Genomic DNA, 72,089 nt, shown 5'->3' on the forward strand with positions numbered 1-72,089 from the left:
GCACACCCCCGGGCAGGCTAGCATACCCAAGGTCAATGCGGCGGTTGGGGCACACAGCAACTATACTAAGGAGAACCCGATATAAGGAAAAGAATCAGACTTTAAACAGTTTCAGGAAATCTGGTTTTTCCCTGTAAGCCCCAGAGTAGCTCTGGATGGCCAAGACATCAGATTTCTGAGGGGATCAATAAGATTGAAGGAAGCCATGAACTACTTGGAAGAGTTCCACTGGATGACACTGCAATGGAGAAGTCTGGCCTCTTTGTCACCATCATCATCTTAGAGTAAATTCTAAGGTGATCTCTTTGTTCAGATTTGCTCAGACCTTTCTCCACCCACATTCTAGCCATTATCCATCTTATTTCACCATCACCACCTGGTGGAAGAAATAGTGAAATGACAACTGCATGTCCATGGTCTAAAACTTTCCTTCCCTCTCCATTCCGCAGCACAGAATTATATGAAGAATGTTGTCTTCTTCATCCCTTGCAGAGATGGTTGTGTTAAATGTATTAAGAACATGGTCGATAGATCAGGTCAGGTTATGAGTCCTGGGCAAAACATAATGGGTATTTTGAACCCAAATCAAAGAGAAATGTTTGACAATTTATTTATTTTATTTTATTTATTTCATTTCTATACCGCCCAATAGCCGAAGCTGTCTGGGCGGTTCACAAAAATTAAATCCAAGCAACACACATAAAATATACAGAACATTAAAACCACAATATAACAATACAACCACAATAAAACCTAGCAGCAGTGCAGGAGTTTAAAATACAGATTTAAAACAGCAAAGATAAAAATTTAGAAAGCTAAAATGCTAAAATGCCTGGGAAAATAAAAAGGGATTAGACCTGATAGACAGATGGGATTAGACCTGATAGACAGAGTGCCTGAGGAACTATGGACGGAGGTCCGTAACATTGTTCAGGAGGCAGCAACTCAATCCATCCCAAAGAAAAAGAAATGCAAGAAAGCAAAGTGGCTGTCTGATGAGGCTTTACAAGTAGCTGAGGAAAGAAGGGAAACGAAAAGCAAGGGAGAAAGGGGAAGATATATCCAACTGAATGCAGAGTTCCAGAGAATAGCAAGGAGAGACAAGAAGGCCTTCTTAAATGAACAATGCAAAGAAATCGAGGAAAACAATAGAATGGGAAAGACTAGAGATCTTTTCAAGAAAATTGGAGATCTCAAGGGAACGTTTTGTGCAAAGATGGGCATGATAAAGGACAAAGAAGGCAGGGACCTAACAGAAGCAGATGAGATTAAGAAGAGGTGGTAAGAACACACAGAAGAACGATACAGGAAAGATCTTAATGTCCCTGATAGCCATGACAGTGTGGCCACTGAACTTGAGCCGGACATCCTAGAGAGTGAAATCAAGTGGGCCTTAGGAAGCATTACTAACAACAGAGCTAGCGGAGATGACAGTATTCCAGCTGAGCTATTTAAAATCCTAAAATATGATGCTGTTAAAGTGCTGCACTCAATATGCCAACAAATTTGGAACACTCAACAGTGGCCACAAGACTGGAAAAGGTCAGTTTACATTCCAATTCCAAAGAAGGGCAATGCCAAAGAGTGTTCAAACTACCATACAATTGCGCTCATTTCACATGCCAGCAAGGTGATGCTCAAAATCCTACAAGCTAGGCTTCAGCAGTATGTGTACCGAGAACTACCGGAAGTACAAGCTGGGTTTCGAAGAGGCAGAGGAACTAGAGATCAAATTGCCAACATTCGCTGCATCATGGAGAAAGCAAGATAATTCCAGAAAAACGTCTATTTCTGCTTCATTGACTATGCTAAAGCCTTTGATGGTGTGGATCACAACAAACTGTGGCAAATTCTGAAAGAAATGGGGGTACCAGACCACCTTACCTGTCTCCTGAAAAACCTGTACGAGGGTCAAGAAGCAACAGTAAGAACCAGACATGGAACAACCAATTGGTTGGCAAGGCTGCATATTGTCGCCCTGCTTATTTAACTTATATGCAGAGTACATCATGAGAAACGCCGGGTTGGATGAATCACAGGTCGGAATTAAGATTGCTGGGAGAATTATCAACAACCTCAGATACGCAGACGATACCACCCTAATGGCAGAAAGCGAAGAGGATCTAAACAGCCTCTTGTGGAGGGTGAAAGAGGAGAGTGCAAAAGCTGGTTTGAAACTCAACATTAAAAAAACGAAGATCATGGCATCTGGCCTCATCACTTCCTGGCATATAGAAGGGGAAGAAATGGAAGCAGTGACAGATTTTAGTTTCTTGGGCTCCAAGATCACCGCAGACAGTGACTGTAGCCATGAAATTAAAAGACGCTTGCTCCTTGGGAGGAAAGCTATGGCAAACCTAGACAGCATAGTAAGAAGCAGAGACATCACCTTGCCAACAAAGGTCCATATAATCAAAGCTATGGTTTTCCCAGTAGTAATATATGGCTGTGAGAGGTGGACTTTAAGGAAGGCTGAGCGCCGAAGAATTGATGCTTTCGAACTGTGGTGCTGGAGAAGACTTTTACGAGTTCCCTGGACTGCAAGGAGGTCAAATCAGTCAATCCTAAAGGAAACCAACCCTGACTGCTCATTGGAAGGACAGATACTGAAACTGAAGCTCAAATATTTTGGCCACCTAATGCGAAGAGAAAACTGGAAAAGACCCTGATGCTGGGAAAGACTGAAGGCAAAAGGAGAAGGGGACGGCAGAGGATGAGATGGCTAGATAGCATCACCGATGCCATGAATATGAACTTGAGCACACTCCGGAAGAGAGCGGAGGACAAGAAAGCCTGGCGTGCTATGTTCCATGGGGTCACGAAGAGTAAGACATGATTTAACAACTGAACAACAACAACAGCATTTCTACACCAGCCTAAAACCCTGCATTTAAAATGGGCTTTCTGCTTCCATTTTAAATGCAGGATCACAATAGGCTTTCCTTTCCCTCTCCTTTCCCCCATTATCTGAGTCTTTGATGTGTTTCATGATACAGCCACTAGATGGTGCTGTGGTCTAGCTCCTCTTATGGTACGTTTTCCTCTTTTCACAAGGGAAGTCAAGTTGAACTCAAGCACTGTAATTTGATAGCTCATTATCTCCAATCTTTTTTAAAAAAATGGAATAATGGTCATTTAGTGCAGGATATGCCCTGGAGGTTGACGACACCAACTAAAGGACCCACAAACCTCCGTGAGTAACCAATCTCAATAGCAGGATAAAAGCTCTGTGTGAAGAAGCCCTGAACCTCCAATTATGCTTATAGACTGGAACAGAAGAGAATCGAACTAAAAATGAAAAGTTTTTTTACCGTCAGGGCACAATCCAGCCAAAATGGTTTGAGATCCCATTTATTTAAATGGAGAGAGAGGCTTAAGCAGAATGTAACTCTCCCAGTGAAATCAATGTGACTTCAAATTGCCTAACTTTGGATGGAGCATGCCCTCTATCCTGTTCCATATGACTATCAACTGTGAGCCCAAGAAACAATTAAGTAATAATAACTGACACGTTGAACATTATGAAGAAAAATTAATAGGAATCCTTAGACAACTGAATTTTAACCCCAAATCAGAGTACTAAAACATGCACATTAGAAGGACTTAGTACTTTGTTTTACTTTTTGTTCCACTCCAGGAGGAAGTGGAACCTATCTATTTCAAATATAAAATAATCTATCTATGAAAATTTGTATTGATACAATATGCTATTAGGCTCCATAAAAAATATTCCCAGAACTAATTTTTAATTAATATGGTTCATGAAAAAGGTATTAAAAATTCATGCATTATATAAAAAAGAAATAAACATCTTCAATGCCTTGTCATTTTATTTCTTCTCTTTGTGAAACATCTCCTTTTATGTTACCACAATGACAAAATCAAGGTTTCTGAAATTTCTGAAATTTATATTTTTTGCTGATCTGTCAAGTTTTGACATTTTTATTTTTTTTAAAAAAAGTTCTACTTCAAAAGTTTATCACCCAGCTTTATCTCTCAACTCTTGTTATGCAGAGCAGTGGCGTGAGTAGTGTTGCATCCTGAACTAATGAGCTGCCATTAGAAGAGACGGTAGAGCGCATGTATTTATTGGATGTTACTACCAGATGACATTGTAGAAGAGAGAGGTCCTAATTTGTGCAGTGCAGGAGCAGTTACTTCTCAGAGGCCTCTAGGAGTCCCTGCTCGGCACCTATTTATTTATTTATTGTCATTTTTACTCCGCCTTTCTGTGACAAGCATAGTCAAGGCAGCTTACACAGCAACACATATATATAAATAAATAATACAACAAGTTCTATATCATAACAAGTTATAGACAACTATAAAACCACAAACATAATAGCAGCAGCAGCATACAAACATCTCAATGTAGAGTAGGGGTAGGGAACCTTAGACCCAGGGGCCAAATCTAGCCCTCCAGGGTCACCAGATAGCCATGCCCCTTCCCCAGGCCCCACCTCCTTTATCACATCCACTAGTTATTTGGTGGATCCCCATCGTGCAGTTCTTCCCCATTCTAAAAGGATGACGTGCCTCTCCTAAAGCTTAGTTACCAGGAGTAAGAGCTTTAAACTAAAATATGCTGGTATTTTTGTACTTTTGACCACACCCCTTTTGGGTTTGGTTCCGCCCACCACTGGAATGTGGCCCCTGAGAGCTTCTCTGAAATTCAATCTGGCTCTCAGGCTGAGAGTCCCCCCCTGGTGTCGAGCTAAACTATGATAGACGTATACTGCAGGATGATATTAATGTTCATACTCATTGTCTTTACTTCTGAATATTCGTGCTTACAAGTGCCGTCTTGCTTGTTTTACTTACTGTAGAACAAGGTAAGCCATGGCAGAAGTAATGAATCGTTAATGCCCAATGTGAGTTTCTGTAACTTCATCATATACTATACATGCTACTTCCTTGGGATAGTTTTTTTTAAAAGATATTATTGGAGAAAGAGAACATAAGAGAAGCCCTACTGCAGGGTTGTTGAACCTCAGGCTCGCGGGCCAAATCTGGCCCACATAGGATCCCAATCCATCAGTGCAGGATTCCACAGAGGGCCCACACCCTTCCCCTAGACCCACGCCTTCTCCCCTGATTGTTTGGTGGTTTTCTGGCTTTGCATGGTTTTTTTTTTCGCATTCTAAAGGCTGTAATGCCTCTTCTAAGGCTTAGTTACCAGCAGTAAGAACTTTAAGCTAAAATATGCTGTTCGTTTTGGTCTTTTGGCCCACCACTTGAATGCCACCCCCGAGAGTTTGTCTGAAATTGAGTTTGGCCCTTGGGCTGAAAGAGGCTTGACACCCCTGCACTACTGGATGAGACTAAGGACCCATCTAGTCCACCCCACCATTGGTTCCCAGCAACTTCTCTTTAGAGGCATACTGCCTTCTATATAGTCCTCATGACTAACAGGTGTTGACAGGCCTATCCCCCTCCATAAATTTATCTAATCCTATTTTAAATCCATCTAAGCTAGTGGCCAGCTACCACCACATTTTGTGGCAGTGAATTCCATTGCATGAACTACTTTTGTTTACCTGTCCTGAATCTACTGCCAGGCAGTTTCTTTGGATGAATACCATGAGAGAGGGGGAAGAATCTCTATCCACTTTCTCAACACTGTACATAATTTAATAAACATCTCTATCATGTCCCCACCCACCCATAGTCATATTTCTTTTTTCTAAAATGCTCCAATGATGTAGTGTTTCCTTGTAGGGAAGATGCCCCACCCCCTGATCAACTTGGCTGCCCTCTCCTGCACCTTTTCCAGTTCTACAGTATCCCTTTTGGGATGGGATGACCAGAACTGTACATGGTATTCCAAATGCAGCCACACCATAGATTTTTATACTACAGAGGTACTACAATACTGGATTTAAAAAAAAAAATCCTGCTCCTTTCCAAATAATCCCTAGCATTGGATTTGCCTTTATCAAAGCTGTCACACATGGAGCTGATGCTTCATTGAACTACCTACTGCAATGCCAAGATCTCTTCCCTGGTTAGTCACCGTTAGTTCACATCTGTGAATATGTGGGCCTCATTTGCCATTTCTTTTACCCATCCGCCCAGTTTGGAGAGATCCTTTTGGAGCTCTTCATAATCCTCTTAAGTTTTCACCATTCTAACAATTGTTCTGTCATCTGCAAACATGGCTACTTACTTTATCATTGATCGCTAACCGCCGGTCCAACCAGTAAAATCACATTCTGTCAAGTAACCAATACTGGAATCTGAAAATCCAGTGAATTCCAGTTGCTGCCAGACTCCCTCCCCAGACCCAGATTCTGTCCTGGGTTTGTCCCTGACTCACCACGTTCCCCCAAGTTCCAGATCTAACTTGCTAGGTTCTGCTACGGCTCTGTCATCTATAAGTCAATATCCTTGGCCTGGCCTCAGGGGTAGTATTTTTGAAATCAAAACGTGGAAATCCTAAAATGAAGGATTAAAGCATGAGCTGTAGAAGTCTTTAATTGACCACAGGGTTCTTCTGTTGCTTGACTGGGCTGAAGAACAAAAGCCTGGGGTGCTGGTAGAGATGGCTGTGGCAAAGCCCAAGATAAATCTGTGCTACTCTTATTGTGCTCCTGATGTGATGATTTCACTACTCCATAGGTTTGCAAAATAAGTACAAAAAACTAATGCTAACTTGTAAAAGGGTGCCAACCCTGAAGATCAGGAGGCTTAATTTACTTTGACATTACTATTTTCTCTCAGTGGGTTGGATCCAGATTTAGGTGCATGCAACTTGTCTACTGGAAGCAGACTTCCTCACCCCCTCCTCCACACAGGAGCCCTTCTAGCCCCTCCCCCCATGCCACACAGAGGGCTAGGGCACCTTCTGCTAAATGGCCACAGTGTGTGTGTAGGAGAGGGGGGAATCCCCCCAAATCGGGCAGAAGCAGCTTCTGAGAGTAGAACCCAGCTAATGGAAGGTGTCTCTGCCCAGTTTTTGTGGATCCTTCCTTCCCCCTCAATAACAGCCTACCCCATTCAGCAGGGTCCTGATCTCCTGTGTGGCATTGGGGTGGTGGGGGGCTAGAGGGGCTGACCAATGGGAGGACAGGGCACAGAAGTCTGCTTCTGCCAGTCCAGTCGCATGTGCCAAAATCTGGATCCAACCCACTCTTTGAAACGCTGTCTAGATAGAAGTTGTGCAGTATCAGCCAAAGAGCTAATGACATTTTAAGATGTTGGTCTCTTAGTTTGTTTTAAATTTAATCAAAAACACCACTGGGTATTCCTTAATGTTAGAGGAAATAAAATGATTAATTCAAAGCTCAGGTGCAAGACAGGATCAGGAAAGGAACATTACTGGATATAGTGAGCATTTGATGATGAATTTGTGGTTGGAAGCATCATTTTATGATGCATTCTCTATTTTGTTATCAGGGGAAGTATGATGTGTGACACGCAAGTGATCACAGTGTTTTGGAGCAATGTTCTGTGATGGGCTTTTCATAAAAATTAGCTGACAATGTCATGGGTATACAAGTAAATTTATAGCTTTCATACTGGACTGCCTTTCCCATAGCAATTTCCAATCACTTGGGCTTTTTATTAAGTTTATTGTTCTTTTATTGTTCAGCAGAGTGTAAGCAGCAGTGAGATTACAAATAAATGTAAGTTTCACTGGGTATGAAGTCAAGCTTGTAGAATTAGGGAAGAAACAAGTGAAGGAAAGCACAAATTAATTTGAATCATTTGTGATATGAAAGCCCACGTCCTGGCGTTTCTTGTCAAATGCATATACTGTCTGCGGCAGCTGAACCTGACATACTGTTCATGTTCATGTCGAAAGAGAAAAATCCTGAAAACAAAGCATCATTTGTACCAAAAAACAACAACAGCACCCTGGATTGACGGAGCTTTTGACTTCCTTGCAGAGATCTGTCATTTATGTTTCCCCGGATCACTTCCAAAATTCATCATTCTGCTTTCTCATACCGGCGTTTGCTTTGCTCGCAGCATACCAGAAACCAACAAGTGAAGGGCATTGAACTTTCTTAGTGCAGTATCATTCTAATAATATCTGCAGCTTGAGACCATCAGCATTTATTTCCCTCCACTTATTTCCCCCTCAAAGAATGAATGCTTTATCATTTTGGTTAATATCCCAAGCAGCAGAGCAGAAAATCAGACTCATAGCTTTTAATGACATATTTTCAACTGCAAGTTACTAAAAAAAACCCCTGTGTCTTCAATACTTACACGGTCTTTGGGAAACATAATTAAAATTTGTGTTCCTTTCTTGTTATTACTGCATTGGAGTCCACTAAAAATGGATGCTGTTTGTCTGGACAAACAGACAATAGCTGGTATCCACTAGCAAATCGATTTGCTACATGGTTTGTGCTATTACTTAAGTTATAAATAAAATGATTTTTCCCAGATGGCTCCCTCATGGCCCTGCAATCTTCCCAGCACCACAAACGGCTTTTCATCCCTGCTGTAACTCCCTACTGACTCCGTTGATCCACTAGCACCTCCTGCTTTGTTCCTTCCTTGCAGATTTGCTGAAAGCTTTCCCCAAATGGTGACCATAGACTGCCAAGCTAACAGCGACAGAAAGAAGTCCGGACACAGATAATTCAGGAATCAAAGATTCCTAATAGGATTCAGTTCTGAAAAGCTCTGCAAAAGCTGATAGAAATTTTCTTGCTAGGCAGTGTTGTGACTGAATCCATTTGGTGGGTTTTGTCTATCCTGCACCATCTGCCACAAAATTTGAGCACACAGGATACCAACGCTGAAGATCAGTGGGTGAGGAAAGTAGTGTGGTAGGAATGTCAGGGCAAGCAAAACATGTCTGTCTGTCTGTCTGTCTGTCTGTCTATCTATCATCTATCTGTCAATCTATCACATTTATATCCCACTTTTTCACAAGAATGTGCTCAAGGTGGCTAACAGCCATTATATACCAATATATACCAATATATAAACAAATAGTAATAGTAATAATAATATTATTAATAATAATAAATAAGAACTTTAAAAATCATAGTATAAAATTAAAGAACAAGACAATAAAACAGCAGCCAATTAAACCAATAGTCAAGAAGGATGCACGTATCAACTTGCCAGGCCAATGGCCTATCTGAATTAATTATATATTTAATTTGCCCAATAACTAGCATTCTCTGGGCAGATTACAAACAGTTAAAGGAATAAAATACAGTACAAAACAGTTTACAAGAAGAAAATACCATACCAAGAGTTAAACAAACAAGATTTTTACCTGTAGTAAAAAGTTATCAGAGAGGAAGCTAAATGGGCCACCCTTGGAAGGGATTTCCAGAACCTAGGAGAAGCCACTGAGAAGGCTGTCTTTGGAGTCTTTGCCAAATGGGCCTTCCATATTTGCAGGACAGAGAGAAGGGCCCCTCATGAAGATCTTAAAGTCCAAGCAGGTGCTGTATGGGAGAAGATGGTCTTTCAGGTAACCTGGGCTGGATCTACACTTACCGCCTTTTTTCGCTTCCAATGAAGTTTCACCTCCCGCCTTTCACACTACGCAGTACCCGCCTCGAATTGGAACCAGAATTTCCCACTTCCATGCTCCGCTTTCAATACCCTGATATCCCGGTATTTCCCCTTAATGTGCTCTGATTTTCTGCCTTTGCTACCATATCTGGTCATAGTCCCCTCCCCCACCTGTCCATATATGGTGGTGTTTGTATTTCCCTCCTGTCCAATCGACGGCCCGATGTCATCTTCCGGCTACTGATCGCACAGCTTCCTCAGCACTCAATGTTTCCTCAGCAACAAGCAAAGGGCTGGATGTGCGCATGCTTGTCTGATCTCGGAAGCTAAGGAGGGTCAGCCCCGGTCTGTAGTTGGATGGGCGACCGCCTGAGAATCAGGCTTCCTTGCACTGAGCAGGGGGTTGTTCTATCCCTTCAAATGAGACTAAGTTTACCCCCCCATCCCCCGCTCCGGATGTTTTTTTTTTTTTTAAATTAAGGCATTATCCTCAAAGAATTGGGGCTTCTCTGCAATGTTTTTTTTTCTAATTCAGGCATGATCTTCGAAGCTTCGAACTTGTGAAGCTTCACAACTTCGGATTCCCCAGAGGGCCACACTCCCTTCCTCTGGCCCACCCCATTTTCCCCAACCACCACTTATTGACTCATTTCTTGGGATTTGAGTGGAAATGCCTTCCATAAGGCTTAGTTCCTGGCAGTAAGAGCTTTAACCTAAAATATTCAGGGATTTTTGGTATTTTGGCCTTGCCCCTTTGTGTTTGGCCCTGCCCTACTTTGCCGTTGGTCCCACCCACCACTGGAATCTGGCCCCTGAGAGTGTTTCTGAAATTGAATTCGACCCTCAGGCTGAAATAAATTTTACAACCCGGGCGGGCCTAGTATGTATTTGTAAGTCCCTAGTTCAAATTTTGGCTCAACCAAGAACTTGTTAGGTAACCTTGGGAAAGCTATTCTCCCTCATGCACAGTCCCACCATCTGTGGTATGTAATCAATACTACTGATATACTCTAATGTGTAATGCTGATGTAAGGCAATATTCCCCAACCTGGTGCTTTCCAGATATTTTGGGCTACAACTCCTTGACCAGTGGTCATGGTGGCTGAGGCTGATGGGCGTTATAGCCCAAAACATATGAAGGACACTAGGTTGGGGAGGCTGATGCAAGGATTGCTGAAGTGTTTTGAACACTTGAAATACAAAATATAAATGCAAGGTGTTATTAGAATGATGATTTCATTCGTATACAGGCATAAAAACAGTGCATGCCCCCACTTCTGTTGGTAGAAATGTCGGATTTCCCCCCCACACACACACAAGAAAGCAACCCTGATCCATAATCGGATTATAAAGTGGGATCATCTCTGTGAGGTGATTTCTTTAATTGGTTTGCAACAGTTACTCATGTGGCTGGCACCTCAAACAACTGAGATGGCATATTTTCTCAGCTCTACCCTCTTCTTAGGGATGTGGGCTAAGGAATGTATGGGATGTGAGCCTGGGACTTATGAAAGGGTCAGTAAGTTCTGCCTCTTCCTGATTCTCAGGCAATCAAAAGCCATTCAGGGGTCACCTAAAAGCTTACCATGTGGCATTGTACCGAATATGGAGATAGTTGCCTGGTCACTCAAAGGTGAATGTCCCAGGAGATATCTTCAATTCATATGTAGAGGCTGACAAAGAGGAACCTACTTATTGACAAAAGGAACCCCTTATACATTATTGTGAAACAAAACACGAAAGTGATGGAATCTTTCAAATGGGAATATAATTAGGGCGCAATCCTATGCATATTTATGCAGAAAAAAACCTCCTACAATTCCCAGCATGCTGGCTGGGGCATGCTGGAAGTTGTAGGACTTCTTTTTGCCTAAACATGCACAGGATGGTAATTTTATTTATGCTGATTCTATCCCACCTGTCAAATCTTAAATAACTTATTATTCATATGTTGTTGTCATTTTGTTTTATTTCACAGTTCTCCTATGTATCCTTCTTACCCACTGAATCCATTCATCTTGTTATAATGAATTTAATCTGAAATATTATCAGTCATATCAACATTTGTTTGCCACTTTCTGCACAGTGAATTAAAGTGGCACTATAGCCTGTTCAAAAACCTGCTGAAACCAGGGGCAACCATTCCTTTGCTTCATTGCAATTTGGATTAGTCCATGGAGCAATAAAAGTTAGTTCATAGCTAATTTGGGCTGCATTCCTATGCACAATTACATAGGAGTAAGCACCAATGGACGCAGTGGAATTTACTTCTGAGTAAGCATGCAGAGGATTGGACTATATGTCTGACTGGGTGCATACACATAATGTGGCTTCTATAGGATTGCCACATTTCTTTTCCTAATGGAAAATCTGTATTTTTAACATGGATGGTAAGCAGAAGTTTAACAGGTGACCTGCTGCTTGTATCTTGATATTAGATAAAACCACCTATTGAAACTTTTGCTTGTCCCAAAGTTAAAAGACAGAATTTCCGTCAGGAAAAAGTGGGTGTTCTTTTTACTGCACCAATATTTTCTTTTATAATAGTTGCCTATAGAGAGCAAGAAAAGGGCACCCATTCTAACTCCAACTTTCCTGTAATATAAGGTATTTTTTGTTTATAATCACACTTATATTTCCAGCCTTTGTAGGTTGTTTACAAATAAAATCAACATCTTTTAAACATTTCTATAAAAACACATTGTGTAGGATTTGCACCATGCAATCCTAACATGTCTTACATGGAGTACAGGGTTCTATCAAAGCATGATGTCTTGAAGAAGCTTCTAGTCAATTGGCTTCTCCAAGACATCATGCTTTGATAGAACCCTTTACTTCATGTAAGTCATGTTAGGGTTACATAGTGGAAATCCTATGCAATGTGAGAATACTGTTTGAATGAGTTTTCCAACTCAAGCATGAAATTATTTGTCATTGCCATAAATGTTATTATTACACATGGAGTTATATAGAGCAAGGTAAGAGGCAAGAATTTGCTTTGAGAGCCTAGGCCACAGTAATTACTTTACTGGCAAGTAGTCCAACCCTATGGTATCTTTATAACCAAGCCTGGGTTAAGTGTTTTAGAGATTGCTGTCAAATGTTCTGAAACTAGAATTTACTTCTTGGCAAAATATCATAACCCGGTTGCTCGTTAACATGACTTTTGACAGTAGATTCCATACTACTTAATGGTTTAAACACATTTCCAAGTTGTTTTATGCCTCCTATGTTTCTTGGTTGGACTGAGGCCTGGGAGGGCAATTTTCTTTAGCTAAATCTACAATTGCAAGCCACTTTTTTCCATGGCCAACTTTGGGTCCTTTGTCTAATCAGGTGTAAGCTCCATTGAGTTCAATGGGACATACTCCTAAGTAAGTGTGTATAGGATTACAGACTAAATATGGTTTGGACACATGTTATGGTATGTTTATTGCTATCCCATTCATAATCCATTATTTTGGATTATTCCTTGCTTGTGAGACTGGAAGAAATTGTGGAAAGTTTCAGCATATTTGGAATACTTATTGAATGGCAGAGCAGAGTGGAGTGTATCAGTTGGCTTGTCACTAAGAGGCAACAGACATTTGAGTATTGGGTATGCTTTCTTGGCAACAGAAAAAGAAAAAAACTCATAGTGTTAGAAGAGAAAGCATTATTGAATGAAAGGATTATATACTAAAGCAGCAGATTTAAACAGCTGTTGTTCTTAGAGGGCATTTGAATTCTATGATGAGATATGATTAACACTTCCCAGGGAGGACAAGAAACTAAAGAAACACACAGAACATTTTAAAGCAAATACATCTCCATAGGGCAGTGTCCCAGGGTATGGGACAATGTATGGAATGTGATTGTTCTTGAAACCCTTAGATGAAATGTCCTCATGGCCAATGGTCTTGGAGCCTTATGACTCCAAGTTGTTCTCCTATGCTCTGGACAATGATCTTGGGGAGCGGGGGCTCTTTAGATGGTAAAATGCATGACTTCATTTACTTTTAAATGATAGGCCAGCCTGCTGCATTTTGAGGCTGCCCTGTTCATTCTGCTGAGTGAGCCCCTGGTCCTCTGCCCCAATGTGCTGCCCTGATGGCACCACTGCCCTGATGATGGCAGGCCTTTAATACACTTATGGAAAAACAGCTTCTCCGCTGCTGTTGTAACATCTGAAGGGCACCTCACACACCCAAGCCTCTTACAGATATTTATTCAGATAGAATTAAAATGCATAACAACGGGAGGGAGAGTGGCGTTGTAGCAACAGGGTCTGCTTCTGACCTGCATCTGTTCATCTGAATGTCAGAAACAAACCTACAGATGTACGTCTGTAAGGACTGTATTGCATGCCATGTTGTATCTCGCAAGACTACCTTACAGTATGTGGTAATAATTTCGGCCAATTCTTTCAGTGAATGTAGAGGTTTGTGGTCATGGTCACGGTGATATGGGGCAGACACAGAAGGCTCAAAGTGTATTTTGGGAGCAGGAGCTTTGTCCCCATGTTAGATTTGTCAAACTAAAACAGCAGCATGTTTCACATTACACTCCCATCCTAAATATATTTTCTTTGGAATAAGTTCTATTGATTTTAAACTGAGCTTTCAAATAAGCATGCTTGCGACTGCTGCCTTATTTCAATTTCCAGTTGAAGATTGTTATCATTCCTATGTGAGAAGTGCCTTTCCTTCAAGTAACCAAGGTCTAGTACAAGGTCTAGTAATGGGGGGCAGGTAGGAGGGAAACTACTTTGCTGGTGGGGGAGATAACTTGTTGCCTCTCTTCCTGACACCACTTATTCATGGTGTCTTGTTCCTCTCCATGACTAGCAGAAGTAGAATACATTATTATGCAAAGTAAGCAAACAACTGTAACATTATACTATTTGCATACTCCAGAGTTTCTTGGCACAGAATACATGCAACCCTAGTTAAAAGCCTAGTCAGTTGTTCAAAAAGGGGGTTAAAATCAAAACCTGAGAGGAAAGAGTGCACCAGCCCCACACCCCTCTGTCATCACATTCATCGCGCTCTACTCATGGAGGGCAGCTCCTCTCTCTGTGGGGCTCTCCATGCAATTGAGAACACCAGAAAATCAGGGTTTTCACTCCCTTCCCTTGTGTGTTGATTTTAACCACTTTTTGAATGCCCGAATAGAGCATATGTGGTACCTGTAACATGGTTATGGTGTACTAAGACCTACATGATCTACATCCTGGGTTTCATTTTACATTAAAGGTTCTATGTAATAATGCTAATAGTTATATTATTTGCCCTTAGATATATTCATTTGGTTGGAATCAAAGAAGACTCAAATTTAATTTTCTGAAAAATGGATGGAAAGAAGCCATCTGATACTTAGCCACTTAGCTAACATAGTTCACAGTTACTGTTACAGGCAGTGACTTTTACAGCATCTGAAGTGTATGGAGTAGATTATAATCCTGGTCCCATTCATCCTCATAATAACCCTGTCAGGTAGGCTGCTATTAGCCACATTTTATAAGTGAGGAATTAAAGATGAGAATAATGTTACCCATTAAGTTCATGGCTGAGGTAGGAATGGAGGCCTATTTTAGATGAAAAGCAGCACATCATATAATATAAATAAATACATCCCAAGTCTAACTAGGAATGGGGGAGAAATTTGTTAGGTCCACATGTTAATGCATTTTGTGTTTTTGAACCTAAAGGCGAATGTTATCCTTCAAAATTCACACTTTTTTGAATTTTGTAATGGACTCTTCCAATCAAAAAAATGCATACAAATATGTGCATATTAGGGGAAAGTGCACACAAAAATGCATAGCAAAAATAATGTTAAAATGGGAAAATTAGGAATATTAGGAAAATTGCTTACAAAAATATTAGGAAAATTGCTTTTTTTTAATATGAAAATGTATTAGGCAAAATGATGTTCAAAAATAAATGTATTAGGAGAAATTGACAAAAAATCATCAGTGTTCAGGATGAACAGAACTTAAATCTGGAAAAATGAGAAATGGAAATTGACAGATTCGTCCATGCCTAGGTTCAACTCTAATGTAGTGTCTCAAAGTGTCTCCCATTCATCCTGCTCTAGAAATATATGATAAAGCTTAAGTTCTCAAAATGGGAGGCACACTGACTCTTCTGAACATTTACTCCTTTGGTGAGAATTTTGCTTTTGCGCTACTGAACAATGTGAAACCTCAGTCTAGCAGGCTACTTATGTTGTGGCATTAAAGGTTTGCCTTCAACCTTACGGAAAGTCAATGAGATTTGAGGGCTGATGCTTATACATTGCTTCAGTACTTTGCTGACCTCACCTTACACTACGATCTTCTTGCTGCTGAAGTCTGGACTCTCCATGGGTCTACTGATTTCAACAAGAACAGAACTGAGCCCTTTGGTTGAAATGTTGCAATGCAACTTTGCTCTATGGAGCTTAAATCTGAGCATTTCCCCCCCTGGAAAGAATGTGATGTTGCTTGTATTGATTCGGGAAGTGGGGAGATAGTGGGCCAACCTACACTTATAGGGTTTTTTTTTGCTTCCAATGAGGTCTCACCACCCGTCTTTCACACTATACAGTACCCGCCTTGAATTGGAACCGGAAATTCCTGCTTCTGTGCTACTGCTTTCAATACCCTGATATCCTGGTATTTCCCCTTAATGTGCTCTGATTTTCCACGTTCGTTACCATATCTGGTTGTAGTCCCCTCCTACACCTCTCCATATACAGGAGTGTTTGTATTTCCCTCTTGTCCAATCACAGCTCTCGACGGCCCCATGTCACCTTCCAGCTACTGTTTGCATAGGTTCCTCAGCACTCCCTGTTTACTCAGCAACAAGCAAAGGGCTGGATGTGTGCACACTTGTCTGATCTTGGAAGCTCAGCAGGGTCGGTCCTGGTCAGTGCTTGGATGGGAGACCGCCTGGGAATCAGGCTTCCTGCATTGAGCAGGGGGTTGTTCTATCCCTTCAAATGACACTAAGTTTTACCCCCCTCTATCCCCCACTTCGGCTTTTTATTTTTTTTTTAAATTAAGGCATTATCTTCAAAGCTTCAAAGAAGTGAATCTTTGAAGAAGCGAATCTTCGAAGAATCGTAGCTTCTCCATCCTGATTGCTCTGCAAACTTGCCCAGGCAAGCCCAGGCAAGCGTAAATGTGTCCCATCCATGATCACTGCAAGGAAAACACATATCCAGGCAGACAGTCCACAGACTATCTTCGATAAAAATGTCTGTGGACAATTTTAACATCATCTCAGTAGTGGGGGACAAACATAGGGCGGTCTTCAAAGATGCGAAGCTTCGAAGAAGCTAGCAGCACCCACAAAACGCGAGCACTGGGTGCCGTTGCCGCTGCCCCTCTTCCTTGTGCTGGCTGCAAAGGGCTGGCGTGGGGAAAAGAACATCGGCAGACACCCCCCAGCCTCTCGCCCTGGCCTCCAGCAGGTGGTGGGAAAAAGGATAGGTGCCTCCTTCTTCCCTCTACCCCCACCTGCTACAGCAGTGGCGGCAAGGGACAAGCTCTCACCAGGATTTGAGCCCCAACAGGATGCTTGCGCCATCCCTACACACACACACACACACACACACACACACAGATAGAGGAAGAGAGGGACAGCGGGCAGGGAATCAGCAGAAACAGGAAGGGTTTCTGCTCCTCCAATGACAGCCGCCATCTTTAAGAGCAGGAAAACAGCACAGCGCTCAAGTGTGAACCGAGCTCGCGCATTCGATCAAGAACTGCAACAGGGAAAATGGGTGAGTGTGAATAATCCCGTTTTAGTGCGAGTGCGTTTAACCCAACAGAACCTCGACTTCAGTGCAATGGCAGATGCAATGTAGATTGGCCCAGTGTTAGAGGGTGACCTTGAGAAATGTGAGAAGTGGCGAGAGTGCTGAAAAGTTGAATCGCAAATGGGACAGCTAAAAGCAGACCTCTTTCAACCCTCTATTGATATCCTGGGGCTAAGGAGTTCTGCGAGCCTCCGCTCCATAGGCAGAAGCTCTTCAGCAACCACCAAGCAGCCTGCTCTTCTCTCAACTTCCAAGACAGAATATTCACAGCTGCAGAAGCACCATATTGAAAAACCAAAATATCCTCTAGGCAAACCCTCTATCTGTATACAGATCACTATACATGGCCAGGGAAAGTAAGTCTGCAAGACTACTGCTTGCATTTATGTACTATAATTTTCAGAACAGCACAGGCCTTAAGAGCTCTTGGCATAAGGAAGTCTTTGAACCCTTAGATCTTTTTAACGCTTAGATCTGGTGCAGAGCTGAAGAGTGAGATATAGGCAGGACAAGGGAAGACGTCACCACCACCCCTCTTCCCTACATTTCAGACCATACATGATGATTCCTCAGGAACATCCATATTTCTGGTCAACACTGATTCTACGTGCTGACTCACTACTGTTACAAACAGTTAAATTGGTCTGTGCATGATACACAAATCCTCTTAAAATAAAACAATGACTGTTGCCGTTGAGTTGATAGGATAGCTATAATTATTATAAGGCATAGCATAGTAACTGCAACAAATACTCTTAAAATACACAGTTTTTCTTGAAATTTAATTTTGAATATATCCAAGTGCAGTTCTTTAAACCTTTCATAGAATCTTGTCTCCCCACCCCAGCCAGCCCAAACGTGAAATGACGATCAAAGGCTAAAATGTATAAGTCAAATCCAATCATTTACTTTTTTTTTCTTTAGCAAGCATATTTACTCTTGTTATTATTTGGTTTTTATATATATATTACAGCCTTAAGAGTGGTAGCTGAAACCTCAGGATCTATTTTGTGTTGTTTAGATGAGGGGATTTGTTGAGCGCTACTTGGAGCTGGCTGATGGCATTTACTGGAGAGCTGCCCTCCTATGGTTTTATAAAAATGGGTGGAGATATAATTTTTTTAAAATAAATGAATAAAAAATAGTACTGCTACTTGAACATGGATTTCTACAGTCTACAATTTGTAAAATGAGAGGCTCCAGGGATCAAAGCTGTGTGGGGAAACCATGCTCCAGGCTCTAATCCTAGATGTGTGAGGCCTTGTGAAGAATCTAACATTGCTACCCCTAGAGCTCTGGTGTATGGTTACTGCCAAGAGAAGCAGGAGCAGAGCCTCAGGTGGAGGTGTGAGCAACAGCAGATGTTTGGATATCTTAAATTAAAAGTGGGGCCTCCATTTCGAGCAGGGGTTGGCAACATGCAGCTCTCTGGCCTGACATGTGGCACTTGCTACCCCATGCTCCCACCAAACCTGCTGCTATGGTGCCCGTCGCAGCAGCAAAACAATAGATGTTTGCCACCAAATGTTGGTGGCAAAACATGACAGTGGCCTAAAAAGGCCAAATTTAGCACTAAAGGTGTGGTTGTTTTGCTGCTGGTGCTGAAATTCGGCAGTATGCAGCAGGGGCTCCAGGGGGTTGAAATTGGCCCCCGGAGACCCCAGTGTTGCCAGCCCCTACTTTAGAGGGGTGGCTCTGCCAACATGCAGCATCCTTCACATGGCAAGGCTCCCACCATGGAGGGGAAGGGGAGGCTACGTTCACTCTTTATGGGAGGCCATTCTATACCTGGCTCCATTCACTCAGAGTGCAGGATTGCAGCCTTGGTGTTTGCTATCATCCTGCCAAGTGGTTGACACACTTCTGCACCTGATCAGATGTTGCAGGGAAGCAGGGGAGCGATAAGACTCTCCTTACCACCTGGAAGGATAATACAGAGGACAGCCTTACCTACAAGTAATTACACGTACACACCTTATAAGCTATTCTCACTTGGTAAATTGCATTCACTCAAATTTTGCATCCTGTGTATTCAGCAGCACAGTCACAGTGGAGTGATCACAGCTTATCATTCATGTGAATTGTTCCTGAAATTGATGAACAGGTGGGCAACAGGTAAAATACCCAGATAAAATACCTAGATCCCTCTCACCTTCCCTGTTAGTATGTTCCTGAAAGATAATTTCAACTTTTATCAGGGGAAAATTCAGCCTGATAAGGAAAAAAAGCAGAGTTGTTGTGTGTTTTTAAACCACAGATGATTTCTGAATTCATTTGCTTTAATTAATTATCCCTGGAGAGTTTGTCAGTAGTGATATACACAGTGGTCCGGGTCCTTTTAGCCTCCATGATTGAAGTCCTGCCCTTTCAGTGGGAGGCAAATTGAGCTTCAGCTCAGAGACTCCAACTTCTGAAGAGGACGCAAAACAAAGGAGTTAGTTGCAGGACATGATAAAAAAGCAAAAGCAAGACATTGCAACCTGTGAGTAGGAAGGAGTGAGGAAGGCGCTGCAGGCCATAGCCACAATGGGAACAACAGTAGCTGCAACCTGTGAGAGGGGATGTGAATTACAGGGGATTTGAGCATAATAGCTGCAGGAGGGACAGAGGCTGCAGCCTGTGGGAACCATGTTGAAGAGAAAGAACTGCAGGCCAGCACAGCAGCGGCAACAGCAGGAGCAGGAACACCAGAGGCTGCAGGTTGTCAGAGGCCCTGCATAAAAGTTGTAGGCCAGACAAGCTGGGGGGGAGAAACAGAGATTGTAGCCAGCAAGAGGGATTCTGAGGGGAAAGCAGCTTCAGGCTTCACAGCAGCCGAAAAGGAATATAAAACTGCCACTTGGCAGCTCAGGAGAAATGACCCAGTATGACCATGACTAAAGGAACAGCAAGATTTGGCTGGACTGTGTGTGTGTGTTTTGTTTTCTGACTGAGGTGACTCGGTACCTGCATTTGATTGTGGCTGCTGGCTGGTAGAGCTTATTTATTTGTGCATTAGTATCACTGCTTATGGGAGGAGGGGGGGGGAGTTTATTTTTAAGTGTGCTGCCAGGAGATTCAAAGATTTGGAGCACTCTTTTACAATGTGAAAACCAAATAATTAATTACAAAAATAGATAAGGATGAAGAGGCTGATTTATATTTAGATACGTGAGTTTTAGACATTTTGAAGAGTTTCTTTTTAAAAAAACAAACACCTGGCTTTGATGTTCGTAGTGCAGTCTTGACTAACAGCCAGAACTAGGACTTGGAGTGTGTGAAAGAAAGAGAGAAAGAAAGAGCAGCCCCAAGATTTCAAGAAAACTTGGTTAGGTTAAAATATAGATGGCAAATTATTACTTCAGTGGAGTTTACTTCTAAGTAAATGTAGACATGCTTAGGATTGTACTGTTTATTTGGGACTCTGTGTTATTCAAATCTATGGAATTTACTTCTGAGTAAATACGCATGGGATTAGGCTTCATGGTCCTGCGCTCGCTTATCTGTGTGTAAATCCCATTGCGCTCAGTTGGAATTACTTCCAAACAAACATGTACAGGATCATGTTGCACTGGTGTGAAATTTTCTATCAGTTTTTTTACCAAGGGCCGATCTACACTTACGGGTTTTTTTTTGCTTCCAATGAGGTTTCACTGCCTGTCTTTCACACTATGTAGTACCCGCCTTGAATTGGAACCTGCTTCCATGCTCCCGCTTTCAATAACCTGATATCCCGGTATTTCCCCTTAATGTGCTCTGATTTTTCACCTTCACTACCATATCTGGCTGTAGTCCCCTCCCCTGCCTGTCCATATATGGCGGTGTTTGTATTTCCCTCCTGTCCAATCACAGCTCTCAACAGCCCCATGCTGTCTTCCGGCTACTGATAGCAAGATTTGAAGCGTCAAATCTTTGAATTTTTGAATCTTTGAATTTTCGAATCTTCGAAGATCATGCCTGAATTTGAAAAAAATAAATCACAGAGAAGCCAAGATTCTTCAAAGATAAAGCCTCAATTAAAAAAAAAAACAGCCGAAGCAGGGGATAGAAAGGGGTAAAACTTAGTCTCATTTGAAAGGATAGAACAACCCCCTGCTCAATGCAGGAAGCCTGATTCCCAGGCGGTTGCCCATCCAACTACTGACCACAGCCGACCCTCCTTAGCTTCTGAGATCAGACAAGCGCACGCACATCCAGCCCTTTGCTGTTGCTGAGGAAACACTGAGTGCTGAGGAAGCTATGTGATCAGTAGCTGGAAGACGACATGGGGCCATCAAGAGCTGTGAGCGTGGTGGGCGTGGAATCAGCAGAAACAGGAAGAGTTTCTGAACCTCCAATGAGAGCCTCCATCTTTAAGATCAGGAAAACAGCACAGCGCTCAAGTGTGAACCGAGCTCGCGCATTCGCTAAAGCATCGCAACAGGGAAAATGGGTGAGTGTGGATAATCACATTTTAATGTGAGAGCGTTTAACCTGATAGGATACTGAATTCATTGCAATGGTGGGTGCAATGTAGATAGGCCCCAAGAGTGAATCCCAACTTTTCTTCTATAGTCCCTGAAAAAACAATTTGGAATAAGTTCTGCCTCTTGCATATGGTTTTGCCAGCAAAACAAAGCCTTATAACTAAATACATGCAAATGTACAAAATGTATATATAATATGTATCCTAATCACAAAACTGGGGGATTCTTGTGACAAACTATTATGAAATTATTTTAGCAGACACTTTCTAGTCTCCTAATATTGGGTAGCAGCCGAATGAGACTTCAGCATAGAGGTGTCATTAAAAATATGTTTGGTTGAAGTATGCTTCTCACATGATCAGCCATTTCTTGACAATCATGAGTTCTTGAAATGCATGATTATGAGAGGTGCCTTACCAAACTGGGACTCAAACAGCATGCTTATCAAAACAAGTAGTATAAACTTGGCAAAGGCAATGGTCTGTCCCAGCCAATCATATTTTTATTTCAAATAGCAAAATAACTTTCGAACTCACTTAAGACTTAACTTTGTTATTGTGTTTAAATAAAAACAACATTTCACACAGTATTCCCCCACACTAAAGCCAAAGTCAACAAAATTTGGTACCTTTCCGTCTGAAATGATAATGAACTTATTCACATAAAGTTCACTATGTTCTTCATCTCCCCCCACCCGCTCCTTACATCACCTTCTCTGGAGCATGCAGATCTACAAAACTGCTTGCATTGGAGTAAAGTTCTACAAAAGAATCCTATACATATTTCCCTTTTCTCTACATACATAATAATTGTCTAATTGTGGGAATAACCACACAGTGAACTGCATTATAATTAGGGCTGTACTGAATATTCTCCAGTTTCAGTTTTTAAGCCAAAAATAGCAATGGGGGTAGGTAGAAATAATTTCCCCAAAACACATTGATTTTGTGAACATTCACTTTTTTAAATCTTCAGTCCCATTGTTTCTTCTGGCTGCTGCTTCTGCTGCTTCAGCAACATTTCTCCCTAATTACTGCTTCTTTTTTCTTCTTGGGTTAGTCACATGGCTGACCCCAAGCAATCAGGAATCTTATACTGACCAGGAATTGTCACGATTCTACATGGCCAGTTAGATTTGGTTGCGTGATGACATAATGAAGGAAAATGAAATCAGTTGAGAAAGAGCAAGAGGGAGCATTATAAATGAAAAGCCGGCTATTTTTGCTAAAATTGTCAAAATGGGAAGGTGGTTTGTCAACATTGCCAAAAATGTTCCCGAAAAACCGTGAGTAATTTCAGCTCAGTGCTAAATATTTATTGGCTGCATTTGTGTTTCATTCAGAGTGATTATTTTAGCTGTACAACATCCTTATGAGATGGGCTAGCCTGAGAAAAAGTTTCACAGAGGAACAGCGAATTGAACCTGGGCTTCCAATTTGATTAGACATTGCTTTCTGCATGCTGACTATTGCACCACACTGACGCCTGTAATAGGATTCAGATGTACTTAAAAATGCCAGATATTTGCTCAGGCTCTTTTTCTAGCAAGGAAGACACTGCTAGAAAAAGGTTGGGATGCAACAACTGTAGAACCTGGTGTAATCAGTCATCTTCTGCTCCCTCTCAGACGGATGTGGCTGAAGGAACCTATATCATGAAGAAGATGTCACTAATACTGGCCTGTGCCACAAACACAAGTACACATGGAGGAGCAAACAGTGGGCAGGATGAGGGCTGGATGAGGGGCTAAGTCAGGACACTGGCAGGTGGAGGATGACTGCACAAAACACACTGGTCCAGAACGTTGCAGACATACTGTTGACTGGTGCTGGTTACAGGGACCACATGGCTCTCTTGTTACAACAGCTTCACTGGCTATCGATGGGCTTCTGGGCATGGTTCAAAATTGTGGATATGACCTATAAAGCCCTATACGGCTTGAGACCAGACTACCTGAAATATCACCTTCTCCCATATGAGGCAACCCATGCCTTAGAATCTTTGGGAGAGGCCCTTTTTTGGTACCACCATCTTCAGAGGTGTTTTTGGTGGTGATACAAGAGATGGCCTTCTACGTGGTTGCTCCTAGGCTGTTGAACTCCCTGCCAAGAGAGGCTCCACTGGCTGTCTCTCTGCTGTCCTTCCACCAGCAGCCAAATACATTTTTATTCAACCAGGCCTTTGGCATATAAGCTGGTCTGTCGTATCGGATGCTGTTTTTATTCCGTTGCTTTTGTTGTGTTTTAAACTCTGTTTTTAATGTATTTGTTTATTATTGCTTAAATCAAGCTTTTTAAAAATGTTTTTGTTCCTATGATGGTTAGCTGCCTTGAGCACTATTTGCTTGGTGGAAAGGTGGGGGACAAATTTAATAAATAAATGCTATTTTGATTTGTTTACTGTCTGAGAACCATACATAGGAATTTTTGTGTTTTATACTTTCTAGTGATGTAACTAGTACCTGCTCTTAATAACTGTCTTTATGTTTAGTCTTAATTTAAAGGACGGGAAGTAGTTTTGGACTGATCACAGCCATACAGCTAACTTATTTCCAACCTCAGAGATTGAGGATTGGGGCATAAGGCCTTGAGACCTCCACCCTAACACACTTGTCATAACTGAAGTGTAGCATGTTGTATTGCCATTGATCTCAGACACCTCCATGGAATAAGTATGGTCCAACTTAGTGGAATCATTGGACTCAATGGGTACTAATTTAAACTTTGAGTGAATAGAAGGTATACTATTACATCTGACCCATTTGGAGGAACACTCAGCTTCTATCATGTGTATGTTTTATATTTTGCTCTCTTTCCAAGGAGCCCAGGGCCATTTACAGATAGTTCTCAGGTGGTCTACCACCCAGACACTGCTCAGGGCCTGATCTCAGTAGCTTTAGCATCTGAACTATATCATGTACTTTCAGACAATTCCCTGGGGCCATTAGATAGGGATTGCATGGCCTATGTGGGACTGTAAGCTCAGTTTTGCCCCTAGGCTGTCTTTCTATGACTGTCTCTCTAACATGGCAGGAAGGAGAAGGAAAGGGCCCCCCCCTCCCCTCACAGGATCCATTGTAGATCAGAAAGCAGAGCCAGTGTGTGGCACAGGGCAGGGGGAGGGGTCTTGTATAGCGCCATTCCAGATTCTGTGGAGATCCAAGCCTTGGGCCAAATATTATTTTGCTATGGGGTCCAGCAATCTCAGCTCAGTTGCATTATTGTACATGATCTATGCACAAATAATCCATGATTGGCTTGGTCGTGCATTGGAACACAATAAATATTTACCTTTCTGCAATATAAACAGATACAGACACAGTCTTAGCAATAGGTTTTCATTTACCAAAATTTGGTAATACAAGAAGATACTTCTTGTATTACCAAAATTTAGTATCATAGCATGATCCAAAATTTATAATACAAGAAGATGCGCATGCTCCTTAGTCAGTTGTCGGTCATTTTGTTAATTCATACAAGTTTTGAAAACAAAGTCCTTGTGTTAGATCTGAAGAGGTTTGAATAATTTTAAGGACTTAAAATGAAGAACGGTCACCAAATAAATTTATATCATCTGGTACTACACATAGGAAACCAATGCCTCTTTAATGTATTTATTCTTGCAGCAATATTTGGTAATAGTTTTTATTTCTCTTTTTTAACTGGTATAATGTATTCAGAGAGATGCATTTAGAGAAAATGTGGACTATAATTGGGGTTAGGCGAGGGTGAGGTGTGTGTGTGTGGTACGTGCTTCCTGTACTGGTTGCACACTGTTAATGTTCACATACCCCTGAAGAGTGTTGCTCCCAGAAACCAGAAATGAAGAGACAAGATGAAAGTCGATGGGTTGAAACTAGGGCCGTATTTATTAATTTAAGACATCAGAACTGCATATAAGGTAACCATGCAGGAACTTAATTCTTAGGCTAACAGGCAACTATGCCTCAGTTCTTTGGGTAAGCTGCTACCTGGGTAAAAGGTGGTAATTTACATTGCTACTTCCCCTGAGCCACACCACACCTCCTCAGGTGTGGAGGGTGGACTTCCTGATGCTGTCTCCCCTCAGTGAGTGACACAAATTAGCCTGAAAGGTGAAATAAATAAAAACCTTTATTCTGTCCACAGGTCCCATAGACCTGAGCTTCACTTTTGCTAATCTTGTCTCTACATGGACATTTTTTTTCCTGCCACATCCCTACCAAATGTGATAAACTAACCTATTTAAGTATATGTCCCTGAACTGTTGATCCTTCAGAACAGAGTAAGCAGAAAAATATGTCCAGCCAATCCAATCCATGGACGAACAAAAAGAATTCTACTCACCCCACATATGTGACCAGCTAATCCTGCACTGAAAATAGGGAGGGTGGGATGGGTGCTAGAAAATTCTGAAGAAGTCGAGGTGGGAGGAGCTGACTTATATGGTGTCTCATGCCTTGCCTTCCCCAGCATCAGTGAAGCTTGACTTCACATGCTAATGCTGGCAGTGTGCCCCACCTCTTCCTGCAGCCCCGGCCACAGCTCCAGCTCTGACTGAAGGCTCTCGGGATCATTCAGTATAGAATGGCTTTCCAGATGCAGGGACAGCTCATGCATCCCTCCTTTTGAATATTAATTATATGCATAAATATAGAAAGAACTCTTAACAGGCCAAGTACCTGCCCCCCCTTTTTAATTGAAGGGACTTCGTTGACAACTACTTTGGTACCATCTATTCCACACAGAATTAAAATAATTAATAATGAGCTTATTAGTGCATGGAATATATAGGATATAATTCATGATTTGGGGTGGTGGTGGAAGTGAGCTGGGTGTGAAGAAGTAAGTCTCCCTGAGGTCAATGGGGCTCACTTCCAGGTAAATACATAGGATTCTAGTTTTAAACTCCTAGTAGATTCGTACAATAATGCTCTAGTATCTTGACCCATTATAAAAGCAAAATCAGAGAGATCAAGTACTGCCATAATAATCATTTCTTTTTCAAATACTTTGCTCTTCTCCCCACCCGCCTGTCTGGAGTCAGATGGCCTCTTATAATTGCAGTATCAAATCTTTGCCTCAATTTTCAACTGCAGGTGATTTCAAATGATTAAAGATGCACAACAGGGAATAAACAAAAATGCTTACATGCAATTATTTTTAATTAGTATTTGGCTATAAAGTGTATGCCTTCATAAAAAAGTCTGTTATTCACATAAACATCTGTTACCATACACACAAGGAAACACACTGTAAGTCTGTCATCACATCACCAAAACAGAATATACTAAGGAAGGCCAGACAGGAAAGCCAACACTTGGAAATTTGAAACAAAAGATATAAGCGTAACGGCCAAAACAGACACCGTACCACGCCTTTCAATTAAGGCAGTTGACAATCAAAGGAAGAACTGTTGCCAGTGGAATTATACATGAAAAAGTTAAAATAGATGGAATTATTCTTTGGAAACAATAGAATTCCATAAGCTTAGGATGATTTCAAACTCTTTTACTAATTTTATACCAGTATGCATAATCAAAAGGCTTCCTGTTTGTGTGGCATTCATCAATTTTTGAAATCATTTTTTTAAAAAGAGGAGCTAGTTACACCACATTAAAAATAAGCAGCTATGCTACAGCATACAAATACAGTCAGAGAAATGCATTTTGGCATTATCCAGAAACTGAATTATTGGAAAGGCAGGGAAACGAGTGTGTGGGGCTCATTCCAAAGCATGAGTAAGGCATCTGCATAGAGGCTGAGTAGTAGTTTCCTAGGAAGGCTGATGGCTGAACTAGATGCTTCATAGAAAACACAGATCTGGGAAACCTGGTTGTTGCCAGCAGATACGAGGTAGGCAGTGGGGCGCAATTTGCAGAAGAGAAGTGGGATGTCCACATGATTTCTGCCTATGACCCTGTCCTGTAGTTGCCCCCCTTCCCCAGCCATGGTTCAGATAAACTCTCAGGGGCTGCATTCCACTGGTTGGCAGGATTGAAAGCACAAGGGGCAGGGCCAAAGGCAAAAAGGGGGTGGCTAAAATTACCAACAATACCCGAATCTTTTTGCTTAAAGCAGTGCCAGTAACTAAGCCTTAGAAGAGGTATTTCAGCCTTTTAGAATGGGGGAAAAAACTGCACAGCACAAAAGCTGAGAAACCACCAAATGACTGGTTTCAGGAGAAATGGGGTGGGGCCAGGGAAAGGGGCATGGCCATCTGGGGAACACTAGCAGGCTGGATTTGGGCCCCAGGTGGGCCAGATTTGGCTCCCAGACCCGAGGTTCTGCTCTGTTGATCTAGTTCATGCCTCAGACCCTCCCTGGTTTTCTTGCGTGCCTCTGCCATGTTTCTGCCATTCCTCATCAACCAGGACTGACCCAAAGAAGACTGGCAGGACATGCTGTTATCCCCAAGTGAGGCTCCAGAAAAAGCTGAAATATTAAAAGGGGCTTCAAAGTGGGAATGTGCCACCAGGCCACAGTGGAGCTGACAAAATAATTGAACACTGGGTCAAGCTATGAGTCCTGCTTGTCCCTCCTTCCTTGCCATGTCCTCATCCACCTCCCCCTGCTCCCTCTGGCAAAGATTTTTTTTTTTTAAAGCATGATGAAGCTGGGAGGTTGAAATTTATTTATTTATTTATTTATTTATTACAACATTTATATACTGCTCCATGTCAAAGATCCCGGAGCAGTGAACAGCAATATAAAAGAACAAAACCTCATAATTAAAGCAATTAAAACATTTTAAAAGAAATGGGAAGGGGGGTTGTTTCTGTTTTTTTAAATCCCAGATAGTGTGCTTTGTTAAGTTTCACCAATGAGAGCAAATGAAATTGGATGAAGATGTGGTGGGTGGGAAGCTGTTTGCTCATGATGTCCAGTTCAGTTTCATTTGCAATGCAGTGAGCTCCCTCCCGCTAATATCTGTCATCTCCTTTAGACAGTTTTTATCTGCTTTAGGTTAAAGAATCCCACTGGAGAAAGTTGGGAAACTTCCCTTGTAGCTCTTTTGTTCCCCAGGTACCACTGGATAACAGGGGAATGAAAAGTTCCCTGAAGAAGAGTAAGGTGCTTACAACACCCCTCTCTAATGTATGAATGAGATGAATGAATACCTGCTGTGTTGCAGTCTCTTAGAAATGACTATTGCAGCAGCATCTGAGAAAAAAAAGTTAATGCATCACTTTATGTTCATTAAAACATGAGGAATGTTTATGAGTCACACAACACTGGCACCAACCCCCCAGTCTTAATAGTTATTTTTAAAAACCAACAAAACAAAACACGTATTTAAACAGTACGAATCTCAGCATATACTGTTCTGCTAGAATCTTCACTTACTCAGCCCTGCTGCTTCTCACTTCAAATCCTTCCATCGTATTTGTAGCTCTACAGGAACCAGGAAGCAAGCATTTCAAATAAGCCCGAACTTGGAAGTCTGGAGCTATCAGATGTGACTATTGGAGAGGAAGTTTGTGAATTTAGTGTGTTTCTTCAGCATAGCCTGAAATTGTTCACCTCTGTGAGCTTACTTTTGTTTTGTAAGGTTCCTTAGGCTCAGTCATTGCCTTATCTGGACCAGCACAGCTAGTGCCCAAGTGAAATTCTAAAGCACCCACAGATTACAGAGTGGTAAAGATGACCCTTTGCTCGAAAGCCGACCGGAATCCTTTTCAGCTTGCCTTGCATTGATTTACTAGCCTTCTCCTGCAGATCTGCATTTCATATATCTTCCAAAGTGTCAGAAATATGAAAGCCATACATTATGTGGGGGGAATGGCCCAGTTCATTATTATCATTTTTATTTATTTAATGATACAGTTTTTAATCAGGAGAAGCAGACAGTTGAAATTGTTTACTGCAATCACACATACTATCATAAATAAACATTGTAGTAGGTTACAAGTGTAACGGAAAACATCTGACATATATAAAAGGAAAAGAAAAACCCGTCTAAAAATTCCAGATAAAAGAGACAGTGTTTGCAAATCAATTGACAAAGAGCTTTTTTTTAAAAAAAAAAAAAAGGAAAAGCTGGGGGTTGTGGAGGGAGTGGAACAGGAGACTCTTGTAAATTTTTAAAAAATGCATAGATCATACATGGAAACTTTTATATTAAAGAGTAGCAATGAAATCCTGATCAAGACTGCAAACTTATGCATAGTTACTTGGGAGTACAAACCTAGTGGTTTGAAACCTTATTTTCAAATGAACATGCATAGGAGTGGACTGCCCATCTCTGAAGAGCCACAAGCAAAGTTTCAGATAGTATAAAGAACATATTTCGCAGACACTTCTAAAAGAAGTCTAACCCCACTTCCTTTACCACTCCTTCAGTGGGGGAGCTATGGGACCTGGGCTCAACAGTGAAGTGGGATGGGTGTGATTGTGCTAGGAGCCCCAAATCTAGGATACAGTGGTTGCAGTCCACCAGGTTTCCCATGCTCTAACCCAGGAATGATAGAATGTGATGCTTGGTAGCAAGGAAGCAAGCTGTGTACAGCCCCATAATAGATAAATATAGAACCCAAGCCCAGAGACCTTATTTTCCTGGGTGAATCATATAAGTTATAGAGGGATGAAGATATAAAGGGGTGGTAGGGAGGATCAAGGTAAATATCATACAATATATAGATGTAACCCACTGGAGGCACTGGCAGGCTTTTAAAAGCCCTAACTGCTGTTGGGGGCAGGGCTAAGCGAGTGGTGGGCAGTAGAGGAAGCCCCGTGGGTTGCAGTTTCCCTACTCCTGTTATATGGAGACAATGGTATTAACAGGAGTGCTCTGTAATAACGCTCCTTTAAGCTCCAAAACAGGCCCTGTTTCAAATACAGTAGCGTCTGCGGCTTGGTTACACTGCTATTTTCCTCCATGCAACTGTGTACATGCTAATATGGAGACAGATTACTGTGCACTGGGCCACACACCTGGTGAACTGGCGACCTTCTTTGAGATAATAGCTCCAATGGTTTCAGCAACTAATTATGGAAACAGTTGCTGCACACACACACATATGGAAGAGATGAATCGATCTATACCTGGTTGTCAGGGTGGAAACTGAGCCCATAGAGCCCCAGAGCAGTTCTGATTCTGAGGAGGAACAGCAATCCGTGGGAGAGGAGCTTGCTCATCTCTCACAGGCACAGCAGCTGGCAGAGATTCCTCCTGCCAGCATTCCTGGGATAGATTGTGACCCTGGCAGTGAGAGAGTGCTGGAGGGGGGCTTGCTGGACGCTCGGCACAGACGCAGGGAGCGATGACAGATGGAGGGTGCCGAAAGGAGGCGTACTGCTCGTTTGGCGCTCAAACAACGGTCGCGTCCCGAGGACCCAAGGGAAAGAGGGAGGATCTCTCCCTAGCCCATAAGTTCAGAGTCTTCCCGTGGTTCCCCTTCAAACGGGGACCAACTGCCTTACCTGGAGCTTAGGCTACTCTGCTATCTTTCCCCAGTGCTGTTCCTTGCTTAGTCGCTAGTGATTAGTATCTGAAAGAGTCATAAAGGAATAAAGCCTCGGAAAGAATCCTCATCGTCTGTGTCCTGAGTTGGCTATTGGAGGGGACTGCAAGAGGCAGCTAGGGCGCTCCTGACACTGGTCCATTCAGTTTTGTGTTATTGAGCCACAAGTCCATTCCATCCAATTTCCACATTGGTCTGTGATTTTTATTTTGTTTTAAATGGCACAAAAAATCACATTTATTTTCAGATGCAAATTTCCCTAGCGTAACACTGTTGTATGCAACTTTCTGTAATATACATATTTTTGTACGCAACGTTTGAGCTAAGAACTCCATCACAAATCTGGAGAAATACACAATCTGAGGCATAATTGTGTTTTGATCTTTGTATTAGCCCAGTAAGTGTGAATTAAGCTAGTTCACTGAAAAATGTGGACCAAAATAATTCTCCCCCATCCTCAACACCAACACACAGAGAATTGCTTACAAGCAAGGCACAAAGGCAACACTATTCTCCTGTGTTGTTTCCCTCCAGAATCTAGAATTCAGAGATATAAGGGATTAATGTGAGCATATTAACACTAATCCCTTGTCCCTGTCTGAGGGCTTCTCTACATGGGGCTTTTATCCTTTGATTGAGATTGGTTATTCAAGGACGTTTATGGGTCCTTTACACAATGTCATCAACCTCCAGCACCTCTCCCGTGGTTTCCAACCATTTCCACGGCTTAAATGGAAATGGAAATAATGAGCTAATAAAAAGAAGCTTTTTGAATCGATTTGAATTTGTCCATGTATAGAGGAAGTGGTCCTATAACAACATCTCCATCTAGTGGCTGTATAATTAAACTTATAGAACTCACAGATATGGGGGGGGGGGAAGGGAAGCGCATGTAAAGGGCCAATCTTAATCCTGCAAAGAATCTGGAAACAGAAGCCCCAGTAAAATCACAGGATAAAAAGCTTCTGTGTGGAAAAGCCCTGAATTCTAGATTCTGGGGGCAAACAAGGGCAAATGGTGGAATAGCATTGCCCTCGTGCCTTGCTTGTAAGCTTCCAAGAGCATTCGGCTGGCTGCTCTTGCAAACAGAGAGTTGGATTAGAGGGACTCAAATTTGTTAGCCAAACTCACAAATCAAATACAAGATAGGGCTGGTGTCTAAGCCCCCGAGATGAAGCCATTCCTTTGATCCCACATTTGCTGGGGCAACACAACATCCATTTCACAGGAGACAAAGCAGTGCAACTGAGAGACAAGCAACTTGCCCAAGAAATGGAGGACAAGGGAGAGGTGGGCTTGGGTTCTTAGATCCCAAACATCAAACTATTCCTCTTATGATGCTACACAGCAACATTTTACAGAAGGCAAACCTGTTAATTTCCCACCCACAATCATTTTCCCTTCCATTGATTTACCTCCCCAAATTCATTTCCCACCCAGATCCCCTCAAATAAATCCCCTTTCAGTTAGCATACCTCCAAATTAATTCCCCACTCCCCAAAGAAGGAAGAAAATATATCCTGTATTTCTTACCCATATCATTAACAATATAGTCAGGCAACCAGGCAACCTCTTCCTCCCATTCAGTCTCCCCAATGCATTGACACAGCCTCTTGATGGGTTTTCTGAGTGATCAGTTTTAATGCTGAAGTTGCCCAATTCCCCCCTTCTCTGAGCCTCCTTACCACTTCCACTTCCCTGCTCACCATGTCCTGTTCCACTCTCCAGCCATCCACCACCTGGCAACCCACTCTTTCTTCCAAACTAAGGATCACATTCTTGGAGATGGGGAGCACTGGCACAGAGGGTGGGTGATTGGGTAAAGTAGGGTGTGAGCCCATTCTGAGTTTCATCCAGTTCAAAGGGCTGCTGGGCCACACTCAACGAGAGCAATCAACTCAGGTATAGTGGGTGGGGGATCACATTTGCAAGCCTCCCCTCTTTTGAATACTTGCCTCACCTGATCCCTGTGAATTGTCCATCCAAATGTAGCACCCCTTGTTTCCTTCTTAGGGCCTGGAGGGTATCCATGCTAGGGGAGAACCAAAGGCAGGGCACATTTTAAGAACATAAGAAGAGCTATGCTAAATCAGACCAAGGGTCCATCTAGTCCAGCATTCTGTTCACACAGTGGCCAACCAGCTGCCCACAGGAAACCCACAAGCCGGACATGAGTGCAACAGCACCTTCCCACCCATGTTCCCCAGCAACTGGTGCACAAAGGCATAGTGCCTCTGATACTGGAGGCAACATATAGCCATTTCCTAAATAATTTTTAGCTCTGTCCATGTCAATCACCTTGATGATGGACAAGAAGGTGGCGAGGAGGTGGAGAAGTCATGGTGATAAATGGAAGCAGGGTGAGGTAAGAACTCTCATTGATGACCTCCCTTTTCCACTCCCATCAAATGTAAGAGGCCTTTAGCTAGTAGGTAATAATGAGCCCCTTGATTTATGGCTACAAACACTGAAATGACATTACTCATCCACTGTATTTCATTTTATAGAATCTTCAGGGTTGTGTGTGTGTGGTAATGTTAGAAATCTTGGAACAGAAATTAGAAACGGATAATTGCAGTCTTTGGGTGGTACTTATTCTTTTGGATTATTTTTTATTCATGTGTTAGTCATTTTTTTCAACTGCTAATAAGAATCAAATGATTCTTGATAATTTCATACAGAATCGATCCTTTTCTATTCAATCACACCAAAAAAAGTTCCTTGTTTGTTTCACTCATATTTATATATGTGTCCATCCAGCTGTGCTCTGAGTTGTTTTATGTACCATGTGTTGCTCAGATGAATAGCAGTTTTTCAGTTTTATTTCCAGTTTTTGCATGCAGTTACCCAACCTATATATTATTCCAGCTGTTAAGTGCATTTTCAACCCCCTTTATTTTTTTTAATCATCCACTCTGAAGGCTTGACGTTGTTGCTGTCATTTATTATTATTTTATCTTCATCACAATCTGACATTAACTAACAAATGTTCCAAATGTCAAACTATAGCAATGATAAAATCCTAGCATGCTCATTGTACCACAACTCCTGCAGGGGCTGGATTCAGTCTTAACAACAATAATTATCTCATAAACCGTACACTATAAATTGTTTTCCACAATAATAAAGCCGGGAGACAAATCTCAAATTTGACACTGAATTTCTTGATTGGAAAAAAAGTGTGTGGAAACATGGCATTAATGAATTTGCTTTTGTTATTTAGATAGGAATAAAATCCTAAATAGGATTAAATTACTCATGAGTTATAGTAGGATACAAGATTGATGATGTCCTCATTTGTTTTTACTGTCTTACATTAAAAAACAGTGACTAATCTAATTGTTGTTGGGTTTGTTTTTTTGTTTTTTTTTACTAAACATATCATCTTGTAATTCTTCATAAAGGTAATTATTTACTTATGACAGAGCGGCAGTAACCGTTGGGTAAGGCTTCACATAAATTTGTACTTAGAACCATAGAGCTCATAGGGAAAAAGCATCTACCAAGGCCTTAATAATTGTACTGCAGATTCTGAAAGCAGTTAAACATAGCGGGTTACTCAAGAGTAAATAGGTTGAGTATTGTTGCTTAATTCATGCAGGCATTTTTCTTTACAGTGAGTCATTTAGATTTGGATCCAAATTTCAAATAACCTTTGGAGTTTATTTTAGTTTGGAGTTCATCACAGAGCCCTAGTAGAGCTGAGGATAGGACTCCATAATTCAGGTCATGTTCCATGTTTCCTCCCCAACCCTACCCCAGCAAAACAAAATGCATGACATGGTGCCATTCCATTGATTGACAACAAAAATCTGCTATGTGACGGGATTAGACAAATCCAGGGTGGAGAAGGCTATCAATGGCTACTAGTCCTGATTAGCAGCTATATGCGACCTCCAGTAGCAGAGGCAGTGAGCCTATGTACACCAGTTGCTTGGGAACATGGGCAGGAGGGTGCTGTTGCACTCGTGTCCTGCTTGTGGGTTCTTGGTCGACAACTGATTGGCCACTGTGTGAACAGAATGCTGGACTAGATGGGCCCTTGGTCTGATCCATCATAACATTTTTCTTATGTTATTTGATGTTTTGGATGGCAACTCCCATGATCCCCACCCAGCATAGCCATGGTGGCTGGGAATGATGGGGTTGCAGTCCACTGTATCTGGAAGGCACCAGGTTGTGGAAGGCTGCAGGATATAGAACCATCCATGATAATTATTTATGGGTATTCTTCTTGTACTCCAGTATTAGGAAAAATGATGAACCCCTTGCTAACAAAATGAAATACTAGATGATCAAAAGAATAATGTAAATGGTGATGAATAATTTTCCACCAATGTTGTATTGATTAGGAAATTTAGCTGTACAAATGCAGAAAAGAAAAGCATATCTGAAGGATTTTTTAACCTGGAATCACTCTTAAAAGCACTGGCATTTTTTTATTTGATGGATATAAAGAGATTATATTTAAGTTTTGGCAAAATGCTCAAATTAAAACCCACTCAATTCCACAAGTATTTTAGTGGGCATTTGTCACAAACAAGTCAGGGTTGTGGACAGTTTATTTATTATTTATTTATAAGAATGTCTGTACCCCACTTTTCTGGCCCTAAAAACAAAACCACCCAGTGTGATTGTATTTTTATTTTATTCTCAATTTAAAACGTTTTAAAAAGAGAACAGCAGATAAGAACAGCAAAACAAATGAAAAATTCAACCATGATGGGGCTGAATTAAAAAATAAGAAGTTGTTCTAAAGGCCCACTGAAATAAAAATGATATCCAAGAGAGGCAAATAAATCGTCCAGGGTGGGAGTTTCAAAGACTGGGTGCCACAATCAAGAAGGCTTCTCTTGTGTTTGGGGAGATCATCGAGCTCCTCCATTACATGTTGAAGGTTCCAGGTTCAATTCCGGGTTCAGTCCCTCGCAATGGAGGCTGGTGGCACCAATTTCGGCGGGGCTGTGAATCCATTCTGGGTTTCAGTCAGAACCAGCTAGAACTCTAAAGGAGCTATACAACATGCTGAACCCTACCTCCAAACTATCTCATTCCACTGTCATGAAGATCCCCCTGGTATAAGGCAGATTCCTAGGTTCCTACTGATTTTTTTATTGAATGATTAATTTATAATTATTTTAGGACTGCTTTTAAGGGTGGAATCCTCCCAAGATGGTGTACAAGATAGAATTAAAACCAAGTACATATTCATTAAGAATCAATAAAACAGAGATTAGCAATAAAAAAATAAAAACAGAAATTACCACTAAAACCAGGACACCTCAGGAAAGCCAGCAAAAACTGGTGAGTTTTCAGAGCTTTCCTGAAGACCTGCACAAACCCCCAATGGAAGCTGATTCCAGAGGTGCTGGGCCACCACTGTGAAGGTTCCTTACCTTCGATTCACCAGCTTAACTGGCCTTGGCTGCAGACAACTGAGAAGGTCTTCTGTTGATAACCTCAAGTGTGTGGGCAGACTGGTACAGGAAAAGGCACACACTCCACCTTGGACGGGAATGTAGCACATGCAGTAGGACCTCCCACTTAGTCCTCCACAGACAGGCAGAATTATCCTTCAGTTATCCTGGTTCCAAGCTGCTAAGTTGAGGGCCCTTGACATCAGTTCTTGAGCTGGAAGTGCTGAAAATGGCATGTAGTACTGTGTAGATCAGGCAAAGACAAGGTTGGTCCCCTAGTATTTATACTAGGCCTGGCCATCCAAAGGTTTAATTTTGCCTACCAACTGCAGGAGCTGATGTAGCCCAAGCCTCTTTCCTTCTGTGCTGAATGCCTAGGCATGCAGACTCCACAGTAGCTCACTCACCTAGGTAGCTCACTCACCTAGCTCACTAGGTAGCTCACTCACCTAGGTAGCTCACTCACCTAGGTCCCAGCTTCAATGCCTGATCCTCCTGGTTGAAACCCTGGAGTCTTTGACAGCTTTTGGTTCCCATTCCCATCCAACTGTGTTTATTGGGTATGTGCGCCAAATCTATGCAGGTTCCAAAAAACACATATATATGTTGCTATTAATTTTGATTGGTACTATTTACATACCTTCCTGGAAGGGTTAGGGCAAAATAAAAAACATTGACAAAACTAGCCCGGTTTTACTTCATCAGTCCCAGAGTAAATCAATTTGCTAATTCCATCTCTTTATGTCAGCAGTTCAAATAGCAGTCTTGCCATTACTTTTGTTAGACTACGCTATAGTAGAAACACCAAATAAAATATATTACAGAACATATTTTTCTAATTGGGTCAAATACTGTGCAAGAACTGTGCAAAGTGCCAAGAAGGTCTCTGGGCAATTTTGATGGTAATAATAATAATAATAAATCAAAGAACATTCATTCAGTTCATTGATACAGGTTCATAACCTTCCTCTGTGTTCATCCACAAAGATGATTCTTTCATTTTCTCTTTCCTCTTCTTTTACTTGTATTGACCATCTTATTAACAATTTGTATAAATGCCTCATCCAGAATATTACTGCTACACTAGACTGTTGACTCCAATTTCATAAACGTGCAAGAAGTGAGCAAATTAAGTAGTATGAACTATGACAGTCCTCTGACACTGACAGTGTAGAGTACTGGCCCACACATGCTGTACAGCATAATGATTACATTACAATCTTGTGATATTATTCAAAATGACTTCAGATAAATGAATGATAAACTAGGGGTTATGCTTCCTTTATTACAGGGCTGATAAGGTAGCTAATCAGTGTCCAAGTATATGTCATTACATAAATTATGAACCAGAGTTTGATGTGAATTCCCCAACGAGACTGAGCCCGAGTGTCATCTGCAGAGAGACTAGAGACTCCAAAATGAGTTCTGCAGACAATGGCCCTTCTTTGGTGCATTTTAACTCCACAAAGAAATCATAAAAGTAATGGCAATACACTGATTTTTAAAAATTTAATGAGACAACATCTTGCTTTGAGTTTCTCTTGTAATGAAGGTGATTGAAACAGTGCGTCCCCTACCCTACCCCACCCCACCATATTCTGCTCCTACACCCATGCACTTCTTAATGTTCTTTCATGAGTGCCAGGCTACAAATAAAAGGAATCCCACTCCCCACCCCGCCCCGGTCCACCTACTCTCATCTCCCTGCTTATGAACAAGGCTGTAATATTTAGGGCACAATCCTATGGCTGCTAGACAGCGTCTCAACGGCCATAGGATCTTTTGGTTTATGGGAACCGAGCTCGGAGCCAGTGCTCTGAGCTCAGTTCCCAGAAATCCAGTCCCCCCCTCCCCGCCTCATAGGCAGTGCGGTTTGTCCCTGGCTCTTTTCTTGGAAAAGCAGTGTGGAGCGACCGAAAAGGGGGTGTTCACGGGGGCAGGGGGAAGAGGACTGTGGATGTACCAGTACAATACTTCCTATGTGCCATCCAACCTTTCCCCCTCCTCGCTCCGAGGTGCCCCAGTTAGTCAGCTGAAATCAGCCATTGGCCGGAGTGCAGAGGAGAAGATCCCCTCTGCACTCCACCCACCCTGCATTTGTAGCTAGATGGCCACCTCCAAGTTCGGAGGCAGCCAACTATCCCCATAGGACTGTGCCCTTAATCAATTTGACTGATTGATTAGAAACTTTTGATCAGCTAAAAAGGTGTCTCAATGAACTGGGCAGCAGAATTTTAAAAGAAAAAACTATTATATTTAATACAGGCACTTATAAAAATGGCAGACGGATTATACCATTTTAACACTGGTATTCCCTCTTCTCTCTGTTACTGAACAGGATATTTCTTAGAAGGTTATGTCTGCTACTATGCACGTATGCATTATCTGAAAGTAGAGAAAGGATGTTTTTTGCTGCAGAACTATGCCTTTTGTCATATGCAAATTTATGCAAATGTAACAAATGGCTTGAATGATTAATACATTAAAATGCATATGATTTCTTTAATCAGGGTGCGCAGACCTCTGTGTGAACTGATTATTTCACTATAACCAAGTTTATGCAAACTCACTTGGTGGCAGGGTTGGGAGAGACTTGGGCTAGATGGGAGTCCTAGCTACTCTGACCAGACCTGTCTCTAACCTTTAGACTTTCTTGCAAATACAGCACAACAGTAGCCAAATATAGGAAACCTGAGGCTGCCCATTTACTAGGTAGTAACTTGTATTCAACTTAATAGAATTGATTTCTGAGTAAACACACTTAGGCTCACAATATAATTCTTGTATAAAGTTACTAACAGCAGAAAACTGTGCACACTTAGTTGGGAGTAAACTGGTGGTCCAGAGAAAATAGATTGGATCCTATTCCTGTGTGAAAGTGGCTCGTGGAGCAAAAGCAGACACACACAGAGAGAACAAGAACAACACGAGAGCCAATGTGGTATAGTGGTTAGTCATGGACTGGGACTTGGGCGATCTGGGTTCTAATCCCCATTCAGACATGTTCTGGAGGTGTCTCTGGACATCCGGTGGTATAAATTGGTTCCACTTCATCCTAACCCCCTCTACCCGATGGAATTTTGAGTTAGGGTTGCACTGTTCAGTGAAATCAGAGAGATTTGGTTCTCACAAATCCACTGGGCTCTTTCTCTTTTCTTTTTGCATGTTTGATAGGAAATTCAAATCTAACTTTAGGTGGCCTAAAGCTAAACCCAGATTATATGAGTCAAAACTGAGTTACAGAAGAGTCAGGTTGATACAGATTACCAAGTGTATTTACTAAGTTCTATCACTGTGTCACCCACAATCGCTGTCCTTGCAAAATTTAATTTAAACTTTATTCTGAAATAATATTGAAAGAGTGATTGTGAATTATGCAACAGGGACAGCAAAGGGAAGTTTTCATTGTAACTTTGCTTAGCTTTATCTCCTTTATGGGAATTAAAGTTATACTCCCATACAGCACTATGCAGAATTCTACGATCTATTTATTTTTGACTAGTGGTTGGGAGGGGCTTTGGTGCTTACCTTACTGAAAGGAAGTAGCTGAGTGTGCATGCTCTTTATTTTATCATTTTTATCCTGTTCCATCCATGCAGGTTCTCCAGCTGCTTGAGCTTTCTGAAAGGCCCACTAGAGGACTTAACCTGGGCTGTGTTTCCACCAGTGATTTACTCCAACCTGGCTGCGCGGTGAGGTTAGGGATGTTAGAGAAATCCGCCACAGATTCAAATGAGGGCGGATTCCAAAGAATCGCCTCCCCCCCCCCGGATTCCCCACCGGAATGGACGGTGGGGAATCCATACATCCCTAGGTGAGGTCTCTGTGTTTCCATGACGTCATGGCCATTCAACACCAGCTCCGCATTTTATCGCGGAAAAACCGCTTCTTCTGAGACTGGTTATAGTCCAACTTTTCCAGTTTACCATGGCTCCATTGCTGACCTGTTTCCACAACTGCACTGGGTTCGGTATCATAGTCCTGCCCATGGGGCATGTAGCCCAGCCCTTGTAGGTGTGTTGCTCACCTGCCCATGACCTCAGTGACCCAACCCTTTCCCTCTGCCTGTTTACTGGACGTTTCATCACCATTTTGGAGCACAATGCCGAGGGACCAACTTTTGAAACATCATTGAAAATAAGCTCTAGAACACTAGTGCGTATAAGCCTGCTATCGCGGCAAGCAAGTACTCCCACTACAACCTGAAAATCAGGTTTATCTCACGTCGTGTTCCATCAATATGCATACCCTCTGTGTCAGTATCTTCCTGTGACTCTATCACTCAATCGAGAAATAGCACTAACACACATTTGCACTATTGCATGATCGCACAATTATGCGATGGCGCATTTTCTGGAACAAGCCTCCTTGACCTCAACAGGAGTCAGCAGGCACCCCTGGACTAATGCGGTATAGTGCAATAACACTATTGCGTGATACTGCAAATGCATGTTACTGCTATTGTGCAATTGAGCAATAGAGTGATAGCAAGATACTGATGTGGAGGGTATGCGTATTAGAGGAAAAGGAAAAATAATGGGCGGAATCGAGCATACATCCAGGAAGTCTACTCAGAAGTAACTCCTGTTGTGGTCAATGAGGCTTGTTCCCGAGATTGCCATTAAGGGGACTGCTCAACCAAACTCTGATTGGTTGAGCAGTCCCTGCCAGTCTAATTACGTTCACTTCCAATACCCCACCCCACCCAGAAGTGTGTTTCTGTCAGCGACTTATAATGATGTGGAGAAGTCATAACCGGAGAGGTGCACTATGGGAACAATGGGAAGGGTTGCAGTGGGGAAAAGGGCTCAGAAGACAGGGAGGAGACTGGCCAGAACGGGAAACTGGAGTGGAGCAGAAGGGGGAGAGGGAGGGGGGACTCAGCAAGAGGAGGAGGCAGGAACACAGATGAGGTAATCAGACCCAACCCAGACTCCACCCAGCCATCAAGAAAGTAATTCGATTAGAGCTCAGTGGAAACAGCACAGAGCCCCAGGCTACAGCGATGATAAGCCAGGACTTTAAGCACTGTGGAAACTAGAAAAGGAGGAGATGCGATTGGGGAAACATCGCAACCAAGTTGCAAGCCAGGTGAAGCTGATAGCATGGAGACACACCCCAGGACTTCCTCCCTTAGGGCTTTCCAGTACCTGCTGAGTGAGTTGTTGCTGCTGATGAAGAAGAGCACCATTAAAAGGGGCACAAAAATGACTGCCTCGTTTGCAGGGTAAAAGGCAGAAGAACAACTGACTCTTTTGCAGGGAAATGAAGAGGTCGCAAAAGGGTGGGCGGGGTTTCGGCACGGCACTATTCCCATAAAGTAACAATTAAGATTTATAGTAGAACATCTGGAATAATCTATTTATATATGTTTACTTTGGTAGAATTAAAATCCAGTCAGAGGTTTGTTCCAGGATTACATGAGATTATGTTGTTGGCTTCTTGAGGTTTATAATAGACTATTTTAGGGGTGTTTTACACCGTGGGCCTTATCAAGAGAAAGTCCGTCATGCTTAGGTCCTGTTGAAATTAATGGGATATAAAGTCCAAACTAGAGAAGACATGCTGTCATGTTATTTTTCTCCTGGCTTTAAACAACAACAACAACAACAAAACAGCAACAGCAGCCTCAGAAAACTGTAAGTAAATTGAGGAAATATGGGGAAAGGGAGATTTTTCAACTCAAGTTTGCACCATCCTTGCTGCTTTTTTTCTGCAGAGGGAAAACTACAGGCATGCTGTGTATTACCTGAGGTGTAGCATAGCAGCTAAGGTTATACTCCTACAAAAAGGAGTAAGTCCCATTGAGCTCAATGGGGATTACTTCTGAGAAGACATGTATAAGATTGCACTGTAAAACGGGCAGGCAGAATTTAGATTGGGATGTACTGGCAGATTTCCGAGTGATTTACAATAGATCTCCATGGCTTTCTGAGTCCCAGTGATTTAAACAAGAGCAAGTAAAATTTCAAGGGAAAAAATCTCTGGCATGGCTGGCCTTATGCCAACAGCTTATTTTTCAGCCTCAGTATTCCCCATCTGTACTAATGGATTGCTTTGGAAGAGGTCTTTGTTCAACTCTGCTGGCCAGTTTTAGAGTGATGTATTGGACGAACCCCTGTTTTTTGGTAACTCACATGTAGATTTGTATGTATGCAACAGATAATTGACTCTGCCCCTTGAGCTACCATTTCGTGTCTGGCTCTGATTGGTGAACTTCAGCATTCTAATAAAAAACAATACAGATCCTGCAAGCCAGAAGACTACTCACCCCTGCTGTAAGAGAATGAGCTGCAAATCAGGATGTCCAACTGGAATTTTACTTCTGCCGTGCATTCAACTTTAGACAGTCCAGTCCTGTCAGCCTCAGCCCCCTATCTACAATATGGGGCTAATAGTACTGACCTACATTATTGGGTTGTTTGTAAAGGATACAACAAGATAATACGGAGCAGGAGCACTTTGAATCTTCAAAAGTGCTATATATTTGTAAGGATTATTATTGCTTCATTTGCCTGGAAAGGATTAGGAAAGAATTTGATTGAGATGTTTGGTTTTTTTCCCCCCTTTTCCTGGAAGTGAAAGCTATAAGGAATACAGCTCCATATTCTCAGCTCAGGTTCCTTTTTGTGGGCCTGACAGAAATAAAAAAAAAATCATTCTTTCCACCTGTCGTGGAAAGACAATAAACATGAACCCCTACTGTGTTATTTTCACAGTCAGTCTTCACAGTAGACCTGCATTTTAAAGTTTCAACGTATTCGCCTAATCTTTAATTTGTCATTTTTAGTTTCTGACAACTGGGGATGCCAAAACAAACAAACAAAAAGGGTGAGAAAATGTAAGTGGTGGGAAGCTTGGGTAAAAAAGAGGTTAATTCAGCAGTGTATCAAAGTGTTACAGTATAATTCTGTTTATCCAAACACTTTTGGAAATCCAGTCATTCAGATAAGCGGGAATGGTAATCACACAGGATTTTGTTGATGTGGAGGAAGTTGTGGAGTAATGTTGACTTTCTAATTAGTTAATCATTATAGAGTTCAGTATTGCATGAGCCTAGGACAGGAATCAAGGGCCAATAACAGATAATTTAGGTGAGCAGAAGACTTTGGCATTATGGGCAGTGGCATTTTTGGTAGGGATGGTTCTGTCAGTTTACTTTTCCCCATATTTGAAATTTGTAAACCTCAATTTCTTTCCATCCCCAATGGGAAGGAATTGGAGAATTTTGGTAAATTGTTAAAAAAAATCAACTGAAATGAAATTCTCACCCATCTGTGCAGGCCAAATTTAATAGGTTCGGATATTCCCACCAAGGCTAGTGCCTGCTTCCAGTCGGCCCTTGGCATAATGCTGGTGATGGCCCTCCTCTTACACACCACCTGAGTCCCCTGCCATGCAGCTGCTGCCTCGCCCCCCCACTGGCCCCCCAGCTAGCCCCCCCCACCGCTGTCCTTCTTTCTTTTTTTTACCTGGCAGTGGCAGTGGCTCCTTCTCCTCCTCCTCACCTGCCCAGCCCCTCTGTCCTGCTTTGACTGCAGCAGACTTTCAGTACAGGGCTAATACAGGAGCAATGCAACCAGGCCAGCAAACGTTCCAGCATTCAGGTTTCCATCCAATGAGGTTCAGGCTAAGACACGGTTGGTCCAAATAACAGGCAGAGGTCAACACACAGGTAGGCAGGCAAGTGGGATCAGGCTACAGCAGGATTGATCCAAATAACAAGCAAAAGTCAAAATAATAATGACTCAGCCAGTCAAATGCATTACACAGTCCAGAGGTACAGTCAATAAGGAGTCCAAAAGTCAGTAGCATACTGCTTCAAGTACAGGGCAAGGTCCAAGAGGCAAAGTACAAAGGACCTGGAAGAACAAGGTTGTTCCAGCACTGGTAGGCTAAAACTGAAAGCTAGAACTTTCTGAGCCCCACACAGGCTCAGCTGTTGTGCATTACAGGCCTGCAGTGCATTACTGGACATTATTTTAAATCCATATTTTGCAGTGACATCTTTTTCATTTTTACTCTAGAGTACCACAGGGGCCCCAATTCAGGTTGGGACCCCTCTGTGTGTCTGTGTGAGGGGAGGTGGAAAGGGGGCTTTTAAGATAGGGAGCCTTGTATGTACTCTAAAGTTAATATGAAAAAAACCCAACTACATAGCTGCTAGCTACAGATTGAAAGTCATGTCTGTTTTGGCCTTCAAGAGCTGTGGGTATGTTTCATTTCCTGCCCTGCTTGGCTGCTCAATGGCTCTGGAGGGGTTAAATGCTGCAGTGCCTATGCCATCTCCTTCCAGTGCCACCTGTACAATTCCAAGAAGTACAACCAGAATTAGGAAAATTTCATTTCATTTCATTTTCTTTTCTTTTTCTTGTTTTTCTTTTTCTTAGATGTGAATCTCTATGGATGCAATCCTATACGCACTTACTTGGGAGTAAGCCCTATCGATCTCAGTGGAACTTGCTTTTTAGTAAAGGATTGCATGTAAGATTAGTGCTAACTACACAGCAATATTTATGATGAGGACAAACACTGTCACCATAGGAATCCTGTAGCCAAGAGGTAATAAATTAAAATATATAGTTTGTAATTTCTTTTCTGCATAGTGGGCAATGATGTAAGAGAAATATAAACATACATATGAACAGTAAGATGCATGTAAATATGTTTCTTTAAAAAAATAGATAGATAGATAGATAGATATTCATTCATTCTGTTCCCTGGCATCCAGTACTCTTTAAAAGATTGTTTTGAAGCACCCACAGTAGATTTACAATATTGTATTTCAGAGTATACATTTGCTAAGAACAACAAACCCCAAAGAAAAAGCCCCCGTTACTTTATCCACACCAGTGACAAATCTGCCAGAAAGTGACTAGTTGATATGCCTTTTTATTACTGTAGATGCCTTGTTTTTTTTCCTAGTCAAAATAAAAGAAAATCAAAGGATCCTTAAAATAATAGCTGACAGCAGGTAGTTACTGAGAAATGCATGTCCCTGCCTCTTAACTTTGTAGCATCCATCCAGATGGCAGATTACAGACTGGGATCTGCGGGTTGGTGACAAATACATGGGTAATAGCATTCAGCTTGCCTAACTGTAAAAGTGAATTCACTATTCTGTTTTGATTGTAGACTTGACATATCTGATGAGAAGACTCTGTGGAAGAACCTGCCAGAGCAACAGCACAAATAAATGCCAGACACAAGTGCTGCTTGATGTAGAATTACAAACATTGTACCTATCATCAATTCAAATTTAGCTCAGTATGTAAAGTCTCGAGTTGTTGTTACATCACATGAACAGCAGGCTTGGAAGGCTGTTACTTGTTTACAGAAACACAAAGGAGGGTTTAAGTAGCCTAGCCCCTAGTGATTTCCTCTTGCAAAGCAGTGCTAGCCAAGGTTTTGCTCTGGGAAACAGGCAAAAATTGGGATTTTTAAACACACACACACACACACACCAATATATGGTACAAGCACCATGTAACATTCTCACCTCTATGGATTCCTAACTTATGCTATCAATTATTCAGGTTTTTGTAGGAGCAGGTGTATTGATCTTTGGGTTTTGCCTTGCAGTACACAGTGCCATTTGGAGAAGGCATGGTGCAAATGTTCTCCTAATCCTCATGATGTTCTCTCCTACAGTGGAATGCTTGGCTCCTGCCTAATCTCACAAGGTATTTTCGAGCTGGTTCTAATGGCTGCTATGTAGTCTTGAGAGAAGGTGGGGTCTTTCTGACTCACAAAGAGGTGTAGTTGTATTATGTATCAACTGTGTACTCTGATGTAGGAAGAATGTAAAAACTTGTGGGGATCCCCACCCTCCATTATGATCCACCTGAGGGCTTCTTCACACATTACATTGTTTTTAGATGTACATCTAAGATGTTTCAAGTGTACACCTGAAAATGTAACAGATGAATGCAATGAAGATGTTTTTGCAAAACTGTGTATCATGCAGGGACACTCCACAGGGAGCGGTGATTGATGGCAGTTTCCTCTTGAGTATTGTATATTTGGTTGCAAACTCAAAATCAGCAGTTAGACTGGTGTGTTAGTCTTTGATAAAGATGAGCAGAATTGTTGTTTCAATATTCAATTTAGGTACTTAGGATCCAACCCATTGTGCATGGGTTAACTGCCCATGCATGGGTTAACCTCCAAGAACCAACATGCAGTATTCTTTCCATGGGATTTTATTTTTTTAAAAAAAATATGGGCAGCAAAAAAGAGCATACATGACAATAAAGAAATAAATACAGAAACCCACTTAGTATAATCTTAGTATATCATTGATATGCTTGTGGAGTAAAAACAGCCTAAAAAGAAGGTCGCGATCTAATGAGAGAGAGAGAGAGATGTTATATATCATACGTAAGGTTGGTAGGGGTGTGGTATGTGTGTAATCAGAAAAAATATAGGCGTCTTAACTTGACTGGAATTTGATCAGATGTTTGAAGGGTTTCCACACAGGAAATAAACAGTAGCCATGGTGCCGTAATATCTTTTTTAAAAATAGGGTTCCTTGCTTACTGCACTTGCTAAATTTGAAAATAATTGTGGCCTCCCAAATTTGATTAATTCATTGCTGTTTAGATGGTTGTTTTGGAGATTTTCCTGTCTATACAGTTTCTTAAGAAGATCTTTATGCAGGAATCCAGGGTCACTAGGTTCAAAAGGATGAAGTAGTATAGCTTTAGGAGTTGCAATCACAAAGACAGAGGGCGACATCAGTCCTTGGCTTATAATTTGCTCACATTTTTATTTGTTTACAAACACAGATAATGAATATAAAAGTGTGGGGGAAGGGCAGGGCCAAGGGCCTTCATCCTACCATAGTGGGTGAAACCCCAGGTGGGCTGGATTTGGCCCATGGCTTCTAGTCTTGATGGCTATAGTACCAGAGGCATTGAGCCTATGTATACCAGTTGCTGGGGAACATAGGTGGGAGGGTGCTGTTGCGCTCATGTCCTGCCTGTGGGTTCCAGGTTGACAGCTGGTTGGCCGCTGTGTGAACAGAATGCTGGACTAGATGGCCCCATGGTCTGATCCAGCAGGGCTCTTCTTATGTTCATGGGCCTGAGGTTTCCCACCCCTGCTTCACAACAAGTCAACTCTGTAAGATAAGTCAGTATTATTATCCCCCATATATCCCCATGAAGGAACTGAAGCTGAGAGAAACAAGCTTCCCTAAGGACCCCTAGGGAGTGTATGGCAGTGGCAAGATTCAAACTGGGGATTTACGGATCTCTTCTCGATCATCCCAGAGTGCAGGACACGGAATAATGGGCTCAAGTTACAGGAAGCCAGATTCCGGCTGAACATCAGGAAAAACTTCCTGACTGTTAGAGCAATACGACAATGGAACCAATTACCTAGGGAGGTAACACTGGAGGCGTTCAAGACGAGGCTGGACAGCCATCTGTCAGGGATGCTCTGACTTGGATTCCTGCATTGAGCAGGAGGTTGGACTTGATGGCCTTGTAGGCTCCTTCCAGCCCTACTGTTCTATGATTCTATGATGCATCACTCAGTCTCTTAGCCACTACACTACATAAGTAATCCAAGAAGTAATCAGTGTCAGTAATTCAAGAAGCAAAAGGGTAGATTCTGTCTACTGGAGCTTTGCCACGCTACTTAGCTATTTGAAAGGACAACTAACAGCACAACCCAACACATGTCTACTGAATGTCTACTGAATGTAATGAGCTTTTGCTCCCAGGTAGCTATGTACTGGATTGCAATAATAGGATTCCAAGGGTCAATAATAAGGGAGAGAAATCTAAGAGACCTCTTCCCATTTATCATCAGCATTAACACCATAACAATACAACTGGGCAAAAGCAAATTTACAAATGAAATTAAGATTTGGCTCATGTTCCTAAATAATATAAAATGCCTTGTTTGTTACAGAATTCATATCTAACCAACCTGCAACATCCTCTGGGCCATGTTTAGTACATAGAGATTTCTTCAGTGTACTCCTACCTCAGTCCTACAGTTGTTTGTTCACAAGTAAATCATATTGATTTCAGTGAGTCTTACCTCCAAATAAATATACTTCAGGTTGCAGCCTCAGGAAAGATGCAGCCTATATCCAACTGAAATAAAAGGCAAAGCGTCTGCTAACTTCAGTGTAGCTGGATTGTACCTTAAACCAATAGTCACAGAAGAATGTATGACTATATTTTGGTAGATGCTATGGATGTTCAAATCATTTTTGTTGCTATTGTCTGAATGGATGATCTAATGATCTCTTCATATAGTCATATTTATATTAAGTTCATAGCAACAATTAACTTTGTTTTATTTGTAGTTACCTAAAATACAGTGGACGGTAATGTCTACCAAAAGCAAATAAACATATTAGGAGGACATGGTTAAATGATCTGGATAACCCTATGAGTCAACATAGCTGGTGGTAATATCCTGTTCTTAAATTACATTTCAGCAAGTGAACATAATAAATCCTCTTGTGTTATATTTCGCTAGTAGCAACGTATACTCACATTATTCTATTTGACCTCATTACTGCTAATCATTATCACATTTTTAATAGCTGCCACAATGAGTGAAACGGTTAATACAGTATTTCTTGCAGAAGAGAGCCTGTCAGGTTATTGATGACAAATTAAAATTAATAAAGAAGATCTGTGTTGAATTTGAGGGTATGGAATAACTCCGAGCATCCAGATGATTGGGAAGGTCTCTGGGGTCCTCTGTGAAGAATAATGTTTTTGGTGTACTTGTATTGTCTTGAAAGCAACGCTAAAACTGCCAAATCTCTGCTTTTGCCTGGAAGACTTCCTGAAATAGGAGCTGTATTCTTTTGGCCCTCATCACATGTAATTTATTCCTCAGAGAGATATTTCCTGTTCTGTACACCTTAGCTTGGCGCCGTAATAATAGAATGTTTCTAAGGTTCTACAGTTTTATTTACCTCGGTAAGAACCTTTACAAGAGCAATCTCAGCCAAACACTGTAGGAGTCCAGATAATGTAACAAATAACTAAAAGTTCAATACAGCATTTCTTTCCACGTACACACTGGCTCTGCTTTTCACTACATTTACCCTGTTACTATTTACTTTAGTCTTTTTCGCTATTTCTTCCCAAATCACTTATTCGCTAAGGGCAGTTAGAAAATGGTATGCCTTCCAGCAGCTCCCTGTATCTAAATTGCACTAGTAATGCTCTCTCCTGCAATGTAACTCATTTCTTAAAAGGTTTATATTTACATATCTTTTACATGCTCTTTATCTATTTCAAATATTGGTGTTTATTAAAGGTGCACGTTCCATAGGGAACTGGGAGAGAAAAAGTCATTCACCACCTGGGACTATGGTTCAAGGCCATCAAGGTCCTGAATTAACAGAATATAGTAGTATTACTTCAGTCCTTAGTAGACAGTAGTCCACATCACGGAATCACCAGACATAATTTTGACTGTACCCAGGAGGCATTCCAAGGAGACTGAATTATCTCTTTCCAAAAGAGAAAGTAGTCCTTTGAGGTCAACGTCAGAGGTCATCTGTGGGTCAGAGAAACTTCAACACTAGGCCTGTCCTGGTGAACTGGGTGGAAAAAAAACCATGTTCCAATTACTGTACGTAAGCAATTCATGCAGAATTTCTTTACACAAAGGGGTTTAGGAGTAGAAAGCAAAACCAGGATTAATCCATTAAAGTACTGGATTATTGGGGAGGGAATGGGGAGAGGGAAGAAATGCGTGGTACTAATGTAAACGTAACTGGGACAGACATGTTTCTAAACCATTATTTCCATTATATCGTTCTGTGATTTATTCCTGATGTGTTCAGAGTAAATCCAGAATGAATCAATGTCCTTTTCTTTATTTCTTCTTTATTTCTTAACAGTGAAATGTGATAGTACGGTCCACAAAGCAAAAGTCACAAGTAAGGAAGTGTAAAGGTGGTTGGAAAACAATTAGGCAGTCATGTTTAGGTAGATATTATTAGCTTCACTTCAAATGGAAGGATCCGTGTGAGTGAATGTCAACATTTTAGGGATTTAGTTTATCTTTGTCCAGAGGCTTAAAAATATCCATCCAAATATATTGTTAATTTGAAGCATGTACATTATTTCCATGGCATAGGAAATGGCCATGCATTTTAAAGATGTCACACATTTGGGGTTTATGTCTATATGTTGAAATATAACCTTCCTTCAAATGGGATTAAGAAGATGTGTAAAGTGAAAGTCAGTAACAACCATGTGAATTTCACATGCTTGAAAAATACCTGTCAGAATTGCTCTATGTCATTAAAATGTAAAATAAAATATAGAAAATGAGGAATTAATTCATTTAAGCATTTTGCCCACCCGCCTTTTACTTTTCCACAGTCCTCCTGGGAATGATTCTTGAAGTGTATATCACCAGCAGACTTATTTTTACCATTATTTTTAACTTAATGAGTATACCTTGCACATCAGAGAGAAAGCACAAAGGTTAAATTTTACATTAAGATCACATTGCAACATGGTATGCAAATGTTCCTATGCAAATGTAAAGCTTCTGGAAGATAAATGTGTTATATCTTTAACCAGTTAACTATGACTGTGAAGTATGGTGTGAGATGTTCAGTTGTTTCATTTTTATATCTTTCTTGTAAATAATGCATAAAGTATGTAGATGTTGTCAAAATATGATTAAGCTATTAGCTTTATAGTTTTCCTAGTTAAGAATGTGTTCGGCATGCAGCTCCTAATAACTCATTTCTAAATGCAGATACTATTATAAAATATTTCTTGTTCAAGTCAACGCTATCATGTGACATAATGATTTTGCTTAAAACCAAGTTAAATGAGGAGTAAAATTAAACAATATTGCATGAATTGTGTTTGACTAATTTTGTGTCACATTATATTAGCCAGGCTTTCAAAATATGTGTTAATGACAAATAGGGTAAGCCCCTAACATACTTTTTACATCTGTAAAATCACCCTTAAGTCATTAACTTTTAAAGGTTCATTTTGTTTGCAGTTTTTGTAGCCTGTGGCTTTTAGTGATTACTTTGGTCTATAATACTAGACGTGATAAAAAAACATTTTACATAAGTCATTGAGACTTATTGCCAGCATTTGGGACATGTTTCTGCGTGTTATAACAATATCTAATAATGGATGAACTTTGCAGTTTTGAAGTAAACGCTACTAAGGGTGAATTTTTAATGCGAAAGTTTGATTTACATAAGTAGCACACTGAAAAAATAAACACCTAACTATGCTTTGAGTAAACAGTATCGTTGCCTTCGGCTCTGTCCTGTCAGCTGTCAGTTGCATACAGAAATACTGATCCAGTTAAGGCAGGGCTGCAGAACTTATTTCAGCCCAGGGGCCAAATTCCATTCCAGGGAAGCTTTCCGGGGCCACATTCCAGTGGTGGTTGGTGCCTAAGGCAAAATGGAGCAGGACCAAAGGCAAAAGTGTGGGCCAACATAAAAAAAATAAATACCAGCACATTTTAGATTAAAGCTCTTTCTGCCAGTACCTGAACCTTAAAAAAGGCATTGTAATCTTTTAGAATGGAGGTAAAACTTTGTAAGAGCCGAGAAATCACCAAACAATGGGCAGTTGAGAAAAGGGGGGGGGCAGGGCAGGCAAACGGGGAGTGGCCATCTGGGAAACCCTGGTGGGCTGTTTTGGGACTGCAGGTAGGCCAGATTTGGTCCCTGGGCCTGAGGTTCTTTACTCCTGATCTAGGTTGTGACTACTTTGGAAGAAAAACAAGCAGGATGGTATTAATTTTGGATAATATCAATGGAACAGGCATTCAAAATGGGAGAATTACGCATCTTACAGCACTTGGGATGGAGGTATTTCAAAACTCCATGGCACACAACACAGACAGAACCAGAGACTAAGATGCCACTATACAAGATGGCAGTCCTCCAAAATGAGCCAGTGACTTCAAAAAGACTGACTACCACTGGCCAAAGAATCCAGACCACAGCTGAATCCAGAGACCTTCTGCACTGGAGTCACCTCAGTAACATTTTATGAGGCTCAGTAAACTTGCAGAAGTTGTACCAGCAAAGACCAGCTTCTTCTGCATGATCCTGACCACCCACTTAGGGCATTTACAAAGGCCCTGCTCCACATCTCACTACCACCAGAAAGTGATTGATTGGTACTTGGAACAGGGACCTTTTGGTTGCACTACACAGACTAACTTCTTCTGTATTTGAGGGGGAAGTGCAGAGAACACACACACACGAGAGAGATGGGGACACTGCTTTATCGGTAAGCAATTTTAACAAGTAGAGGTGTGGACACTTCAAACCTGGAGCAAACATGCCCTGGTGGAAGAACCCACTAATGGGGACATCTCTGTACTGCAGCTCTATGCATACTTCCACAGCAGACCCTCATGCCCCAAGTGTTCCTCTTTCAGAATGAGCTTCCCACCCCATAGTAGTTTTCCCCAGCGCAAGATGAATGGGAGAATTTCTTCCCTGTCCTGTGGCTTTTTATAGCTCGATATGCATCAGCGCGGGGATGGCAGAATTTTGTATTTTCGAGTCTACTCTATTATTCAGACTACAGTTTTGAAATATATTTTGCCATACGAATTGGCCTCTTCTCAAAGGGTCCGGCTCCGTAATAAAAGTTGATCCATTCAGCGCTATGGCTTTGCAGTTATGGGGCACACAGATCTAGGCATAGCATTACAGTCAGTGGGCTAAATTCAATGTTATGTGAATAGACATCAGTTCATGCAGCAGGAGTTTCCCTTCTCTTCCTTCTTCCTGCAGCTCTCGCACACCCCCCAATCTGCTCTGGAGGGTTCCCCAACCCTCCAGAACAGATTTGGAGGGCACACAGGGGGCAGCAGGGCAGAGACAAAATTCAATCTGCCAAAGGTGTCTGTTCCACTGGCAGAAGGACACCATTGAATACAACCCAATATACATATGAATTGACATCATTATATGAATGTCAAATCGAATTTACAAATGTATAATTAAACTGCAGATTATCTCTAGTTCTTATAACTTGCACACATTTTTCTTTTCCATACAAGCAAAAATATAGACCACCAGTGGACCATCCTTGTACGGGCAAGTAAAATTGGCTAGTAGTTATGAATACCAAGAGTAAGGCTACAGTACTCCAATCATTTGCTGCAGTTTAGATTTCTTGGTTTCAATGAAACCACTCCAAGGAATGTGACTTTGGTTATAGCCTAAAATATAGGTACTGTCATATTGTGTATTAGTAACAGCAGTAATGAGCTTTTTAAGGTGTGTTCATGACTTCCAGCCCTACTTCTTTTTCATTAGAAGTGTAACCTTAAGCCCTAGTTTTCAGCAGAGGATCAGTCTTTTCTGAGGAAGCAGCTTTTTTAATGTCACATTTACCTTGCTGTAAAATGGTGATAAATCATCTCATAGTGTTATAGTGGCAGTACCCATTTATTTGTTTTAGGTATTCAGATGGGCTTTTAATGTAATGCTATTATTGTGATGATATGCCACTGAAGGTTGATTTACATACATTCTGAGTGCATGGCCAGACGGTTTTAGTGGAGGGGAGGAGGCTGCGTGGTAGTTTGCTAAACCTGAATGGTTAAGGTTTGTGTCCAGATTATGGGTTGAGTGCATTGCCAGAAACCTTTGAAATGGGCTTTGGTCATCATAATCCCAACTACGTGGGTAGCCTTCATGTAAACCAAAAAAACAGAGAACAACCTTAGGGGCTGGATAGTGCAAATTGTTTAATATACTTTGGAGTTGAGGACGCCTTCCTCAGGAGCCTGAAAGATTTAGAAATTTCTGCACCTCTTTGGATACAGCAGCCTAAAAAACAAAAGAGCAATGTTTCTCTCTCTCCTAGTTTATGAACAACCTTTGTGATTAAACAATCTGCACTATTCAGAACCTGAGTTTGTTCTCTTTTTGGTTTCTGTTTCTGAGGTGCTGTTTTTCCCTCTCCATTTCATCCAGCCCTTCATTACAAGCCAATTGTAATGTCAAGAGGAAAAAAGTAGTCAGCCACACATGTAGCGGCTATGTGAGTTGGTTCTGCTAGTGCAGCAGTGCCAGTTCCAGATTTGGGGGGGCCCTTCAGCAAGATGAGGGGGCCCACCTCTCCTCATTGCTCCTGCTGCTGCTGCTACCCATTTGCTCTGGGCCCAGTTGGGAGACAGAGAACAAAATGTGTTCTTCCCCTCTCTGCTTGCTTGGAGAGGTCAGGTGTAGAGGAAGCAACAAGTAGAAGTAGTAGAACCAGGAGGTTCTGGCATCTGGCAGTGAGCCTCTAACCAGGATATGGACCTTGGAAGGGTCCATTGATGCCGATGCCAGCCCCGTGCAAGTGTTTCATGAATCAATATGGATATGGAAAGGCCAGTAAAATGCCTGAGAATATATCTATATCTATCTATCTATCTATCTATCTATCTATCCATCCATCCATCCATCCATCTATCAGTGGTGCAGCTAGGTAATTTTAAGCCTTGGATTTAATGGTCTTACAGGCGGCCCTTTAGCATGTCATGTGTATTACTTTAATAGGTAAGCACACATTTCTGTTCTCCACCCTGCCACCCCTACCATTCGATGCTCTACAACTGCTTCTACATTGTTGATATGTTAGAACCAAAAAACAACAACTGCCAACCCTGCTAAAAATATAAATATCCTGAGCATGTGCGGCGCATTTTAAACTCGCATGCATGTGCATTTTAAACTCAATTAAATGATAGCACCATCAAAACTAGAGGAATAAAATGTCATTTGCTGCTGCTGCACTGACGCTAAACACATTTATTTGTGAACAAGCACCATTTCGTTGCAGAAAAGGATAATATATTCTACAATTAAAAATAGTACAAGAGCATCTGTAACCATTTTCATGCCTGCCTGGCTGCCACCTGACTATAAAATGTTTTCTAAAAATATGAAGAAAGGATGATGTGACGACCAGCGCCAGTTCCAGTGGGCCTCGGCATGCCCATTCGGGCTCATGTGGTGATGCCGGGCCTGTTTGCTGCTGCCTCCATCCTCTGCCACTCTCTGGGTGGTCATTTGAGAAGCCCCTGGGCTACGGGGCACCGGTCCTGGCCCCAAGATTTGGCCCCAAGATTTTGCCCTAGCTGCATTGTCCAACGACAGTGAGTGAGCAAGAAAACATTAATAAATGTTTAGCTACCATATTCGCCACACTGCCAACACCATGGAATCAGTCCCCCCCCCCCGCCCCCCAGCTCTGAAGCCAAGGGAAAAGGATTCTATTTTTAAAAATGTTTCCAGCCTAGATCTGGATTTTCATCCTTTCTAACAGCCTTCATGGTGAGTCTCTGAAGTTGAGAAGAGAGGTGAGCAGCTGCCCTCACTAACACGCAGTTCCACTCCAGAGATCAGGTGATTTATGATGCAAAAGAGATACGCCAGGTTTTCACTAAGGCAGAGAATGCCTTTGACATGGAGGGTTTCCTGTAAATCCAGTCTGAGGACACTCTTAGATTCCAAGGCCCATCCCTGAGGAGTCCAGCGTGGAGCAGTAATTTTAACATGGTGGCTCCTTCTTCTGCATATGCTTTGATATCCAAAATGCCCCAGAGGCTACATGCTGCTTGGTTTTGGCTTCACTCACAGGTAATAAGATAAGAACGAAACAAAAGGTGCAGAGAGAAGGAAATTTGGGAAATGTGGTGTTCTTATCCTTAAGCCCTTTGATAAAATCTTCATTCTACCCACCCTACCCTCATCTTAGAAGGTTTATCTAAAGGATTTCCCTTCTGGAAACATGTCAGAACAAAGGCTACAGACTTTGCATGCAATGTCTATGGTTGTATATAAGGTACTTGTCACATTTTAATGTCAAATCTCACCAGAGAGCAGACCTCTCAAGCACTTTTTTTTCTACAGTGCACTCTGTGCTTGGGTAGGAAAATAGAAAGCACTCACCAGTTCTACCTTATTTTTCTCTTCTGTGTCTACTCCATATTAGATGCCGGGTGCTTATCTGTGGTGAAGTATACAGCCTATTCCTGATGGTATGTGTTGTCATGGGTTTTATTTCCACAGAGTATTAAACATAGTGGGCAGGGGAGGAAATTGGTGGAACGAGACAAAGAAAAGCTCTCAAAGAACGAAGAACATCCCTTCCAGGATACCTGGGAATAGGTTCCACTGGGGGAAGGAAAGACTTTTCTGAGCTCCTGCCTCTGGATTTTAGTTGGAGAGATATACATAGGCGTTCTACTTGTATGCTACTAAGGTTATGGGCTTGTATATCTTGATATACATTCTTGGATGCTTGCCAGTCAAGCATTTATTTATTTATTTGCAATATTTGAATACCAAATGGCTGTCATTGAAGAGATTAGGCACACTATTATAGCACACCTTGTGCTCATCATCTAGAGATGCCAAGTGCCCCATGCTTCACTAGACCTCACCTATTTACCCATCTGCCAGGAATGGACACAAGGGACATGTAGACTGTGTATTTTGAGTGGCTGTCTTCTAACCCTCATTGCAAGAATGTCCTGGGATAAGGTAGTTCTTGGTGGTGAAAGCTGCCATGCAGATGTGTTGTAAACACCAGCAGTTCTGCTACTGAAGGGAAGAGTAAATAGCTGAAAGAACGTCTCCCCCTAATATCTTGCCCACATTTTAAGATCTTCAGTGGAGACTCTTATCTAGTTTCCTTTGCCAGAGGAAGTATGTTGTGAAGGAACTAGGCAGAGGGTCTTATCTGTGTTGACGCCTCCTCTCTGGAACATTCTCCCCATTAAAGCTAAACTGGTGCTGACGTTGTTATCATTTTGGTGCCAGCTTAAAACTTACTTAATTGCCCAGGCATTTTAAAGTGTGATGCTGGTTTGAGCTTAGTCTGATCTGTTTTTGTTGCAAAGTTTTGTTTTTATTATATTTGTGGATATTTCAGTTTTCTTGGGGAGCAAGTGTTTACTGCCTTGGTATTTTAGGATTAAGGTTGGGTTAAAAATACTTTAAACAAACGAACAAAATATACTGATTAAGAGTGGGTTGGATACTATCATAAGTGTTGAGCAAACAGGTTAGTTATATTTTACTGTGAATGCCCCATAGTTTGCCCACTGGGGTAAACTACAACCATTTCCTAACATTCAATTTAAAGTGGTTCTTGCTTCCAGCACTTTGTAAAGTGAATGTACAGCCTCTGTTGTCCAGAATGATAAGGTGCATTACCAATAATTCTCTTCTGCATGAGCAATGAGCAGATGTTAGTATAAACAGGATGATGGTGGTCCAATGGCAATTTAAGCATCATAGATGAGAATACCCTAATCCCGCTCCAGCTCCCCCTGCAGCTGAAAGACCAGGGCCTGCTGCGATGCAGGCATTGGCGTCGGTGGCAGCCTTGCTTACTGCATCCCCGGGAGACCCTGCTCCAACTGTCCTTGTTGCAGGTGAGGCAACGCCCTCTAACACCTTCCACTGGCTGAGGTGGAGCCCGATGGGACCATGGGGATGGTTCCCATGGCTGTCGACCCTTAATGGCCCTTTTCTCCACCCACTGGAGATCAAGTCAACCCAAAAGCAGTTGGGAATGAGATTTTGCCTCTGGTAGTTATGCAGCCCCCTCCAGACCCAGTAGCGCCGGCGGCGGGGTCAGCCATGGCTCACTCCAGCTCTGATGCCTTTGCTGCTGTAAGCACGCTGGACACTTCCATATCCCCTCTGACACGGCCTGGTGGTGATGCTGCACCCCTTTTGGGCCTTCATGTCAGCCTTCTCCAGCAATGATGGCCTGTGTGTCAGTTTGGCAGGGCCCAGTGGGCCCCGCCAATGGAGTCCGGTCTCAATCCTCTTTGACACATGTGGACCCATATGCCAATGTGGGGAAAGATGCCATACCCACCAGTAGTTCATTTATACCACTAGGTTCTCACCTTTTGCCCACCACTAGGGATAAGATTTTACATGGAGAATTCATTGATGTTTTCTCCTTGTTGTTTTGTGAACCGGACTCTAAAGATAAGGAGAAATCGGGTGATAAGGAACAAGACAAAGGCAGGTGAAATAAAGTCGCTCACACCTGGGCCAGTTGGCTGCCAGGCTTTCTGATTTATATGGGGGTATTACAACAAAGATTCCCCGAGTGAGGGTGGGTCCTTACTAAATATTTAGATATGATTTATAGGGCATACTCTGAATATGAGGGTCGGGCTTGGCTGCCCTATGACGAGGCCTTTCGTATGAGGGCCGCTGTTGACCCCTCCTTTCGCTGGGATGTCAAGGAACAGGATCTATGGCTTCAGTTCATGACTCCAGCTAGGCTAGGATTTGGTGATAGATCAGACAGCGGTCATATTTTGGCCAAACAGCCACCCACTTCGAAAGTCCGGCCAAATGTGGGGCAGGTGGTTCAACACCGTTTGCTTTGCTGGGAGTACAGTTCTAGGGGCTCCTGTTCCTGAAACCCGTGCCGCTTCCGCCACGAATGTTCCATTTGCGGGGGACAGCACCTGTGCACCACCTGTCCCAGAATTAAGGGTTGGCGGGGTCACACGCGAGATGGACAAGGTGGTAGGAAAGCCGGGGGCGCGCAACAACCTCCTCCCAAAGGGACCTAGCCCGGTTAGGACTGAGCCCCTTCGACGGCTCCTGAGGCAATATCCACTGAGAGAAGATGCAATTTACCTACACCAAGGTTTTACGGATGGTTTTAGAATCCCTTTTCAAGGTAAGCGTAAAGCGCACAATTCCCTAAGAATCAGAACTCGGTTCTCAGTATGGCACAGCTGGTAAAAGCCAAAATTGACAAGGACGTTACCTTGGGGTGGTTGTTTGGCCCATTTACAGCACCACCTATCCCTAACTTGTGGGTTTCTCCCTCGGGCATTGTTCCCAAAAAGGCGATGGGGGAATACAGGTTGATTCACAAACTCTCCTTCCCAAAAGGCAGTTCTGTAAATTACGAGATCCCAGAGCATTTTTGTTCAGTGTGTTATACTCCTTTTGATTCTGCAATATCCATGGTCCGGAATCTCGGGCCTGGGGCATTGATGGGCAAGTGCGATATAAAGTCTGCATTTTGCATCTTGCCAGTCAATCCTTTGGATTTTGACCTTTTGGGGTTCTGTTTCCAGGGAATGTTTTACCTGGACAGGGTCCTCCCCATGGGATGCTCCATCTTCTGTGCCATGTTTGAGAAGTTTAGCACCTTCTTGGAATGGGCAGTGAGAGATAAAAGGGATGCCAAGTGTGGTCCATTACCTGGATGATTTCTTGGTTGCCGGCCCTCACGGTTCTACACAATGTGCTGACCTAATGCAGGGTTTTGCCCCATGACAGATGAGCTAGGTGTCCCTCTGGCTAGGGATGTCAGAGAATTCCGCCACGGACTCCAGTAGGGATGTCGGAGAATTTCTCCATGAATCTCCGGGGGGCCGAATGCCAATGCATTCGGCCCCCCGAAATTGGTGGAGAAACGGTCCGCCCCCCCGCTCCCCCCGGGATGGGACTTACCTTCAGCGAATGTCCCTCGCGGCGGCGGCTCGCAGCGGCGGTTCGGTGGCGGCGGCAGCCGGTCTTCCAACCAGCTGCCTCCGCCACCATTTCCAAGTGAAAAAAAAAACCCCAACAAACGTGATAAGCTACGTAAAGATTTAATGTTTTCACCCATGTCAGGGACAGCTAGTGGCTGCCCCAGTTTAGCTGCCTGTCCTGATTTCCCCTTTTCAGATTTATCAATAAATGTGGCCCAATTTGAACCCAAGAACCTGTGTCAGTCTCTTTATTTCCCCATCTCGACTTGCAGTGAGAATACTCTAAAACTGGTTTAGGACAGTATAAGATGTGCTGATAAGGAGATACCATGAGTGTCTTGTGCTTCAGCATTAAGTACAGCCATTGGAATAAATAAAGGGGAGATCATGTTGGCAGAATGTGCATCAGAAACCTGGACATTCATGCTGTTGAATCTCTGAACCTTGTGTGCCAAATAAAGTGTGTGTGTGTGTGTGCGTGCACTCGTGTGCATGGGGGAGGGGGGTATTCATTTATATGTGAGGTATTTTCTACTAGAGGTGTACACCAACCACAAGGTTTGACTTGGGCCCTCATTCGGCACTTCGGAAAATGGACTGATTTGGAGGCTGTCTCCTTCAGCTCAGGTATTGAACCTGAGTTGAGTTTTGGAAATAAAAAAAGAGAACTATAACTGTTTTTCTCTTTGTTAGAATGGGGTGACATTTGCAGGCATAGTAGCTCCTTAGGAGTGAATTACCCCTGCCAAATTTCTGAAAAATGGTTTTTGTGCTGCATGCCTTTATATTTAGATGTATTAATTAAAGGGTACTGCTAGTAACTTTTCTATTTCTTGGCAGAAGTGTATGAATTTTTCAGGAATAGTTACCACTTCTGAGCAGATCAAGCATGCCATGTTTCAGGTCAATAGGCCTAGGCATTTTTGTGCAAGAGCATCCTTGCATTTTGAGGGTACTCAAAACAGGATGTTCTTATCCCCCTATGTTCCTTGTGGACCATTGCTCTGAAAATGAGAGATAGCATAGATGTGGCCTAAGTAAGAAACGGGTGCAGTGGTTTATGTGGAAGGGAGTCCACAACTTTGATGGGGGCAAGGGGAAACTGATTCATTTCCCCTTCCCTCCCCCTGTGTTTTTTGGGGGAAATTGTATGAAAATGGCACACATAATTGAGGTATCCCCAGACAAGAAACTTGCATAGCTTCAGAAGGATAGATGCACGGGTTAGGAAGTTATGATGATTGAAAATGAGTTGAAGGTTTAAAAAACTGTGAAACATGGTGGCTTTGGAAAGAAAGATTCTTTACTACAGGAAAAAATGTCTTCATGAGGAGTTTTTTCCCCATCACTATAATGCCTGGCTAACTCACATGGCTCATAATGCAGTCTCCAAACCATTCCCCTCACGCTATTTTTGGCCTTATATCCCAGATTTCTTCAGACTGCTTTTGTCACATTTCCACCCCACACCCTGCCCAATCTTGCAGTTTCGGTGCAGTATAAATTCTGGTTTGCGCTAACCTCATAGTACTGTAAGTGGCTCTGTGGGGAAGAAGTAGGGTCTTGTCCTTTTGCTGATGGTTGACAGTGGGGGATCATCACCAGTCATTTAATTTTTTTAACAGTATTTGCCAATGCACACATATAGGGCTCTGCATCTGTGAATAACACATATTTCCTATTAAAATGGTTGTGCACAGGTCCTGCACTTTCTAGGTGTGCTTTCATTTCATTTCTTACATTTCTATACTGCCCAATAGCTGAAGCTCTCTTTGGCAGTGTACAAAGCTTAAAAACCTTAAAAATGCAATATTATGCACAATATAAAATCATTTACATACAAAACATATAAACAGACAGCACACACACTTGCGCGCGCGCGCACGCATGCACACACACACACACAGACCCCTAAGCAAATCAACAATAAGAAGAATCCAGGCCCTGATTAAAACCACATCATATGCTGCCAAATGCCTGAGGGAAGAGGAAGGTCTTAACCTGGCACCAAAAAGATAACAATGTTGGTGCCAGGTGGGCCTTGTTGGGGAGATTGCTCCACAATTGGGGGGGGGCCCACCATGGAGAAGGCCCTCTCCCCCGTTGCCACCTTCCAAGCTTCCCTTGGAGGAGGCACCTGGAGGAGGGCTTTAGATGATGAGCATAGTGTACGGGTAGGTTCATGCCAGGGATGGCTGTCCTTCAGGTATTGAAAAATATTGTTAAAAAATAAATAAATGGCTGACTATGCACCTTTGTGGTTCCACAAGCAAAACAGCAGTGGTTTGGAGGAGGAGGGGGCAGGAATCAGCCTTTCTTGACAGATTTCCTGTCTCCCACCTCCTGAGGGGCTTCCCTCCTCCTCCTCTTCTCTCTCTCTCTCTCTCTCTCTCTCTCTCTGCCTTGCCCAGTGAAATGGAAAGTGAGATCACTGCTGCTTCCTCCACCTCCTGCCTCCTTTGAAAATGAAGTCTGGAATGTCTTTTCAAGTCTTCCTAGTTATCCCCCTTTGTCTTTTCATTTTCTCGCCTCAAAAAACTACTAGCTGGCACCATGATAATATGCAAGTCTACTCAAAGATAAATCATATTGACTTCAGTGGTGTTTACTCCTGGGTAAGGAGGGCTCTAAGCTGGACAATAGGAAATCATGTATGAGGACATATTAATAAGGGTTGCAGGGGAGAGGAGGGCATTGGGATTTGTGTTGGTTTGCAGAGGGGGTTGGAAAACATTTGCGGGGGGAAGTATAACCATGAGTTTTAGGCTGATTAAAGTAATGCAGACCCACGTGCATTAAATGGTGCTAAAAAAGGAAGCCCTGAGGCGTCAGGGCTCACTTTACAACCTTCCCTCTCACTTCTAATGCAAATCAAGCACTACAAAGTGGCACAAATACAGATTACAAAGTGACACAACTCCAGTCATGTGACCTTTCAAACTCTTCCTACATCTCCTTCAGTTACAGCACTATGCATTGGTGTATCGCATTTGATTGCATTAGCATTATAAACATAGCAGATAGGACACTGTATTCATATTATCCCTACTTTCTACTCATAAGCCAGGAAAGGTATAGTAAAGGATACCAATCTCTGTGCAGCTTCTCGCAGAACCACGTTCTGCTGGTGCAGTTGGGTGATGATATGTGGAGTCAATACACAACTGACAAGGAATGGGTGCTTGCTCTCTCCTGCTTGCCCTGAAAATGCTTTGGGTTTTTCAGTGTTCAGTTTGAATGCTTTGAAAACCCTCTGAACCCCTGCTACTGCCTTTGGGCATCTCTAAAAAGGTAAAAGGTAAAGGTGTCCCCAACCAGTCGTGTCCGACTCTAGGGTGCGGTGCTCATCCCCATTTCTAAGCCGAAGAGCCAGCGCTGTCCGAAGACGCTTCCGTGGTCATGTGGCCGGCATGACTGAACACCGAGGTGCACGGAACGCTATTACCTTTCCCACCGAGGCGGTACCTATTTATCTACTTGCAATTTCTTGCTTTCGAACTGCTAGGTTGGCAGAAGCTGGGACTGAAGACGGGAGCTCACTCCGTTACGCAGCACTCGGGTCTCGAACTGCTGACCTGCCGACCTTCCAGTCTGCAGTTCAGCATCTTAACCACTAAGCCACCGCGGTCCTTGGGCATCTCTACACCAGCCTAAAATCCTGCATTTAAAACAGGGCTTTCTGCTTCCATTTCAAATGCAGGATCACAACGACTCCCTTTTTCACGGGCTTCCTTTCCCCCCACCCCTTTCCCCCTCCTTATCCCTGTATCTCGGTCTTCCATTATCTTTCATTGATCTCGGTTCTCTTCTTGCCGCTTTTCACAGAGGAAACTCAAGTGGAATAGAACGGGGTAATTTGATAGCTCATTATCTGCAAACTATTTAAAAACATCTATTTGCTCATGGGGGATCCTTGGATTTATAGTCTGTGAGTGCAGTCCCTGCAGCCTCCCCTTTCTCTTCCCCCATGTTAGGTTTTTTGTTTGTATGTTTTTTGCCATGAGGAGTGGAAGGAGGAGATGGAGGAAGGCACTAACAGGAATGCAAGCAGAATCGAGGCAGAGGGTTCATTACTGCGGCAATTAGAACCTGTGCTCCCCCCTTAGACCCTCTGCTCCCAGACTGCCCCTACCTCAGTTCTGTTTGGACGAATTCAAGCACAGGTGCCCTGCTTCAGATTTCACCACACCCCTACAACAGACCCATGCATTGCCATTGATACAGGAATGTATTCTGGGGAACCCTAGGGCTGCTAGGAAGCTTATCAAGGCTTCGGCAGACAGAACTTCCTTGAAAGACACTAGCCCACAAGATTTCCAATATTCCCTTGCAATGGGCAGCTGCAGAATAGTGCTGAGCATTAGTAGCAAGGCCAAAGGTCCACTCCAGTGCCCTCTATAACCTGAAGGTACAACCTGGAATATGGATCAGAATTTTCTGCAAGACACTCCATTTCTGTGGCAGATGTTCAGGGTTCCTCAGCAGATGTGAGGAGCAGTGGAGGATGGTGGCTCCAATTCTAGTGGGACTGTGCATCCATTCTGGGTTTCAGTCAGAACCAGCCATAACTAGCCAGAACTCTAAAGGAGCTATCCAAAGTGCTGAACCATATCCCCCAAATGCGTTCAGCAGCTTGGATAGCTCCTTTGGAGTACTCACTGGTTCTGACTGAAATGCAGAATGGATTCACAGCCCCACCTACATTGGAGCCATCAGGCTTCACTGGTGGAGAGGCTTTCCTGATGGAAGAGCCATACAGACTGCATAGTCTCCCTGCTTGTTTGTTTTGCTAAAGTGTCACCTGTCACGTCAAGAATAAAGTCTTCGAAGTGGTATAAAGCTAGCTGTATCCTTCTTGCCCACAACCTGTGCTAAATTTCATTTAGCTCCATTGAAAGATTCTGTGAGGCTGCTGTCATCTAGTTTGGAAAATAGTTAAGGGGTGTGCTTGTTTCAAAACAAAAGATGGAATCCTGTTGGTGCAATTAAAACACTGCCCCTGCTTTGATATGCTTAAAATAAACATATTTTATAGAATACCAGGAATGTCATTCTAGTAGCAAAACCATATGAATGTTAGTGGTCAAGTAATACTAGGAATCCATTCTTCCCTAAGCGGGGTGGGGGACGACATCTCTTTTGTCCCTCACTCACTACAAAGAGTCAATAGAATTACGTTCTCCACACAGCCTTTTTATTGAGTTGAAGCTGTGTTCGTGTACTCTTAAGACTTATCTCTCTGTGAACCCCCACAAATAATGTCTGTACATTCTAACCAATTATGTAGTTCTGTTTATTTAAGAGGTTCATTTAGACTCACTCTGAGTATGAATGGATTTGCAAAGATGAAGGTGGAGCATATTAAGCAGAGAATTAATATCCTGTCTTTTTTTTCTTTTTTACAGAGTAGCACATAATTGCATATTCAGAACACAGTGATATTAGCCAAGGCTTGTCTGTAGTGCCTCAACCCGTATATCTCACAACTGTGACACTTGACCACGATCTTGTAGATAACTATGAACACATTTTTTTTAATTTATAGCCACTCTTCTTTTGGAACATTTGCTCCTGCCTGGACCACATGGTGGTTTCTGCCAGTTGCAGCCCAGCAACTGGATGCAAGACCTTGTTGTAGAGCTCTGCCGTGGGGATCTTATCAGGGTTGTGCATGTTGCATCCCTTCTTGGAGATGGTCCCATCACCATAGCACTTCCTGTTAGATCAACTATGCTGGATGCTAGATAGCAGTGGCCACTGGAGTCTAGACTAATCAATAACTTCCACTTCTTGGAGTTCTCAGAATATGGTACAGAGAACTGACCACCCTACTCTACTAGAACTGCAGCCCATGTTTGGCATGGGATGCCTCTCCATAGACTGTGTGGTGCCAGACTTCCTCCTTTGCCCCTATCTTGAACAGGTGGATTCTTCCTCAAGTCATTTCAGAGCAGGCACAGTCTCTTATGAGCCAATGTGGCATAATGGTTAGAGTGTTGGGCTGGGACTCCATATATCTGGGTTCTAGTCCCCACTTGGCCATGAAGTTCACTGGGTAACTTTGGGCCAGTCACAGACTCTCAGCCCAACCTACCTCACAGGGTTGTTGTGAGGATAAAATGGAGAGGAGGAGGATCATGTAGGCTGCCTTGGGTTCCTTGCAAGAGGACAAAAAGGTGGGATATAAATATAATAATAAACACAATAAATACAAATAAATTATGCTTTAAAATGGAACCTCCACATTTCTTTAAATTCAAGGTACCTGTACCTGCTAATGATAAGTTAATTCAATCATGCCCCTATCTTAATTTAGTCAAGGTTCTTTATCATTTAGCTGCTTTTCAGATGAAGCATGGAAATAACTTTTTAAAAAATCACCTTGTGTCTTCCTTTAAAAAAAATAGGGCTATCAAGTTCTCTAACATCTCCAGATATATACTTACAATACAATCATATACATATTTATTCAGAAGTAAGTCCCATCATGTTCAGTGGGGTTTCAGCAGGACTATATGTAAGTGTGCATAATATTGCAGTGTTAATGAGCCATACACGAAGGACCCTTCAAATTTGGAGCCCTCCTCCTACCCATGCCCTGTCGGCAAGAGCCAGGCAGGGCGCGGAGGATAGAGGTGATTTCCTTTAAAATACAAAAAGCAGCTAGACAGGCCGCTGGGTAGAAAGATCCACAACTGGATTTCCTCCTCCATGCTCATAGCAGTGTCTATGGGCGTGGAGGAGGAGATCCCCAGCATCCCATGGCACCCCAGATCCTATCTAGGATGAGCCATAGGATTGCTCTTTAATCAGTGAACTGATTGGGTACATATTTTGGAGGCACTTCATTGTATTCCTGGGTCCCAATATGAAATCTATAAAAATTAGCAACTGCTATATTTTGTAATACAGGCATGTTCCTACAGAGCTCATGAAGTTACACATGCCTAAGCACATACCCTTGAGGTGTAAAGAGAACTAACTGTGGGTGGGTTCCTCTTGCTTTCTAATACAGCATGTGTTTTAAAAAAAGATCTACTGCTAAACAGTTCTTCTATTTAATTAAGCGAACTAATATCAAAGCAGTTTTTTGCATTTAAAATTCGTGCTTAAACTTCTCACAGATTAAGTGGGCTTAAACAGTCGCTATTCCTGACTTTAACAGCATTATAAAATACATTAGAGATTGAGAGGATAAAATTCTGCCATGTTAGGTTATAACCTAACTGCTATTTGCAGTTGTAAGGACTACTAATGGCACAGGGACAAGATTTATTACAGTAAAGACATCCTGCTTAACATTAGCCTTGTCATTCCATTAATAATGACTGCTTATGAGCCATCTCGTTGGCATCTTTGTTGTCCTGAAAACTTAAAACTCACAGCACAATTCTTTACGATGTGCTACATTGCCCCCTCTGGGTATTCCTGACCATTATCCCATTTGGTTATATTCAAAACTGCTGCCTCCTGAGAGAGCATTAGGGCTGACCTTTAACCCTGCAATATTCTTGGTTCAAATGGCGTAATAACATGTAGTGAATATTTACAAGCATACTTATACCATAATAGAGTACTGCTGTGAACATTAGCACATATTTTCTGCTCAATCAGGCTTTGATGTAGAGCTTGCCTCGCACCCTGGAGAAAATGCAGTCCCCAATAAGCTGTGCTAGTGAAACACCCTTGAACCTAAACAGCTTACATAACATAAACTGACTAGATGCAGATTAGCAAGCAAACATATACATTTGAAATGTTGCAAGTCCCAGTAGTGTGTTACTAGGCTGCATAATGTCTTAAAGAGTCTTCCCACTAGAGGAATAAGTGAGAAGGAGGCGCACTACCTTACTAAGTACCTGGGCTTGTAAGCAGCAGCTAAAAGGTTCACCAAAAAGGTGATCTTATCCATGCGAAGAAAATTAATCGCCATAAGCAATAATGACAACAGGCAAATTATTTCCGTCTTTCTTTATCTCACTCCGCGTCATGTATTACATGGCTATTCTTTCCCCAGCCTTTGTCCAGGATTCCTGCCACACACTTTCTAACATAACATCAAGGACTGCTGGCAGCATTTATACAAACTGTGCTCATTTCCTAATCCTCCTCCTAATTTGTCTGTGCTCCCAAGAATAGAGTTTCTACTTCAATACATTTTATTCTATGACAGTTCTCTTGACATCACTGTGGTCAGAATGCAGTGCATAAATCACAATGTATCGCTCTAGCTGACTGTGTTCCTTACAACAGCAGAATGATACAGTCACCCCAATGCAGTTATTTGTTTGGACCATGGGACTCTTGAAACAGGCACGGAGTTCCTTCACCCAGAATGGTATCCCCATTCGTTGCAGCAGATGCACTGATGTGCACTGGCATTTTGCACAAGCAGCCAGATGGAAGACAATTTAAATAACAGGAATTGAAAACAGAAGAGGTATCAATGCAATTTTTTGAGTCAGGCATAAGCACCTAAAACAATCCAAGCCAAAGTATATGAAACATGGATTATTATTTGGCTGGGTTCCATGTTGCACCAGTAACATCTTTAGGAAGGAATCTCAACTTGAAGCAAGTGAAAGGTATTACATCCAAGACCAATGTTTTATTGTGGAAGAAATCAAATCATTTGTCTGCCCAACATGTTTTGGGAGCAGTGTGGGACCCAGGAGAAACACTGCTATCCTGCTCCAGTCATATGCCTTGGCCTGCGTATGCCTATTTAGGGTGAACAATAAGTTCAACTTGGGATGAAGAAAGTTCTAAAACTGGGAAGAGCAAATCCCAACCTCAGCTTGTTTATGTGATGATTTGGTTGTGTCAGGACTTCTTCACATGACCACTGCGCTTGATAACAGTGTTATTAATTTGGGTTATCTGGATTACTGTGAAAGGGTCCATTCCTATGCTTCGGTAAGGCAATTTTAGACTCTGGACTTAATGGTCTTCTTTGGGGCCCCTTTTTAGATGGCATATGCGTTACCTCAAAATGTTGTCAGCCAGGCCTGCTGCATTTGGGGCCCTCCTGTTCATTCTGCTGACTGAGGCCTTGGACATCTGTTCCAAAGTCCTGTCCTGACAGCATCAACATCACTGGCCTAAAGGGATGCCTGGTGTGTATATATGTGTGTGTGTGTGTGTGTGTGTGAGAGAGAGAGAGGAGAGGGGGGCAGAGGGAGATTTGACAAAAGAATAGTACTGTTTTTTACTGGTAGGGGATGCTTTCCTAAATGACCTGGAATCTCTCCCCAGCCTTTTGGAAGGTGACACCTCCAACTAGAAGGAAGAGCAGAAAAACAGTTTGGAGCTAAAACAACAAAGGCACCTTAAACATTAACAAATGTATAATGGCATAAGCTTTCATGGACTAGAGTCCAGTTCATCAGATACATTAAGTGTTATCCTTTTGGCAGGTGTATATATACACTTGGTATGCACAGGGAGCAATTGTAAGCAGTGAGGTCAGAGGGAAATGAAATGCAGATGTACAAACCGTGATAATTACAGTAAAGCTTAAATGTATGTAAAATAAGCAGAGTGACCATTTAGAAAGCAAAGTTGATAATAATGGAAACATCCTGGCAACTGTAAGCTAATTAACACAAGAAGTGGGATAAACACATGTTATGTAGCCTTGCTTGGCTGCAGCATTGGCTTTATTGAGTCTGAGGTAAGTTCAGCAGTTTTGCTGTCTATTTTTAGGAGTCCCCTTTCTTCCTACAAGCTCTGCTTAAATAAATGTGTTTAAATAAAACAAATATTACAAAGATGCCACAAGTCTCCAGTGGTCTCACCTCTAGGAAACTAAATGTATTAGTGCTGCCTCTGGCCTTCTCACTCTTCACAGATGTATGAAAGCAATCTCGCCTGTGTTGGATTTCTGAATTTATTTATTTATTTGCTTTGTACCCCACCTTTCTACCAAGAAAATGGCTCTCAAGCTGGCATACAATCATAAATAACAAAAAATGTGATTACAACAATAACAAAACAAATACATTAAAAACTCAATTAAAAATAGAACAAAATGGAATAAAAACAGCACCTAATCCAACAGACCCCCTTACACACCAAAGGCCTGCCATAAATAAAACTGTCTTTGCCTGCCAGCAGAAGGACAAAAAAAAAGATAAGAAAAAGGCTTATCTAGCCTCCCTCTGCAGAGAGTTCCACAGCCAGGGAGCAACCACTGAGAAACTTGTCTGCCAGGTCACCACCAAACATACCTCTGAAGATGGCAGTACCAAAAGATGAGCTTCTCCTGAAGGTCTTAGAACTCAGGCAGGCTCGTATAGGAGAAGGTGGTCTTTCAGGTAGCCTGGTCCCAAGCCATATAGGGCTTTATAAGTCATAACCATCACTTTGAATTGGGCCAAGAAACACACCAGTAGCCAACGAAGCTACTGAAACAAGGGAGTCACATGCTCCCTGTAACCAGCCCCGGTCAACATTCCGGCATTCTGGACTAACAAAAGTTTCCATACAGTTTACAAAGGCAGCCCCACAACATCACTCTAGCTGGCATCTCACTCATTTCATCATCCACAGCTCCCTGGAAAACCAGGGAGCTTATTTTGCTCCCCTCCATGGGGCAGGATGCTCAGGAGCAATTGTGTCAACTGCCCAGGCCATTTTTCCATTCCAGAAGTTAAGCAGGGCTTCAGCAAAATCTCTTGTTGAGGTGGCAGGAAAACCCCCAAGAGCCATCAGTAAACCATCCAGATCCATCAGTTTCCTGGGGCACACCATCTTAATCATTCCACTGCCCCTCCAGAGGCTCTATGTCCCAACCAGTCTAAACCACACCAGGTAGTGATCTGTCTATGGCAACAGAACTATAGAAAGTTCTTCCACCCCCAGATCACTATCATGAAAGAGATCTCGGGGTTGTGGTAAACAGCTCGATGAAAATGTCAATCCACTGTACAGGTGCTGTGAACAAGGTAAATTCCATGCTAGGCATAATTAGGAAAGGAATCAGAAATAAAACTGCCAATATCATATTCCCTTTATACAAATCTATGTTGTGACCACACTTGGAATACTGTGCACAGTTCTGGTCATGGCACTTAAAAAAGGATATGGTAGAGTTGGAAAAAGTGCATAAAAGGGTAATTACTTCAGTCCCAGCTTCTGCCAACCTAGCAGTTCAAAAGCAAGAAATTGCAAGTAGATAAATAGGTACTGCCTCGGCGGGAAAGGTAACAGTGTTCCGTGCACCTTGGTGTTCAGTCATGCCGGCCACATGACCACAGAAGTGTCTTCAGACAGCGCTGGCTCTTCGGCTTAGAAATGGGGATGAGCACCGCACCCTAGAATCGGACACGACTGGTTGGGGACACCTTTACCTTTTTACTTTAAAATGATCGAAGTGCTGGAGCAACTCCACTATGAGGAAAAGTTACAACATCTGGGACTGTTTAGCTTAGAGAAAAAAGCAAATATGTGGTGATATTACAGAGATGTACAAAATTATGCATGGTGCAGAGAAAGTGGGTAGGGAGACATTTTTCTCTCTCTCATAATACTTGAACACGGGGTCATCCCATGAAGCTGATTGGTGGGAGATTCATGACAGATAAAAGGAAATTGTTCTTCACACAGCACATAGTTCAACTATAGAATTCACTTCCACAAGATGTAGTGATGGCCACCAATCTGAATGGCTTTAAAAGGGGATTGGACAAATTCATAAGATAGGCCGCTTAACAAGATCAGCCTTGGATGGCCTTCTCTCTGCCCCATCAGCCAGGACAGCTAGACTGGTGGGGACGAGGGAGAGGGCCTTTTCTGTGGTGGCCCCCACTCTGTGGAACTCCCTCCCTAGGGAATTCCGCCATGCCCCCTCTTTAATGAGCTTCTGTTGTGCATTAAAAACGTGGTTGTTCAGGCAGGCATTTGGGGTGGGTTAGGGTATTTTAGAAAATGTTTTTACTGTAGAATTTTATTGTTTTAAACTGTTTTATTGTATGTTGTACATCGCCCAGAGTGGCTGGGTGACCA

Source organism: Heloderma suspectum, chromosome 3, assembly GCF_057233095.1.
Source record: "Heloderma suspectum isolate Gila_16-S chromosome 3, 16-S_ref, whole genome shotgun sequence".
Lineage (NCBI taxonomy): Eukaryota > Metazoa > Chordata > Lepidosauria > Squamata > Helodermatidae > Heloderma > Heloderma suspectum.